Raw genomic sequence first — 72,089 nt, forward strand, 5'->3', positions numbered from 1 at the left:
GAGAAGTCGATTTATGGCTACCAATCTTGATCCTCTTTGATCTGAGATTGCAAATGCCTTAACAGTCCAGGTGCTTGGGAGCAACAGCTGCAGAAGGCCATTGCTTTCACATCCTGCATGTGAGCTCCCAAAGGCACCTGGTGGGCCACTGTGAGTAGCAGAGAGCTGGACTAGATGGACTCTGGTCTGATACAGCTGGTTTGTTCTTATGTTCTTATGCAGTGGTGTCAGCAGTGCAGTGGAGCCACCATGGTGTAGTGGTTAAGAGCAGGTGCACTCTAATCTGGAGAACCGGGTTTGAGTCCCCGCTCTGCTGCTTGAGATTTATCTGGTAAACCAGATTAGATTGTGCAACACATGCCAGCTGGATGACCTTGGGCTAGTCACAGTTCTTCGGAGCTCTCTCAGCCCCATCCACCTCACAGGGTGTTTGTTGTGGGTGGGGAGGGGAAGGGAAAGGAGATTGTAAGCTCCTTTGAGTCTCCTTACAGGAGAGAAAGGGGGGATATAAATCCAAACTCCTTCTCCTTCTTCTGTGCATGTGCACAGAAATGAGTTCCTTTTGAAGGGCCCAGTAAAATGGTGCCACTTTGCTGCATGTGATCTGCAGAGGAGAGGGAGGAATGCATTCTGTGTGATTTTGGGGGTGTTATATGCCATGACTACTGTGTGTAAGACCTTCAAGTTTGCTGTGCATTGAACAGAATGGTGTCTGCAATGCATGTGTGCAGAAATTAGCTTGCTGCATGTGGCTGAGCTTTAGAGGTCTGTAGCGGAGAGGGAAAATGGTCCCAAAAACCTAGAACATGAAAACAGTGTGAATTTTAACCCACACTGGTAACACCATACCCAAAACTAAGCAATCACTGTAATATTTTATCCTCCTGAAGTCCAGATTTGAAGTTGTAATGAAATTTGGCTCAATACACACTGCTACACCAGAGGAAAGAATACACTGCCCAAATATTTTATAGCACCTATTGTCTGTAATAAAAGAATGGATTGACCTAGACCAGGGGTAGGGAACCTGCGGCTCTCCAGATGTTCAGGAACTACAATTCCCATCAGCCCCTACCAGCATGGCCAATTGGAAAGGAAATTCCACTGTTAATATCTGTGATCAGACCATTAACAAATGCGGGTAGGGAGGTTCTGGTCTTTGGTCAAAACACAGGGGGAAAAACCAAACTCACACAGCTGAATAAAAACTAGAAATCAGCAGTACTGATTTGAGTGGGATTTACTTCCAAATAATGATGTTTAGAATTACATTTTAGAGTACTGATCCCTTCGTAGCTTTCTTTCTCCTAAGCAATGCCAAGTAAAACAGGCTACCTACATCACATACTTGCCCTCACGGTCTGAGACCAACACTCAGACATTACTCAGCTTACTTCCTTTAAGCCTTCTTAATGAGTGCCTAAAGGTGAATCAATTCAGCATCTCTCTGCTCATGAGTAAGATATAGCAGGGGTGATCATGCAAGGGTATCCCTTTACACATCTAGCAAATTAGTCCCCTACCACTTCTCATTGTCACAGCAGAATGTCTGGTTAATGAACCTAAATGGTACATTCAAGCTGGACCCAGATAATTACCTCTCCCTTCTTGACAGCCATCAACCCAGAGGCACAAGCCTCTGAATGGAGAATGATCAGAGCTGACTTGGCACCTCTTGGCTAATTTGTCTCCGGTGGATCATTTTGAAGCTTTTCTCTTTATCCTCCACTTCCCTCCACTTTGTTAGAACTAGCCAAAGGCCTCCCATGGCGTTGTTTTCCGAAACAAGCAGACAAAACAACAAGGAAGAAGGGAAGTATCTTCCATGTTTCTTGAATTAGTGGGTTGCCACCATTGGAATTTTTTGACATTTAAAAGTATTTGTACCCAACTCATCTACATTATGAAAACTGTACAGACATCAAACCTATATCCACAATTAAATATTATTTTTAAAAGAAGCCACCATTTGAAACAGATTCGGGAATATGCCCATATTTCCCACTAGAATATGCAATAATCAAGACCCAGTCTGCTACAAATCCCATCTGATCCTGTTACAGTGAATCGCCAGTAACAATAAGTGATTTCAGCTCAGCAACTTAATGAGGCTAGTGGAGCAGGGCGCTTTCTTCAAAGAGCCAAGAGAGGGATTTTTTATTGCAAGTGATTTCTTGGCACAGCTCAGCAAAAGGACCTCCACATGGCTGTGCATCAGCCCCTTATATACATTTCCCAGTAACTGGCAGAAAAGGGGTGTAGGGGCAGTCCCACCTCCACAGTTTGCAAAACCCAGGAAGGGGCAGCAGTCTCCTTCCATCTAATACAAGAGGAAAGACATCCTAGAACCACAAAAGGGAGAAAAACAATCCAGCCTTGCATGCTGATGAGAATCAAATCCCAGGAGAGCAAAGCCATGCTTTTTTACCTCTTGCACTGAGGTGGCCCTTCCTTGGGAGTGTTAGACAAAGACCAGTTCTAAATGATCCAATGAATTCTTTTTAGGATCCCTGAGAAAGTAAGGATATGTGAACAGTCCAATGAGCTTCTGGATCCACAGGAGTAAAACTTCAAACAGTCCAATAGTAAAACAGGGTAAACATCTTTCCAAGGCTATAGCTGTGACCTCTTTGGGTGCTGGCAACATATTCGATTAGCAAGTCCAAAGAGGGTACGTTCTTGTCAAAGGGTCGGCTGGGCGTTGGAATCTAAAAGCAGCATTCCAGAGTCAACTTCCTTGTCACTTAATATCAGACCTTAACTGGCTGCCATTGCTTCTATTCTCAGACAACAAATTTCAAAGAAGAATACTTGCTTTCTAACTTCTAAACATTAGGGAAAACTCTTAAAGGATAAACACACATACTTATACTCCTATAGGCAGGGACTGTACATCCTACCTACTGGCAGGGCTCGCTTAAAACTAATAGAACCTTGAAACCTAACTGAAGAACCTTTGTTAAACTAAAATCCTAAACTACAGGCATAAAGCTTAACTAAAGAGGTGCTTTTACTACATCCTAGAATGACACAAACCTACAAGGGAAATCATATAGCATTGGCACAACGTCATGCACCTATACGATTCTCCTTGTGAACCTTATGAAGAGCTTCTAGAACCACACAGGTCTCTGTGTATCCCGGGCAGGGGAGGCCAGAAGTGCTTAGCCAGGCAACCTGACTTCAGGGAAAATATTTTGCATTTATTTTCCCATCGGTAACAGTCCCATCCACTACTCTTCTTTCTTTTCTTTTCTTTTCTTTCCTTTTCTGCTGCTTTCTTTTCTTTTATTTTCTTTATTTATTTATTTATTTTATTTTATTTATTTTATTTATAATTATATATTTGCATAAAACCGCTTCCCATCCCCTAAGGGCTCACTGGGCTGTGGAACAAACATAGAATTACTCGAACCAATATGGCAATAATAGTATCATTTAAAATCAATAGCATTATTAAATATAGAGATTACATAAAATTACATAAAAGATTACAGTTATTTTACAGTATAAACCATAAAACCATATGGCGTCCAAGTATTGAAGACCCCCAACAATAAGAACCCTCTCCCGAAGAGAGGGGCGGTATAGATGTTGTAGCTCCCAGAGTGGTAATAGGGAGGGGCAGGAGGGGCGCACACTATCAGCGCTGACAGCTCTCCCCAAAGGCCCGGTGGAACAGATTCTGAGTCTTACAGGCTCCCTGGGCCGGGAACTCTCCAAAGATCCCACAGAGGCCCTGCAGGACAGATGGTGGGAGAATGTTCCACCAGGCTGGGGCCAGGGCCGTAAAGGTCCTGGCCCGGGTGGAGGCCAGCCGTATCATTGAGGGGCCGGGGACCACCAGTAAATTGGCCTCTGCTGAGCGCAGAGGCCGTGTAGGGACATATGGGGTAAGGCGGTCCTTTTCTAATTTGTTGTCAGTTTTTTTCTCTTGTATGATCTACTAAACCTGAGCCGGCATTCAGATCAGGGGGGGTTGCAGCTGTGTTACACTGTGCTCTGGGAAGAATTCTTTTATTTTACTTCATTTTTTATTTTTAGGACCGTGTTTCCCCGAAAATAAGACCTACCCCGAAAATAAGCTTGAAATATAAGCCCTACTCCAAAAATAAGCCCTACGGGTAGTTACAGATCAAGATGGTGTGATCCAGCAAGGTGCTCCCTGCCAATGAGAATGCAGCTTGCATCACACATGACAGGGAAGCAACAGGGCTGCCCGCCCTAATGAATTGTGAAGGTACCGTATTTCCTCTAAAATAAGCCCTACCCTGAAAATAAGCCCTAATGCATCTTTTGGTGCAAAAATTAACATAAGATCCTGACTTATTTTCGGGGAAACATGGGTAGTTGTTTTTATGGGTCTATGAGATTTTAATTGGTCCTTCTCTTTATTGTTTTGTGTTTTGTTTGTAGTTCAAAGCCTGGGAGGTGGCCATTCTTGGCAAGCTTGGGTGTTTATCTTTCTGAGTCCAGCTGAATCAGTGTTCAGGGCCAGCTTAGTATAACCAAACTTGGGAGGTATTGTCGAAGGCTTTCACAGTCGGATTCAACTGGTTCTGGTGGGTTTTCCGGGCTGTGTGGCCGTGGTCTGGTGGAACAAGAACGTTAGGAACAAGATCCACCAGACCACGGCCACACAGCCCGGAAGACCCATCCAGAATCAAACTTGGGATGGTTTTTTTTCTTTTCCCATATCCTGTGGCATATCCTCAGTCTTGGCTTGCTTTTGGTTTATTAGTTTGATTGGGTTTGGAGAGCAGCTGCAATGAAGTGCCTCTGCTGCTGCTGCTATTGATATGTTTTGTTTTCCCCTTGTAAAAGGAGATTTGAACTGATGAGTTTTTAGTTTTATCAAATTTAATGTTTTAAAATAAATAAATGAGAGATTTGACGAGTATTAATAAAATAATGTTGCTAGGTTAATACAGGAATTGATAGTTCATTTTATATGTTATCATATATTTTTAATATTAGGGCACAATTATGGGGAACAATAGTTAATTCTTAATGATTCTCTTTTTATGCAAGCTGCAACTGATAAGTAGCAACAAATTTGATGAGATTAATTTGGTAATTAAGCTGAGAAATTAAATCAAATAGAAGAAGAAGAAAAGTTGGATTTATATCCCCCTTTCTCTCCTGTAATGAGACTCAAAGGGGCTTACAAACTCCTTTCCCTTCCCCCCTCACAACCACCCTGTGAGGTAGGTGGGGCTAAGAGAATTCTGAAGAACTGTGACTAGTCACTAGCCCAAGGTCACCCAGCTGGCGTTTGTTGGAGTGCACAAGCTAATCTGAATTCCACAGATAAGCCTCCACAGCTCAAGCAGCAGAGCAGGGAATCAAACCTGGTTCCTCCAGATTAGAGTACACCTGATCTTAACTACAATGTCACTGCTGCTCCCTGGGATAGTTCACTGAATCCCAGTTGTTATAATAGTGGTTATATTAACTCTGTTAGCATGGGGAACAACAGAGTAGTGTCTTTTGAAGGATATACGCCTGCTAGTAAAATAGATGAGTTTTTTTAAAAAATAACTCTCACCAATAACCATTTTCAATAGATTTGATCCATCATTTAATGACATTCCAATCCTCTCTGGCTCCAAGGATATTTCGGTATGTTCCCAGAAGAACTCTTTAATCAAGTCTGATGCCCTGGGTGAAATTCAGAAAAAGATTGCTTCTCTGAATAAGAAATCTGAAGTTTTAGCCATGCTAACATGGCAAGCGTTTTTAATTTCAGAAGCCCTACAAAAATATTTGAGAAGATGAATTTACTCATGGTACAGATGGAGTTTTAAAAGAACTAATCTGAATGGACAGGGTCACTTTGCCCTCAAGGCTAAAAAGTTTGCCAAACAACCTTCTCCAAAAGGTACAAATGAGGAGAAAGAGGAGAAAGAGGGGCAAAGGGGGGTGAGGTCTACAAGAAGACAAGAGGATCTACTTGCTTCTTTTGGAGTGCTGCCCATTCATAAGCAAGATAAAATAGTTATGATGTGACACAGTTGCTCATTCAGGGCAGTTTTGTTTAGGCCAGGGACACTTCTGCAATTTGTTTTGAATATTTTTCAAGGCTGTATAATTAACTTTCATTTTTGCTGCATAGGCAATTCTCATCAATCAACCTAAATCATGTCAAAGGGAACCCAGGGCTCATAAAGGACAAAAGTTTAAAATGCATGGCTCCCCCAAGAGTCCCTTCATTTGTCCTTTCAAACCAAAAATACCTAATATCATATGGAGTTTCCCCTGCCCAGACAAATGTGCAAAAGGAAAAATTTCTACTGTCTAAGAGCATGGCCCAGAGGCAGAGGTGTAGCTCTAAGAGGGAAGGGGTGTGTGCAACGCACCAGGCGCACGCTCCTTTGGGGGTGTGGCGAGGGCGTTCCGGGTTGGAGGATGCACCAGTGCACTGGCCGCTCTTCCCCCTTGCTGCACCTCTGCCCAGAAGATAAGAAGAAAGGCTGGCAGTGATGATGGGGGTATTTTATTTAATAGAGTCTCTAAACAGCTACATCAACATCCTTCAGATAATGAGCCATTTATAAATCGTACTGCCCTCCTCTGAAAGGAGTAAGAAACTGGTCAAGTTGGAAGTAAAGAATCAGCTCAATAACCCTTCTTCCTTGAGGAGTACTGTCAAGCATGGTGCTTTTGAAAAGAATCTACCGTACTTGCTTCTCTTGGAGTGTTGCCTATTCATAAGCAAGATAAAATAGTTATGAGGTTACAGTTGCTCATCCCTATTACAACCAACATGTCAGTGAAATCCTCAGTGCAGTTTTGCAGTGGCCCTTTAAAAATTAAAGGGATTTTTAAAAAGTTGTCAATCTTTTGACCAACCAGGAGCGACTCGAAAGTGGGGGCAGGTAAGTCACACAGCAGGCCATATGGCACAGAGAAATGTGAGGAGATGTCACTGCGACCCCACTGCGGAGAGAAGAACCTTGAGGTAAGCACTGCATGCATAATACACCAGAGCTTTCAGAAACTATGGGGATTCTGAATCTGAGGGTGGAGTGAAGAGGGGAAATGTGTGCATAACAGAGAATCAAATCCAAAGGGAGTGTAAGCTCATAGCAAAGGAGACACACATGCATAAACACCCCTGGTGACAACCCCAACTGCAGCCTGGGTGCACACTGAGCTGCCAACCAGTTACATGCTCTGAGCCACTGGCCAGCCTGGCAGTGCAGGTAGCAGTGCTGTTGCCAGGGCTCTGCAGAACACTGCTGTTGCCAGGGCTCTGCAGAACACTGCTGTTGCCAGTGCTCTGCCAGGGCTCTCCAATTGGCCATGCTGGCAAGGGCTGATGGGAATTGTAGTCCATAACATCTGGAGTGCCAAAGGTTCGCCACCACTGCCCTAGGGAATAGCCTAGGGCAGCCTAGTGGGCAGCCCACCCCTGCCAGGATCATTATATTTTGCTTGTTGTTACTTTTTACATCCTTGATGACCTGAGCTACATCTTCTGCTATGCGCCTATGTGCCTGTTTAGACCAGGCTGCAAATCTTTCCTAAGCATTCCCTTGGCATAACCTGTCTTGCTATCTTTAATCTGAAACTAGCCTGTTTTATTGTCCACTTCCTATTATGGAGCTGCCTCCCAGGTCTTAAATGTCAGATTCCTTCTCTCCTATTCTTATGAAAAGCACGTCAAACCTGGGTATTTTAGAGAGCTTTTTACTGAAATCAGTGCCCACTGAAATGTGGGGTATTAAACTACATTGCTGGTAGACTGTCAAAAAATGTTGACACGCATACATTTGTTTGGTTATTTGTAACGTCTCTCAGTCTCTGTCAGTTTGACACTTGCTGCTAAATTGTTTCCAAGGACATCTCATTTTCTACAAACTTGGCAATAAAACATTTTCTATGATCCTTGCATTAAAACATCTGGGCACAGACTAACTTTCTACTTGGAACAGCTGGCCCACTATTATATTGTTTTTGTTTTATAACATCTGAAAAAGTTTTTTTATAAATACACTCACTGTTTTCTACTCTTATTGTTACCATGTTCCATCTCTCCAGAAAGGGAACCCAATTTTAAAGTAAGGTGGGTGGGGCTCGATAGTTCCACTACCACCATTCCACACAACTGAATGCATTTTCTGGCTCACCACCCTTGTCATAATTGTTTTATTAAGGTAACTGAAGACATATATTTACTCAGCAAACCTCAGAATGAGCCAATGGATTAGTTGACCAAAAATATCCTACTGTGCAAAGATATAACAGAATGTTAACTTGGCTCTTCCATTAGGAAGAACATACATGCATATGGTAGAATGGTTGTAATGTTACATTCTCCAGACACAGAAGATGAATTCATTTTTCAAAAGAATAAATGAATTACAGATGCAACTATACTAGTACTCACAAAAAAAGTAATAAAGATAATTTTAAAGAATGAATTACAATGCACTGAGAATTACATATGGCCATATCCCATCATTGTGCTTTCGGTTCCAATACATAATGGGAAAGGTCTACCTTTCAATAAACTTTTCCACATAAACATTCCTATCTGGCTGACTTCTTTTACAATACATAAGTTTAATAATAGAAGCCAGTCTTCAAATGCAATGTAAGCAATCTGAAATTGCTGTAGAGTGAACTTTTTCCTGTAAAGGCGGCAATATACATACAAGTTGCAACTAAAAAGTTCAAGATGATATCCACATCTGTATTCTCAACTAATCTCTTTGAGGTATTGCAACAAAAATTATCCTAGCATCTAATTTTAATTTATAACTTGTCATCTCGCAGATCAGATTTACTATTTGAACCCGTAATATCTGTATGACAGGACGCTCTCAAAACATAGAGCCAATTATCTTGTGGTTCTTGGTATCTCCAGGAATCATGTTTATTCATATATGCTAATTCTATAGGAATCCTATTTATTCATATATGCTAATCTGTAACACCAAGCAAGCTGGCCCAGGCTAGCCTGATCTTGTCAAATCGCAGAAGCTAATCAGGACTGACCTGGTTACTACCTGGATGGAAAACCACCAAGGAATACAAGGTTTGCTATGCAGTGAAAGGCAATGGCAAACCACCTCTGTTAATTTCTTGCCGTGAAAACCCTATTGGGTTGGCGTCAGCTGTGACTTGACAGTTCTTTACGCACATGTGATACCAAAAGAATCTGTAATCAGATATCCAAAGAATGTGGTTTTGGAAAGTTTCCCCTTCGTATCCATCGATATGAATTTGGCAGAGACCATTTCCCAAATCTAGGACCATTCCATCAGAGGATACATTACAAGTTCATGCAAAAAAAAAAAACCCTGTATGATTTGGCTACATTGTCACAAACTGAGTTAGTGATCACAAGGTGAAGCAAGTGGTACATGTCCACAAAACCTCATTGTAAAATACTACTGGTCCTTTTGCTGTATTTTTTATAGCAACTTGATATGCAGAACATTTCCAGGTAAATCTGTTGCATGTCAGAATGCTGTTCAAGGTACAGGCATAGAAGCAATAAAAACATGGACATCCCTAATCGGAGAATGGCTTTGCAACACCAACACCAATGCTATAGGGATCTGGAGCTAGAAGGGGTACATCCAGGTCCTGTTTGTTGAACAGCCATTATTGCAATGCATTTCTAGTTGTATATACTCATTCGGGGTATCTGGTGGGGTAAATGAGACAGGTCAATGTTCCAAGGAGCTTACAGATTAGATATTAGCAATGAGCAACACCAGAAAGGGAAAGAAGGGCAAAAAGCCATAGATGTGATCAACCGCAGCAGCAGTACATATTTAGACTTATTGGACTGTCTAGTCCAGTCTTGTCTAGTAGTCACTGGCAGCACCACATCAACGTCTCAGGCAGAATTCTTTCCTTGCATGATCCCTTTGGTCCTCAACTAGTGACACCAAGGATAGAATTTGAGACCTTAGGAATGCTAGGCAGATACTTTACCAATGAGCAACAGCAGAAGGCAGAGGATTGAACCATAGGCTTCACAGAAACCATGAGTAGAAGGAGGAATCTGCAAGACAGGAGAAAGAGGGGAACACGAGAGGAGGTCTGAGGCATAAAGGGAGCCATGGGATGGAAGGCTGCAAGTAGAGGAAAAGCTGTTTCACCCTGGCCCCTCCAGCCATACTGGTACTGGGAGCTGCTTTGCACTAGCTGTTTTTCTGGTCCCATGGGAGAAGATATGGTGTCTTGGGAGACTGCCTGCCATGTAATGTCTAGTTTGGTCCAGAGAGAACAGGAAACTTTGGGGCTGTAGGGAGTGGTGGGAAAGATGCAGGCAGAGACAGGTTGCCATTTCCTGTTTCCCCTGACTTCCTTCCATCATTTTTTGAGTATGGGCAAAACAATCCATTATCGTACAGGGATTCTGTTTATGCCAAACTTCTTTATGGACAGTATTGATGGGTAGTGACTGCCTGTGGGAGTCTGACTCCCAAAGCAATGGGCATATTATAAATCTACTGCCCTGCCTTTTTCCCTTGTAGGTAACAGAGAAAATGACTTCCATCTGCTGACTGTAAAAGCAGAATTCTCACTTAATGCATGAAAGGAAATCTTTTACTTACATGACACACCAGGGAATTAGAAGGCTAAGGAAGCTGTCTCTACAAATTAAGATCGTATATAGTTACAAAGAGTAATTTTACATTTAAGTGTGAATGTAGGTAATTAAATCCAGCTCCTGGAAAACAGAACCTTGAAACTCTGTTCTGAGAAACAGTCCTGTGTTTTTTATTCTGTTTTGCTTTTTTCTTATTTTTATTTATTTATTTATTTATTAGATTTTTATACCGCCCTATCCCCGAGGGGCTCCGGGCTGTGTACAACAATAAACATAATATAACATAAAATGGCTAAATCTTTAAAAGCAGCGATAAAACAGTAAAAGCTAAATCTCATGAATACAATACAAAAATACTAGCATAAATATAATACTAGCATAAATTCTTCCCTCTTTTCTGTCTACCTTTTCATTTTGTATCTTGATTATAGACGCAAAACATTTTTTCTAGCAATCCAGTTGTTGCAAAGGCCATACTCAATAAAAAAAACAGAGAGGGGGGGGGGGTTGATCTTACAGACCCTGTAAGATCTGATGCAATTTTGTGGGGCCTACAAAACTGAGATGTTCCTCCAGGTCTATGGTTTCGAACAGTGATGGTTTTCATTTGACTGGTCTCCCATTCCCTGACTTTCCCCTTTCCCTCTTCTTTTGGTTAAATAATGGTTTACAGTTGTTCTTCCCTTTCCTCTTTATTAGTTTCCCCATTTATGCATGTTTGGGTGCCGCTGAGTTTTAGATAATAAGATTTTTAACTATTACATATGTAATTTGTTGCAAGCCATCCTGAGCCCACTCTACTGGGGGAGGGGGAGGTAGAAGTCACATTTATAAATATATAAATAAAAAACAAATAATGAGGTCTCCCTCTGTGGGCTAAGAAGGAAAAAATCTAGAACCATGCTAGGTGGCCATGTTAGTCTGAAGCAGTGGTGGGATCCAAAAATTTTAGTAACGGGTTCCCCTGGTGGTGGGATTCAAACTGTGGCGTAGCGCCAGTGGGGTGGGGCAGGGGTTTCCGGGGGCGGGGCATTCCTGGGTGGGGCTGTGGCAAGGACGCAGCCGCTGTGCTGGTCCTTGGGCGGGAAACGTATGCACGCAGGCGCAGGCTGCCATACACGCTGGTGCACCTCCTGCTAGACTGCTTCAAGTTCTGCACGCTACTGCTGAGAGGAGGGGCGTAACTAAGACAAAAATCATGTGGCAAAATCACCAATTGGTAAACCCCTCTCAGCACACACAAATAATTAGTAACCTACTCTCGGGAACCTGTGAGAACGTGCTGGATCCCACCTCTGGTCTGAGGGATCCACTTTGTACATGTTCATTCAGGCAAAGTGATAATGTGTGGCAGAACCAGCTCCCAGAACATCACTAAGATCCAAAGAAAACACTTCACAGTGCCACCCTAAGCAGAGTTCCCCTCTTCTAAGCTTACTGACTTCAGTGGACTTAGAAGGGTGTAATTCTTGTTAGATGGCACTGCCTCCAGCCAAACAGGGTGTGATCACAGTTCATAACAATCCTCCTGCCCATGATTACATTGCTGAGCATTAAACAGGGATATTCATGCATAATCTTGCTGCAGTACCATCTGTTGGTAATTTCCTGGTTCTGAAAAGTATAGTTGTCCTCTGTTAGGCCACAGCTTAATCTGTAGATACACTCTCTTTATGCTTTCTCTGGCAAGATTCGTGAAGGCTGTATTGTTGCTGAAGGCCTCTGGAAATGGAAACTGGGCAGCTGATGCTGGACTGTACGCTGGATTGGTGGGCTGTGGCTGGTTTTGTTTCCACTGAAATTCTGGGATGGAGGCTGTTGTTCTTCAAGTTAGGAGGCTGACGTATTGAAGCTAAATTGGGATAATTATATGCTGGTTGGGTTCTGGGGTTTGTATTGCAACAAGGCCTATTCTGCGGGTTTCGTGGTTTATATATACATATATTTTCGTGAAGCTTCTTGTTTTTTCCTACTGTTTTCAATTGTCCATGTTTGTAAGGTGGTCCATGAATTGAAGGATACAAATATTTCAATAAACATTTATTATTTCAAAGTTTATTTATTCAAAAGTTTGTATCCTTCAATGCATGAAGCAACTTGCAAGCATGGACACTCACAAAGAACTCCAAAAACCAAGAAGCATCACATGCATTTTCCCATGTTGCTTCTCGGTTCTTAGCGCTGTTTTCAATTGTTTGTTTGGTGCTTCATGAATTGAAGGATACAAATATTTGAATAAATGTAAATAAACCAAGCTATTTGGTAGCTTCCCAAGAAGTCTGACAATTGAAGTTCGTCAATTAAATAAGTTTCCAGCTGCTTGCTAGATTCGTCTTCCCTATCAACCAGAATAAGATAACCATTTTCCTTCTCCAGAACTTGGATGGAAAATGTACTGGTTGCCAAGCAACCTTTCCATCCACTGGCATTGTCCTGTCCCAAGCATAGGGTTTATACCCACACAACTCTACACTCAATCAGGACAGTATTAGTGAGTGATAAGGCTGCTTGGCAATGGGGACCGTGTTCTGATAAAGGCTTTAAAGCACGGCATTGCAACCAAAAAGAAAGATGGGTCCTGATTCTGGCATCCTATGCCCCTCCTACATCTAGGGTTGCCAACCTCCAGGTGCAGCCTGGAGTGCTCCCAGAATTACAGCTGATCTCAACACTACAGATATGAGTTCCCCAGGATGCAGTTTCAGAGAGTGATTTCTATAGTATCACAACCCTGCTGAGGGGCCCTTTTCTCCCCAAATTGCACAATTCCCAGGTACACTCCAAAATCTCCAGGAATTCCCCAAACAAGAGTTAGCAACCTACTCCACAACCCATTCTGTCACTCAACACATGCAAATGAAGCTTGCTAATTGCACCCTTTACACTTGTTAAAACAGGAAAAGGGATCTTTCTCCCATCCTGGACATTCCACAGGTATATATACTCTACTTGCTTTACCACCATCAGATCCTCTGAAGATGCCAGCCACAGATGCAAGCAAAACATCAGGAAAAAAATGCTACTAGAACACAGCCATACAGCCTGGAAACCTCACAGCATCCCAGTGATTCCAGCCATGAAAGCCTTCGACAATACATTCTGTCTTTACTATAGTACAGACAAGGTTCCTTGCGGAGAACAATACTCACTCATTCTTTGATCAGCTATTAGGCCATGCTGGCAGGGGCTGATGGGAATTGTAGTCCATAACATCTGGAGTGCCAAAGGTTCGCCACCACGGAGCTATATGATCCAGCTATTAGTTTAAGTAGTCTGATATTTAGAAAGCCTTAAATAAATATAAACTCTTTACAGCTTTTTAGAAACAATTTATCAGATTAAAAGAACTGTTGAATTATAAAAAGGTTCCAAGCAAATAGCAAGCTACATCATGTCTTGTTTTAAGGGCAAACGATAACGTAGCCCTTCATAATGTAAATATTAACTCCCTCAGCAATGCCAAACTCCCTCAAGGAGGGGATGCAATTGGCATAGTAGGAGGTACAGGAATGAAAGTCATGTTTGGGGCAGGGGATCTCTTTCACTACAATCTCCAGACTATGAATAGTCATATAAACTTATTTTATAACCATCCACTTTAGTCATCTTTCCCCCCCTAAACTAAACAATTGTAATTCCTTTTGTCATGGAGAAAGTACTCCAAAACTTTAATGAGCTTGGTTGCCCCTTTCTGCACCTTTTCTAGCTCTACAATATATTTTTTGAGTTGGACTGTGAATGTGACAGGAATTTGTAAGAATTCCAACACTTACATCTGTCTAAATTCATTGACATCAGTGGGCTTAGATCCGTATGAAACTACAAGGAATTACAGTACAATTGTGCCAACACCATAGGCCTACACAAGAGTGTCACAATACCAGCTGTTTTGTTTATAGTCCCCTTCCTAATAATCTGTAACATGGAATCAGCTCAAAAAGGTTGAGGCAGGACTTCCCTTTGCAGAGGCCACTCTGATTCTTCCTCATCGAGATTTGTCCCTCTATATTCTTAATTATAATACTGGTTTCCATCAGTTTATACAGGTAAAATGTTATTTTTCAGATCTCCCTTGGATTTCTTTTATTTCTAAGATCTCCCCTGGATCCTTTTTCAGAATCTGGCATGAGATAGGCTACTTTCTAGTCCTGTGGTAGAAAGGCAATTTTAGAGATATTAATGAAATCACAAATTTCTCATGTACATTCATAAAAGAGCTTTGGGTGTTTGCCATTCAAATCCAGTTATTTTTAATTTGTATGTCAGCCCCAGAAATTCATCTATCTTCGCCTCTATCGTTTTTTAGACAACTGGGTGAAAACAGGGGTTCTGTGTCAACGTTCTGAGAACTTAGCAGAAAATAGATTCATGAGATAAATATACTGTTATCCTCAGCCTCGTCCTCTTGTTCAAGCACCATACAGAGCAGTATCTGTGGCGATACAGTTTCATTTCCTTCTGCCTAGTGGCTGCATTTATACCTGCACAGTGAGCAAAATCTGTTTTCTCCCAAGGCTATGGTTGGGTCAGGTAAACAGACAATGGCAAGGGGAAGAAAACTTTAGGGCTGTGCAGTAAATGCACACACAAATTGCTGCAGATTCGAACATATCAGAAGCCATTAATGTCAATACTAGTGTATGACTATTAAAAAAAATAGCACAGTTTTTCGATATGGTTGTTTCTGTTAATTCTTTATTTAAGCAATTGGCAGCGGAGCTCAGTATAGTCACTGCAGTGGGTAGAGGATTAATGTGCACTGTGTACAGTGTTTCCCCGAAAATAAGACAATCTTATATTAATGTTTGCTCCAAAAGATGCGTTAGGGCGTATTTTCAGGGGATGTCTTTTCCCCCCATGATTTTGCACCCCCCACATGACCAGATCAGCTGCGCCAGGGAATCTGTAAATAGGGCTTATTTTTGGAGTAGGGCTTATATTTCAAGCATCCTCCGAAAATCCCAAAAATCATGCTAGTGCTTATTTTTGGGTAGGTCTTATTTTCTGGGAAAGAGGGTATATGCGGAAGGTAACCTGGCAAACAGGCTGAAGCTGCTTACAAGCAACCTGAACTGCCTGCTGAACAATTGGCTCCATGATCACAAATGGGCAAGCAGGACATAAGCCAAACCACGAATGCTTGAGCACCCCTTTTTAAGAGTCACTGATCTAGAGTGACCCACCCAGTAAGTCTAGATCTCCCCCATCTTAGTCCATCACTGTAATCATTGTAACACAATACCTGACATATCACTAATTACTTCACAAACAATCCCTACTTGATATTATGACACTTGTACAGACATCTGCAGCACAGAGGAGGGGGGTTCTAACCACAGGTAGATTAAGTTTTGCTGTGGTTTGAAAGCTTAAAATTCTTCCTCAGAAAAAGGAGTGGATTAATAGAACAGGATAAATCTTAGCAGGCACCCAGGAATGCAGAATAACCATTAAAGAACTGGATCATTTAAGGAAAACAATGATGGAACAAATGGAATTCCCATCTGGAGAAGTATCAGATTGTCTGACTATCATTATTGGTTTTTATGTTCTTTATTATCTTCATGAGATGAACTTTTTAAATCTCTGGATTTAGGATACATTGTGTTTTCATATTGTTTTTCCATAACGAAAAAGGACAGTAGCTGTGACAGCAATGAAAGAGCCAACTTTGAGAAGTATTACATTTTCCTAAGCATGAAGGAAAATAATCTGAATGCTGATAAAATGTATTATTTTGGCAGCTTTCTTTTGGGAAAGTCCCAAAACTTCAAATAGCTCAGATGAACATAACTGGCTGGCAGCATAATATGCCTCATATGAGGAGCTGGGTCCCTTCCAGTGTGGTGTTGTAGTTAAAGCAGTAGACCCTAATCTGGAAAACTGAGTTTCATTTCCCCATTCTTCAACATGAGTATCGGACTCTTATCTGGTGAACTGGATTTGTTTTCCCACTCTTGCACATGAAGCCTGCTGGGTGACCTTGGGCTTGTCATAGTTTTCACAGAACTCTCTCAGCCCCACCTACCTCACAAGGTGTCTGTTGTGGGGAGAAGGGAAGGAGTCTGTAAGTCACTGTGAGACTCCTTACAGGAGTGAAAGGCTGCATACAGGGACGTAACTTTATAAAACAGCACCCAGGACGAACCTTGGGCATCACATCCCCACACACAGCTGCGCCCTGCTGAACTCCTCATGGAACTTGGGAGTGGGGCCAGCTGGGTTCACCCCGCCTCTGATCCCCTTGTGGAGATTGGGGGTAGGGCTAGGCAGGCCTGTTTGATGCTGGCCTCAGCTTGCCTTGGTCCAGCTTTAAACCGCAGACTGGAAGCAGTGAGTCAACAGTATGATGCTAGATCTGGTCAACTCCCAGTGCTCAGTCTGATCCTGGCTGCAGAGAGGCTTGGATTGAGCCTGCAGTGTAAAGCTGGACCTGAGCAAACTGAGGCCAGCATCAAATGGGTCTGCCCTGTCCCTGATCTCCACGCTGGCCCCGTGTGGAGCTCAGGAGTGGGGCAGGCCCTGCTCACTGGCGTTCAACAGCACCTCTCGGAAAAGTGCTCCATGCATAATAGGCCCAAGGAAAAAATAAGTCCCTGGCTTTATTAACACTTTCCCATAACTGAGGACCTGACTGATACGTAAAAAGGACTATTCTACTAATCTCCAAACCTAGGAAGAAAGGCCACATATGTCTATCACGAGGTAATCTGCTTTGCTAGGATGATGGATGGGACTAATTTTAAGACCTAATCAAGTCTGCATATATTGACTAGAGAACATAGATTAGCCACAGAAATGTGACTGCCACATTAGGGCTGATTTGTACAGGAACCTCCTTTAGCCCAATGTTTTCTGTGCATGGCACAAGACTATATTATATTCAGATCTTTACCACATCTGTATTTTTCTGCATTACACTCTAAATCCAATTCTCAGAGGCAGCATGAGTGACAGGTGCAGTATAAATCTAAATATGTTTACTCAGGTTCCTTTGAGTTCACTAAGGCTCATTCTTCAGTAAGCATGCTCTGAAATGCAACCTTAGATAATTTTTTGCATTTCCTGTCACTCTGGGTAGAACATAAAATTGTAAACATACACATCAGTGCTCCTAACCAGAGTTATACTGATTTCAGCGTGTTTAAAAGAGTGAAACTGCTTAGGGATTGCACTGTTAGTGTCTGTAACAACTACCCAGAAACTATCTGTGGTTGCTGCGATCACAATTTTTATCCTACTCTTTCCTAGGGTGCTCAAAGTAGCCATGGTTCTATAATTTGGTTCACTGATAGTTTTGATGCTGATTTTGTCGATGCAACACTTGCATCTTTTGTCTTTTTTAACCAAGAATTGTTTTGATGTGTTTTGCTCAAACTTAAACTGCAATATCATGACAAGATTTTAATAAAAGTCCTAAATAGAAGACAAAATGGTAACATTGAGTAGAGTGTGCATTTGATTTTCCACTTTCCACCTTCTGTCTTGCAGTTCTGTTAAGGTTTTGTTTAATTATGATCATTGTGGGTTTTCTGAGCCGTGTGGCTGTGGTCTGATGGTTTTAGTTCCTAATGTTTCACCCACATCTGTGGCTGGCATCTTCAGAGGCATTTCACAGTAAGATGTGTTTAAAATATGCAGCTTACCGTGATATACCTTGAAGATGCCAACCACAAATGAAGATGAAACATTAGGAGCTAAAACCACCAGACTTGGGCCACATAGCCTGGAAAACCCACAATAGCCAGTTGATTCCTTGAACAATATTTTGATTATGACTTAAGCATGACTTGAATTGATTGGGTAACTGCTCATTTTGTTTGGTCTGAAGCATAATTCGGTGTTAACTGATAGTATTAAGAACTGTCTTGGGTTGTTTCATTTTATTAACCAAATCAAAGGAGGAGGAAGAAGGTTAAAATCCCAGTTTATTTTTCTGGAAAAATACTTACAGACCCATTGTATGAAGGAAATGAAGGAAATGTCTTATCCTGCGAACCAAAAGGTAACAATTCAGTAATTTTCCATTTTAACAACAACAGCTGTGAATGGTAATCAGTCTGATTGGCGTGGCCATTTCTGGCCATTAGAAAAAATCAAAAGAACAGCTAGGTTTGGTAGAGATAGGGAGACGAAGGGTAGGTATGTTTATCTGGGCCTCTTTTTTGCTCCCTTCACTTTGCCTTTTTTAAATGCCTGGTTTGATTATGAGATTGGTTGCTTTTGGCATGTTTTTTTCATTGTTTTCTTTTTGCTGGATGAGGAGGTTTGATTAATCTCCTTGAATAGACTTTGGACTACTTTATGGAAGTGGCATTTGGAGTCAGTGCTTGTGAGTAAAACGTCCCATAAATAGGAGAGTCTCTTACTGATACCACCCAGGTTTTGTGAAGTTTGGTCCAGGGGGTCCAAAGCTATAGACTTCCAAAGGGGGTGCCCCATCCCCCATTGTTTCCAATGGGAGCTAATTGGAGATGTGGGCTACACTTTTGAGGGTCAATAACTTTGGGCCCGCTGAACCAAACTTCACCAAACATGGATGGCATCATTAGGAGAGTCTCCTAAAAATACCCTGAAAGTTTGGTGCTGCTAGCTTAACAATTGAACCTTTGACAGCAGGCATCCTCCAAATTTCCCCAGATTCTCCTTTTAACCCCTTCGGCATGGATTTAAAAGGAGAATCTGGGCTCCCTAGTTTAAACACCATTGAAAGTGATACTGCTTGAGAGTGGATTCTAGCATCACAGCAGCCACTGGTGGTGGGGGAGGACAGCAGGGCAGTCTGCCATCCCTAGAGAGCTGCTTTAATAAGCACTGAGGCCAGGGGTGGGGCTTGGAGAGGCATGGCCACACCCCCAGGGGTGGATTTGGGCCTGGACCCATCCCCTGAACCATGATAAATCTGTCACACCCCCTGCCAGGCCAAGCATGAGTGCAAGTGCTTCAGAAGCCCAGGCTACCCAGAGCCACACTGGCTTTGTGTGTTATCAAAGGTTGGTTTTCAGCAGGCTTGATCCTGCCTTTGGGCTATCTTTTAAGTTATGGTGAGCATTTCTAAAACTATGATTTTTAACTGTAATATAGGTTTAACATGTTGTTGTCACCCTGAGCCCTTCTGGGATGGGCAGGATATGAAACTAAAACTGAATTATTATTTTTAACAGCATACCCATGAGCCTTTGTTAAAAATGCAAATTAATAATGTTGCCCTAGGCCAGTGGTGGCGAACCTTTGGCACTCCAGATGTTACCACCCCCCCCCCCCCCCACCCCCCCCCCCCCCCACCCCCCCCCCCCCCCACCCCCCCCCCCCCCCACCCCCCCCCCCCCCCACCCCCCCCCCCCCCCACCCCCCCCCCCCCCCACCCCCCCCCCCCCCCACCCCCCCCCCCCCCCACCCCCCCCCCCCCCCACCCCCCCCCCCCCCCACCCCCCCCCCCCCCCACCCCCCCCCCCCCCCACCCCCCCCCCCCCCCACCCCCCCCCCCCCCCACCCCCCCCCCCCCCCACCCCCCCCCCCCCCCACCCCCCCCCCCCCCCACCCCCCCCCCCCCCCACCCCCCCCCCCCCCCACCCCCCCCCCCCCCCACCCCCCCCCCCCCCCACCCCCCCCCCCCCCCACCCCCCCCCCCCCCCACCCCCCCCCCCCCCCACCCCCCCCCCCCCCCACCCCCCCCCCCCCCCACCCCCCCCCCCCCCCACCCCCCCCCCCCCCCACCCCCCCCCCCCCCCACCCCCCCCCCCCCCCACCCCCCCCCCCCCCCACCCCCCCCCCCCCCCACCCCCCCCCCCCCCCACCCCCCCCCCCCCCCACCCCCCCCCCCCCCCACCCCCCCCCCCCCCCACCCCCCCCCCCCCCCACCCCCCCCCCCCCCCACCCCCCCCCCCCCCCACCCCCCCCCCCCCCCACCCCCCCCCCCCCCCACCCCCCCCCCCCCCCACCCCCCCCCCCCCCCACCCCCCCCCCCCCCCACCCCCCCCCCCCCCCACCCCCCCCCCCCCCCACCCCCCCCCCCCCCCACCCCCCCCCCCCCCCACCCCCCCCCCCCCCCACCCCCCCCCCCCCCCACCCCCCCCCCCCCCCACCCCCCCCCCCCCCCACCCCCCCCCCCCCCCACCCCCCCCCCCCCCCACCCCCCCCCCCCCCCACCCCCCCCCCCCCCCACCCCCCCCCCCCCCCACCCCCCCCCCCCCCCACCCCCCCCCCCCCCCACCCCCCCCCCCCCCCACCCCCCCCCCCCCCCACCCCCCCCCCCCCCCACCCCCCCCCCCCCCCACCCCCCCCCCCCCCCACCCCCCCCCCCCCCCACCCCCCCCCCCCCCCACCCCCCCCCCCCCCCACCCCCCCCCCCCCCCACCCCCCCCCCCCCCCACCCCCCCCCCCCCCCACCCCCCCCCCCCCCCACCCCCCCCCCCCCCCACCCCCCCCCCCCCCCACCCCCCCCCCCCCCCACCCCCCCCCCCCCCCACCCCCCCCCCCCCCCACCCCCCCCCCCCCCCACCCCCCCCCCCCCCCACCCCCCCCCCCCCCCACCCCCCCCCCCCCCCACCCCCCCCCCCCCCCACCCCCCCCCCCCCCCACCCCCCCCCCCCCCCACCCCCCCCCCCCCCCACCCCCCCCCCCCCCCACCCCCCCCCCCCCCCACCCCCCCCCCCCCCCACCCCCCCCCCCCCCCACCCCCCCCCCCCCCCACCCCCCCCCCCCCCCACCCCCCCCCCCCCCCACCCCCCCCCCCCCCCACCCCCCCCCCCCCCCACCCCCCCCCCCCCCCACCCCCCCCCCCCCCCACCCCCCCCCCCCCCCACCCCCCCCCCCCCCCACCCCCCCCCCCCCCCACCCCCCCCCCCCCCCACCCCCCCCCCCCCCCACCCCCCCCCCCCCCCACCCCCCCCCCCCCCCACCCCCCCCCCCCCCCACCCCCCCCCCCCCCCACCCCCCCCCCCCCCCACCCCCCCCCCCCCCCACCCCCCCCCCCCCCCACCCCCCCCCCCCCCCACCCCCCCCCCCCCCCACCCCCCCCCCCCCCCACCCCCCCCCCCCCCCACCCCCCCCCCCCCCCACCCCCCCCCCCCCCCACCCCCCCCCCCCCCCACCCCCCCCCCCCCCCACCCCCCCCCCCCCCCACCCCCCCCCCCCCCCACCCCCCCCCCCCCCCACCCCCCCCCCCCCCCACCCCCCCCCCCCCCCACCCCCCCCCCCCCCCACCCCCCCCCCCCCCCACCCCCCCCCCCCCCCACCCCCCCCCCCCCCCACCCCCCCCCCCCCCCACCCCCCCCCCCCCCCACCCCCCCCCCCCCCCACCCCCCCCCCCCCCCACCCCCCCCCCCCCCCACCCCCCCCCCCCCCCACCCCCCCCCCCCCCCACCCCCCCCCCCCCCCACCCCCCCCCCCCCCCACCCCCCCCCCCCCCCACCCCCCCCCCCCCCCACCCCCCCCCCCCCCCACCCCCCCCCCCCCCCACCCCCCCCCCCCCCCACCCCCCCCCCCCCCCACCCCCCCCCCCCCCCACCCCCCCCCCCCCCCACCCCCCCCCCCCCCCACCCCCCCCCCCCCCCACCCCCCCCCCCCCCCACCCCCCCCCCCCCCCACCCCCCCCCCCCCCCACCCCCCCCCCCCCCCACCCCCCCCCCCCCCCACCCCCCCCCCCCCCCACCCCCCCCCCCCCCCACCCCCCCCCCCCCCCACCCCCCCCCCCCCCCACCCCCCCCCCCCCCCACCCCCCCCCCCCCCCACCCCCCCCCCCCCCCACCCCCCCCCCCCCCCACCCCCCCCCCCCCCCACCCCCCCCCCCCCCCACCCCCCCCCCCCCCCACCCCCCCCCCCCCCCACCCCCCCCCCCCCCCACCCCCCCCCCCCCCCACCCCCCCCCCCCCCCACCCCCCCCCCCCCCCACCCCCCCCCCCCCCCACCCCCCCCCCCCCCCACCCCCCCCCCCCCCCACCCCCCCCCCCCCCCACCCCCCCCCCCCCCCACCCCCCCCCCCCCCCACCCCCCCCCCCCCCCACCCCCCCCCCCCCCCACCCCCCCCCCCCCCCACCCCCCCCCCCCCCCACCCCCCCCCCCCCCCACCCCCCCCCCCCCCCACCCCCCCCCCCCCCCACCCCCCCCCCCCCCCACCCCCCCCCCCCCCCACCCCCCCCCCCCCCCACCCCCCCCCCCCCCCACCCCCCCCCCCCCCCACCCCCCCCCCCCCCCACCCCCCCCCCCCCCCACCCCCCCCCCCCCCCACCCCCCCCCCCCCCCACCCCCCCCCCCCCCCACCCCCCCCCCCCCCCACCCCCCCCCCCCCCCACCCCCCCCCCCCCCCACCCCCCCCCCCCCCCACCCCCCCCCCCCCCCACCCCCCCCCCCCCCCACCCCCCCCCCCCCCCACCCCCCCCCCCCCCCACCCCCCCCCCCCCCCACCCCCCCCCCCCCCCACCCCCCCCCCCCCCCACCCCCCCCCCCCCCCACCCCCCCCCCCCCCCACCCCCCCCCCCCCCCACCCCCCCCCCCCCCCACCCCCCCCCCCCCCCACCCCCCCCCCCCCCCACCCCCCCCCCCCCCCACCCCCCCCCCCCCCCACCCCCCCCCCCCCCCACCCCCCCCCCCCCCCACCCCCCCCCCCCCCCACCCCCCCCCCCCCCCACCCCCCCCCCCCCCCACCCCCCCCCCCCCCCACCCCCCCCCCCCCCCACCCCCCCCCCCCCCCACCCCCCCCCCCCCCCACCCCCCCCCCCCCCCACCCCCCCCCCCCCCCACCCCCCCCCCCCCCCACCCCCCCCCCCCCCCACCCCCCCCCCCCCCCACCCCCCCCCCCCCCCACCCCCCCCCCCCCCCACCCCCCCCCCCCCCCACCCCCCCCCCCCCCCACCCCCCCCCCCCCCCACCCCCCCCCCCCCCCACCCCCCCCCCCCCCCACCCCCCCCCCCCCCCACCCCCCCCCCCCCCCACCCCCCCCCCCCCCCACCCCCCCCCCCCCCCACCCCCCCCCCCCCCCACCCCCCCCCCCCCCCACCCCCCCCCCCCCCCACCCCCCCCCCCCCCCACCCCCCCCCCCCCCCACCCCCCCCCCCCCCCACCCCCCCCCCCCCCCACCCCCCCCCCCCCCCACCCCCCCCCCCCCCCACCCCCCCCCCCCCCCACCCCCCCCCCCCCCCACCCCCCCCCCCCCCCACCCCCCCCCCCCCCCACCCCCCCCCCCCCCCACCCCCCCCCCCCCCCACCCCCCCCCCCCCCCACCCCCCCCCCCCCCCACCCCCCCCCCCCCCCACCCCCCCCCCCCCCCACCCCCCCCCCCCCCCACCCCCCCCCCCCCCCACCCCCCCCCCCCCCCACCCCCCCCCCCCCCCACCCCCCCCCCCCCCCACCCCCCCCCCCCCCCACCCCCCCCCCCCCCCACCCCCCCCCCCCCCCACCCCCCCCCCCCCCCACCCCCCCCCCCCCCCACCCCCCCCCCCCCCCACCCCCCCCCCCCCCCACCCCCCCCCCCCCCCACCCCCCCCCCCCCCCACCCCCCCCCCCCCCCACCCCCCCCCCCCCCCACCCCCCCCCCCCCCCACCCCCCCCCCCCCCCACCCCCCCCCCCCCCCACCCCCCCCCCCCCCCACCCCCCCCCCCCCCCACCCCCCCCCCCCCCCACCCCCCCCCCCCCCCACCCCCCCCCCCCCCCACCCCCCCCCCCCCCCACCCCCCCCCCCCCCCACCCCCCCCCCCCCCCACCCCCCCCCCCCCCCACCCCCCCCCCCCCCCACCCCCCCCCCCCCCCACCCCCCCCCCCCCCCACCCCCCCCCCCCCCCACCCCCCCCCCCCCCCACCCCCCCCCCCCCCCACCCCCCCCCCCCCCCACCCCCCCCCCCCCCCACCCCCCCCCCCCCCCACCCCCCCCCCCCCCCACCCCCCCCCCCCCCCACCCCCCCCCCCCCCCACCCCCCCCCCCCCCCACCCCCCCCCCCCCCCACCCCCCCCCCCCCCCACCCCCCCCCCCCCCCACCCCCCCCCCCCCCCACCCCCCCCCCCCCCCACCCCCCCCCCCCCCCACCCCCCCCCCCCCCCACCCCCCCCCCCCCCCACCCCCCCCCCCCCCCACCCCCCCCCCCCCCCACCCCCCCCCCCCCCCACCCCCCCCCCCCCCCACCCCCCCCCCCCCCCACCCCCCCCCCCCCCCACCCCCCCCCCCCCCCACCCCCCCCCCCCCCCACCCCCCCCCCCCCCCACCCCCCCCCCCCCCCACCCCCCCCCCCCCCCACCCCCCCCCCCCCCCACCCCCCCCCCCCCCCACCCCCCCCCCCCCCCACCCCCCCCCCCCCCCACCCCCCCCCCCCCCCACCCCCCCCCCCCCCCACCCCCCCCCCCCCCCACCCCCCCCCCCCCCCACCCCCCCCCCCCCCCACCCCCCCCCCCCCCCACCCCCCCCCCCCCCCACCCCCCCCCCCCCCCACCCCCCCCCCCCCCCACCCCCCCCCCCCCCCACCCCCCCCCCCCCCCACCCCCCCCCCCCCCCACCCCCCCCCCCCCCCACCCCCCCCCCCCCCCACCCCCCCCCCCCCCCACCCCCCCCCCCCCCCACCCCCCCCCCCCCCCACCCCCCCCCCCCCCCACCCCCCCCCCCCCCCACCCCCCCCCCCCCCCACCCCCCCCCCCCCCCACCCCCCCCCCCCCCCACCCCCCCCCCCCCCCACCCCCCCCCCCCCCCACCCCCCCCCCCCCCCACCCCCCCCCCCCCCCACCCCCCCCCCCCCCCACCCCCCCCCCCCCCCACCCCCCCCCCCCCCCACCCCCCCCCCCCCCCACCCCCCCCCCCCCCCACCCCCCCCCCCCCCCACCCCCCCCCCCCCCCACCCCCCCCCCCCCCCACCCCCCCCCCCCCCCACCCCCCCCCCCCCCCACCCCCCCCCCCCCCCACCCCCCCCCCCCCCCACCCCCCCCCCCCCCCACCCCCCCCCCCCCCCACCCCCCCCCCCCCCCACCCCCCCCCCCCCCCACCCCCCCCCCCCCCCACCCCCCCCCCCCCCCACCCCCCCCCCCCCCCACCCCCCCCCCCCCCCACCCCCCCCCCCCCCCACCCCCCCCCCCCCCCACCCCCCCCCCCCCCCACCCCCCCCCCCCCCCACCCCCCCCCCCCCCCACCCCCCCCCCCCCCCACCCCCCCCCCCCCCCACCCCCCCCCCCCCCCACCCCCCCCCCCCCCCACCCCCCCCCCCCCCCACCCCCCCCCCCCCCCACCCCCCCCCCCCCCCACCCCCCCCCCCCCCCACCCCCCCCCCCCCCCACCCCCCCCCCCCCCCACCCCCCCCCCCCCCCACCCCCCCCCCCCCCCACCCCCCCCCCCCCCCACCCCCCCCCCCCCCCACCCCCCCCCCCCCCCACCCCCCCCCCCCCCCACCCCCCCCCCCCCCCACCCCCCCCCCCCCCCACCCCCCCCCCCCCCCACCCCCCCCCCCCCCCACCCCCCCCCCCCCCCACCCCCCCCCCCCCCCACCCCCCCCCCCCCCCACCCCCCCCCCCCCCCACCCCCCCCCCCCCCCACCCCCCCCCCCCCCCACCCCCCCCCCCCCCCACCCCCCCCCCCCCCCACCCCCCCCCCCCCCCACCCCCCCCCCCCCCCACCCCCCCCCCCCCCCACCCCCCCCCCCCCCCACCCCCCCCCCCCCCCACCCCCCCCCCCCCCCACCCCCCCCCCCCCCCACCCCCCCCCCCCCCCACCCCCCCCCCCCCCCACCCCCCCCCCCCCCCACCCCCCCCCCCCCCCACCCCCCCCCCCCCCCACCCCCCCCCCCCCCCACCCCCCCCCCCCCCCACCCCCCCCCCCCCCCACCCCCCCCCCCCCCCACCCCCCCCCCCCCCCACCCCCCCCCCCCCCCACCCCCCCCCCCCCCCACCCCCCCCCCCCCCCACCCCCCCCCCCCCCCACCCCCCCCCCCCCCCACCCCCCCCCCCCCCCACCCCCCCCCCCCCCCACCCCCCCCCCCCCCCACCCCCCCCCCCCCCCACCCCCCCCCCCCCCCACCCCCCCCCCCCCCCACCCCCCCCCCCCCCCACCCCCCCCCCCCCCCACCCCCCCCCCCCCCCACCCCCCCCCCCCCCCACCCCCCCCCCCCCCCACCCCCCCCCCCCCCCACCCCCCCCCCCCCCCACCCCCCCCCCCCCCCACCCCCCCCCCCCCCCACCCCCCCCCCCCCCCACCCCCCCCCCCCCCCACCCCCCCCCCCCCCCACCCCCCCCCCCCCCCACCCCCCCCCCCCCCCACCCCCCCCCCCCCCCACCCCCCCCCCCCCCCACCCCCCCCCCCCCCCACCCCCCCCCCCCCCCACCCCCCCCCCCCCCCACCCCCCCCCCCCCCCACCCCCCCCCCCCCCCACCCCCCCCCCCCCCCACCCCCCCCCCCCCCCACCCCCCCCCCCCCCCACCCCCCCCCCCCCCCACCCCCCCCCCCCCCCACCCCCCCCCCCCCCCACCCCCCCCCCCCCCCACCCCCCCCCCCCCCCACCCCCCCCCCCCCCCACCCCCCCCCCCCCCCACCCCCCCCCCCCCCCACCCCCCCCCCCCCCCACCCCCCCCCCCCCCCACCCCCCCCCCCCCCCACCCCCCCCCCCCCCCACCCCCCCCCCCCCCCACCCCCCCCCCCCCCCACCCCCCCCCCCCCCCACCCCCCCCCCCCCCCACCCCCCCCCCCCCCCACCCCCCCCCCCCCCCACCCCCCCCCCCCCCCACCCCCCCCCCCCCCCACCCCCCCCCCCCCCCACCCCCCCCCCCCCCCACCCCCCCCCCCCCCCACCCCCCCCCCCCCCCACCCCCCCCCCCCCCCACCCCCCCCCCCCCCCACCCCCCCCCCCCCCCACCCCCCCCCCCCCCCACCCCCCCCCCCCCCCACCCCCCCCCCCCCCCACCCCCCCCCCCCCCCACCCCCCCCCCCCCCCACCCCCCCCCCCCCCCACCCCCCCCCCCCCCCACCCCCCCCCCCCCCCACCCCCCCCCCCCCCCACCCCCCCCCCCCCCCACCCCCCCCCCCCCCCACCCCCCCCCCCCCCCACCCCCCCCCCCCCCCACCCCCCCCCCCCCCCACCCCCCCCCCCCCCCACCCCCCCCCCCCCCCACCCCCCCCCCCCCCCACCCCCCCCCCCCCCCACCCCCCCCCCCCCCCACCCCCCCCCCCCCCCACCCCCCCCCCCCCCCACCCCCCCCCCCCCCCACCCCCCCCCCCCCCCACCCCCCCCCCCCCCCACCCCCCCCCCCCCCCACCCCCCCCCCCCCCCACCCCCCCCCCCCCCCACCCCCCCCCCCCCCCACCCCCCCCCCCCCCCACCCCCCCCCCCCCCCACCCCCCCCCCCCCCCACCCCCCCCCCCCCCCACCCCCCCCCCCCCCCACCCCCCCCCCCCCCCACCCCCCCCCCCCCCCACCCCCCCCCCCCCCCACCCCCCCCCCCCCCCACCCCCCCCCCCCCCCACCCCCCCCCCCCCCCACCCCCCCCCCCCCCCACCCCCCCCCCCCCCCACCCCCCCCCCCCCCCACCCCCCCCCCCCCCCACCCCCCCCCCCCCCCACCCCCCCCCCCCCCCACCCCCCCCCCCCCCCACCCCCCCCCCCCCCCACCCCCCCCCCCCCCCACCCCCCCCCCCCCCCACCCCCCCCCCCCCCCACCCCCCCCCCCCCCCACCCCCCCCCCCCCCCACCCCCCCCCCCCCCCACCCCCCCCCCCCCCCACCCCCCCCCCCCCCCACCCCCCCCCCCCCCCACCCCCCCCCCCCCCCACCCCCCCCCCCCCCCACCCCCCCCCCCCCCCACCCCCCCCCCCCCCCACCCCCCCCCCCCCCCACCCCCCCCCCCCCCCACCCCCCCCCCCCCCCACCCCCCCCCCCCCCCACCCCCCCCCCCCCCCACCCCCCCCCCCCCCCACCCCCCCCCCCCCCCACCCCCCCCCCCCCCCACCCCCCCCCCCCCCCACCCCCCCCCCCCCCCACCCCCCCCCCCCCCCACCCCCCCCCCCCCCCACCCCCCCCCCCCCCCACCCCCCCCCCCCCCCACCCCCCCCCCCCCCCACCCCCCCCCCCCCCCACCCCCCCCCCCCCCCACCCCCCCCCCCCCCCACCCCCCCCCCCCCCCACCCCCCCCCCCCCCCACCCCCCCCCCCCCCCACCCCCCCCCCCCCCCACCCCCCCCCCCCCCCACCCCCCCCCCCCCCCACCCCCCCCCCCCCCCACCCCCCCCCCCCCCCACCCCCCCCCCCCCCCACCCCCCCCCCCCCCCACCCCCCCCCCCCCCCACCCCCCCCCCCCCCCACCCCCCCCCCCCCCCACCCCCCCCCCCCCCCACCCCCCCCCCCCCCCACCCCCCCCCCCCCCCACCCCCCCCCCCCCCCACCCCCCCCCCCCCCCACCCCCCCCCCCCCCCACCCCCCCCCCCCCCCACCCCCCCCCCCCCCCACCCCCCCCCCCCCCCACCCCCCCCCCCCCCCACCCCCCCCCCCCCCCACCCCCCCCCCCCCCCACCCCCCCCCCCCCCCACCCCCCCCCCCCCCCACCCCCCCCCCCCCCCACCCCCCCCCCCCCCCACCCCCCCCCCCCCCCACCCCCCCCCCCCCCCACCCCCCCCCCCCCCCACCCCCCCCCCCCCCCACCCCCCCCCCCCCCCACCCCCCCCCCCCCCCACCCCCCCCCCCCCCCACCCCCCCCCCCCCCCACCCCCCCCCCCCCCCACCCCCCCCCCCCCCCACCCCCCCCCCCCCCCACCCCCCCCCCCCCCCACCCCCCCCCCCCCCCACCCCCCCCCCCCCCCACCCCCCCCCCCCCCCACCCCCCCCCCCCCCCACCCCCCCCCCCCCCCACCCCCCCCCCCCCCCACCCCCCCCCCCCCCCACCCCCCCCCCCCCCCACCCCCCCCCCCCCCCACCCCCCCCCCCCCCCACCCCCCCCCCCCCCCACCCCCCCCCCCCCCCACCCCCCCCCCCCCCCACCCCCCCCCCCCCCCACCCCCCCCCCCCCCCACCCCCCCCCCCCCCCACCCCCCCCCCCCCCCACCCCCCCCCCCCCCCACCCCCCCCCCCCCCCACCCCCCCCCCCCCCCACCCCCCCCCCCCCCCACCCCCCCCCCCCCCCACCCCCCCCCCCCCCCACCCCCCCCCCCCCCCACCCCCCCCCCCCCCCACCCCCCCCCCCCCCCACCCCCCCCCCCCCCCACCCCCCCCCCCCCCCACCCCCCCCCCCCCCCACCCCCCCCCCCCCCCACCCCCCCCCCCCCCCACCCCCCCCCCCCCCCACCCCCCCCCCCATGGGAACTGTAGTCCATAACATCTGGAGGGCCGCGAGTTTGACACCTGTGCATTAGATGTTCTGATCTTATCATCTATGTAATAGACACCGCCCACAGTGTTGAAACCAAATTACAGGTTTTTGCAATGCCCATCTAAGATTACAGGAAACGGTTATTATGACAGAAAACATTTGTTGTTACAAAGTTTTGGTTGTGTCAGGAATATTTCTGCCTCCCAAATGTTTGTTTTCCATAGTTATTTGATGGTAGAATGTGATGTATACATTTAATCAACAGCAAAAAAAAAAAAAAAAACCACCACCATCACCACATTTAATTTCAGAGGTTTTTTAATGCAAAGAGAATGTCAGCAACAATTTCAATGGGATCATTTTCAATGTAGGAAGTGGATGGGGGTTCAAATTGTTTTCCTGAGAATAGCATCATTGTTTACAACTGGCACTCTTCCATCTACTTAAGAAAAAGCTGCAGCATCGAGGTTAAAATGAATAGATTCTGCTATAGTTCAGTATACTGATCTTAAATTTTTGAAGGAAAAAAGCCAAAGAAAAGGAAGCCAGTTTTAATTCAGCTGCTGCCTATAAATCAAAGTTGGTGCTTCAGCATTTCCAGAGGAGCTGCAAGGTTCTCTTAGGACTTGGGCCTCAATCTCATGAATCAGCAATATGTCTTTCATTCGCCCCCTCTTTCCTCCTGCTTTTTTTCTCTTTTCTCCTTCCTTTCCCTCCCTCACTCTCTCATTGCTTCCATTTCCTTCCAGTTTGTTCTCCCTTCCTTCCATTAATGGTTCTTTGTCAGATGATTTGTTTCTGTTCATCATGAATGCACTGGTTTTGTTTGCTTCAGCATTGCAAGGGATCCAGATCAAACGTTGTTCTTTCAGGAAGCACCTCAAGAAACAAAGCCTGAAGTGAACCTTGAAGCCACCTCCACCCTTTGACCAGCCTTGACTGGCTCAGAAATTTCAAGGCCTCCTTCTTCTGCACACGTGTGGCCATCAATTATGACATCATCTACCATGAATGCCCTTGTACAAGCTAGGCAGCACAACCCTCAGAATTCCAATCTCTTCATCTCTTATGTTAGAATTGCAGTTTAAAGAGAAGTATTTTAAAGGGTAATCAGAAAAGGAGATTTGAGCAGTAGAATCTGATACCAGGATTTTAATTAGGTCGTTAGGTAGGTCACCCATTTCAGGAAATTAAACTCCTTTTTCATTTAGCACTCAAGAATTCAGAACACAACAAAGCAAAACAGAAGTCCAATGTCACCGTAAAGACCAAGAACACTTATTCCATTATGAACTTTCACAACAGCCCTGTTGAAACTTAGCAGGACTAGGTTTGTGCCTGGCTGGGTGATTTCCTATGAAGTATACTTACACCCCCTTGTGTAGGCTCTGGGATTAGAGGCAGGGTTTAACTGTTAGATAAAATAAGGGTAGGTTTTGTTTGTCTGCCTGTTTGTTTTGGGTGCTGATTTTCAGTACCATTCTGAGCAGAGTTACATTCATCTAAGCCCATTGATTTAAATGGATTTAGGAGGCTGTAACTCCGGTTAGAATGGCATAGGAATATAACAAGAGCCCTGCTTGACTAGTGGTTCATCTAATCCAGCATCCTGTTTCATATAGGCCCCTTCTGCACATGCAGAATAATGCACTTTCAATCCACTTTCAATGCACTTTGCAGCTGTGCGGAATAGCAAAATCCACTTGCAAACAGTTGTGCAAGTGGATTGAGAGTGCATTATTCTGCATGTGCAGAAGGAGCCATACTGGCCAACCAGTGGCCTTGGAGAGCCAACAAACAGGAAATAGACCCCAAAACCTTCCCTCCTGCTCCCTTTAGTCCCTGGTATTCAGAGGTTTGTTGCCTCTGATTATAGAGGTTTCTGTTTAGTTACTATGGCTAGTAACAATCAATCAACCTTTCCTCTATGAATCTGTATAATCCTTTTGTAAAGCCATTGATAAGATTAAACCAGAGGGCACTATTAATTTAGCAGTAGCAAGAATACGCTGGTCTGCAGTTAGGTAGGACGTCCCTACTTCACATCTCAGCTCTGCAATGAATATGATAGGTAGCCTTAGAAAGCCACTATGTGTACAATATGGGGATAATAATACTGCTTTCCTGTGCAGAATTGCTATAAAGTATGTAAAGCATGATAATGTATTCTAGTAGGTAGTAATGCCAGGCTTTTGCAGTAAAAAAAAACAACCCAGTGCTTATTTTATTTAAGATAACATAAGGTGTTTGACACTCTAAAGCACTCTACCAATGCACATACACCCCTTCACACGTGTGCACAGATACAGCTATATGAATCTATATTTCTGTCTCTTCAGACTCCATTTATGTGATTCAATAGGCTGATGCCGATAAGACATTCAAGCCATAAAAGCCTCTAAGGCTCACCATACCATAGCTCTCCTTAATCCATTTTAGTTCATTGTTAATATTCTTTTCTGATTGCACCTGGATATTTCTGTACCGCTCTTTCTTTGTTTGCAATATATTACTTGTGGAGAAACCATACAGGAATGCTCACAGGTAGCACTGGAAGTACTAGGCTAAAGTGCTTATTTACCCTTGAAATGGAGAAAGTATCAGAAGTGCTCACAGGCAAAAGCACCTGAGGCTGCCATGGAAATGCAGATTAGGATGCTAACTTTGAAAAATATATCAATCACAGGCAGGAATCCCCAGATTGCTGATTCACATGACTGAGAAAAACATTCTGAAAGTGGAGGGGGAATTTTGTTCCCCCAAGCATACTGACATCTGTCCTAGACTTCTATCACATTCACATCACCAATTTGAACAATAGCCCAAGGTGTGTGGTCCCCATACCTTAGTCCCTGAAAGAGCTTACATGCTTCTCCGAGACTGAGCTCTGATCCCTGCAGTTGAGGAGAGCACAGAAATGGGTGCCAACTTCTCAGTGCCAAATGATATGAGAACTAGAAGAGACCCGTGATCAGTTTTCCCCATGCTTCTGTTGTTCTTAAACACAACCTGGGGAGGGGGGGGGAGAGATTTGGACTAGACTCATAGTGATAGGTAGGGATGCCAGCCTCCAGGTGGGACTTGGGGAATCCCTAAATTACAGCTCAACCCCAGACTGCAGAGATCAGTTCCACAGGAGAAAATGTATGCTTTGGAGATTTTGGTTATGACATTGAGGTCCCTGTCTTCCCTGAGCTCAGTTCCCAAATCTCCAGGCAGAGGTGTATGGGGGGCGGGGAATGGCACCCAGAGACAACTCCTTCTCTGGGCATCCCCACCCCCATGCCACCCCAAGCCTGCCCCTCCCACAGGCCAGCTTTCAAAAGCTGGCTTTCAAAAGCCGGCCTGCATGGAGGACTGGGGGGGGCTCAGGGGCGGGGCCACATCCCCAAGCCATGCCCCCTGGCCTCCATGCAGGAAAGCCATCTTTTGAAAGCCGGCCTGCACAGAGGTGGGGGGGGGGCGGGCCTCAGTGGCAATGGGCAGCCCAGGCATAGTGGCCACCTGCCACCGAGCCCTGCCCCCTGCCTCCCTGCCGGCCAGCTCCTGGGGGTGGGGCTTGGTGGTGCATGGCTGGGGTGCATGCTGTTTGGTCACATGGGGATGTCCAGGGCCCTCCCATGTGACCAAAAGACGTGCACCCGGGGACATGGGTGTCCCCATGTTCCAAGGGCAGTATGCCCCTGTCTCCAGGAGTTTGCCAACCTGAATCTGGCAGCCCCACCTGCAGATGGCCAGGGGAGACCTAGCAACACTATTGCTAGGGAGGGTGGTTACCCATTTCCCAATTGTCTCCTGTGGCATTTCTAAGGGAGAGATTTAGATAGGGGGAAATGGATGGAGGACCTGTATGTTTTGCCCCACAGGTGAAAAAAACAATGGATAACTGTGAAACCCCTGTCCCAATAATCTTGATTTCATTTTGGAGGAGACATGTAAAAATTAGCAGGGTGATACACTCACAGCCTCCTCTGAATCTTATTTAGTTTAGCATTCTCTCTTTCTCATACTCATTTCACACATATGATAATTATTTTCACTTTGTCTGCTTCTCCCACTCCTTCTCATTTGTTCCTTCCCTAACTCATTCTTGCCACGGTATCTGTGCCTTCCTCACTTTCTTCTTTTCTTTGCCCTGGTTTTTCACAATCTTCCTTTTTCAGCACCTACACTCTCTGTTGCTTTTACTGTCTCCCCCCCCCCTTCATTTTTGCTTCCTGCCGTACTGAGCTCCAACATCAAAAAAGTAATATCTTGCTGAAAAATAATAGAATTGTCGCCCCAAGCTGTTTAATGGCAACCAAGAGTACACTCCAAGAATGGCTGGCAAGTCCCTGAAGAAGAAGTAATATTTTGTATTAATATTTGATATCTTATTTAGGATGTGAAATCAGAAGCACGAAACCGACAGGGCAACAGCGAAAAGCAATTCTCCATTAAATAATACAGAGTTACAGCCAGGCTGCATATTCCCCTGTTCTCTTGCCGCCTGACCTCACTGATAGCCTTCCAAACGGACTCAATTTTGCTTCTGTGCCGCACAAATTAAAGTGAATACCACTGGTACTACTACAGAGCTTTCACATCAGTAACTGCATTTATTAAATGCCAGCTATGTACTCCCCCCTTTGTGATATATATGAAAGAGCCCTTCATGATCATAACCAGCTAGTCTAGCATCTTGTATTTCATTGCGGCCAACCAGGAGACCCACAAGCATGAAAAAATAGCCATTGTGTGATGCGACCCTCTACCCCCCACAACAACAGAGAAGGTATACCAGGAGGGATCACTTGTGTGTTGTAGCAATGTGCTGCTTATCTCTCAGACCCTCAGAGGCACAGCTTTTACATCTCCTCTGCAGAATTTCTGTCACTACAAACCAAGTAAGCTGATGTGAAAGGTGAAGTGCAGGTTTTACCCTTTCCAAATAGCGTCGCTAACTTTTCCTTAGGGCATAAACGATCTCTATTCACTTGCAAAGCAAAAAGTAAAGGGGTGGACTCAGAGCTTACCCCACATGCTTCTCTAGTAACCTAGTGTAGTGAAGTGGTCAGTGTGTTAGACTATGATCCGGGAGACCCAGGTTCAAATCTCTATGCTTCCATGGACCTTACTTGAATGCTGTAGGGGTGAGCCCGCGAGCCCAGCAGAACCATAGATAGAGCGCTTGGAATGCCGCCGCGGTTGCCGCTCGCTGCGTACCTTCTGGTAGCAAGATGCTCCCCCACACCCCAGTCCCCCCGCGGAGTCACAGGTCATGAGATGCCTGACTCACGGTCACCAGATGTCCCAGACAAAGGGACAAAGGGGCTCTTGCCCCCAGGTGTGGATTAGACCCAGACGCGGACGCTTCCTCCTGCACGTAGCAGCCCTATGAGATCATGCATCACATGATGATCTCCCGCTCTCCCGCTCTCCTGCCTCCCGGTCCGCCCACATTGCCCCCCCTTGTAAACCCTAATAAAAGGAGGCTGAGCCTAGCACACGGCAGAGTTGCCAGGATCACGGAATCCCGCGCTTCCTGCCGCTGGCACTCTCCACCAGATGGAATCTCCGCGTCTCATCTCTTCCTTGGGGCCTCGTGGGCAAGACTACAAGCTGGTGCCAAAACCCGGGAATCCTCGAACCTCCACCCTGCTTACCGTCGCCTGGGAAAGGGCTTCTCGGTACCGACCGTCTGCTGGATCGGCGCATCCTCGGACCCACGCTTCGGTACCAACCGTCCGCTGGATCGGCGCATCCTCGGACCCGCGTTCTAGGACACTCTCTCGTCTGATGAACCACCGGTAAGTATGGGCGCTTGCAAAAGCACAGCTTATGACAAGCACGTTAGTGAGCTGAAGGCACTAACGAAACGCGGCAGAGTCCCAGTAAAGAGAAGGGATCTGCGCGAATTGGTTGAGGAGATTGATAGGCAATGTCCATGGTACCCAGAGAGGGGGACATTCAATCTTAAGGACTGGGAAAACATCGGGCGCACTCTGCACAGAGAGCCTCGCGCTCCGGTGTCGCTGCTACTGATGTGGCGACAATGTTATGTCGCCATCAGCCTGCAGATCCATGGTTTCTCTGCCATGGATCTCCCTCCTTTTGATCTTTCACCTACAATTTCAAGCCTGGAATTTTCTCTATCCACTAAGCAGGACGCCTGTCCTCCTCCCGTTTCACTTGCTTCCTTGCCTCATTCAAACTTTCCCGCTCGCACTCTCGCGGCCCTGCCACTTCCTCCTTTCGCTCCGCCTTCTGCCCCGCTTCCCCCTCCCGTTTCCAAAGCCACCACACCTCCATCAATGCCACATAATGGGCCAGCTAGAGCTCAGAGGTTGACACCGCGTGTCACTGCTCCTCATCTACAATCGCCATTCTCTCTCCCTCTCTGCCGCCCCCTGGCTGAAGTTTGGAGTTGCAGCCAGGAACATTCCTGATAGGTTAACCTTTGGAACTCTCTGCTGTTTCAGCCACTTGATTGTTATCGGAACATGCCTTCTCCCGCAGCTTCGCTCGTGGGAGTCACTGAACTTGCAATGCTAAAGATTATCAGTAGCTCTCCCTACGCTCTTGAGAAATCCATGGACTCTAACACCATTGCTCTGTAGCTTTGGTAGTCAACAGCAAGAGCCATGCATTGGACTATTATGCAGCCACGGGCTGCCCCCCTTCCCTTCATCACCTAGCTTATGTATTGTTTAGCTATGCTTATTGTTTCCATTTATATCAGGGGTCCCCAAACTACGGCCCGGGGGCCAAATGTGGCCCCCTGAAGGCATTTATCCGGCCCGCCAGGCATGGCAGCGATGGCTCCATTCATGTGCAGTGGGGGCTTGAGGGAGAGGAGGAACCGGCACCAACGGCCGTTGATTGCAGTTACATGATGGCACCCCCAAATCTCCATGCATTTTCTGACCCAGAGTTGGAAACCTTACATGTGGCAACACCTGCTCCGCCCTTCCCTCTCGGCTACTCCATGTGTTGCTCTCAGGCTTTCTGTTCCGCCTCACTCCCATTGGCATCAGCCAGGCTGGCGAATCGCTCGCTGGCTGCTAGGGAGGAAAGAACCCAGGAAGATACCTGATCCTGGGTTAGATGGAATGCTTCATTGGGAAAGTTCTGCTTTTTTTTACAGGGGAAGGTATTCCACAGCCTCCCCAACAATATTTGGAGCCCACCCTGTACTTGACATACTTTGGTCACTGTTCTAAAAATAGACCATGACAGAAAGGCTGAAAGGTGAAATCAAACATTTTACAATGATTTGTGCATAGGAATTTGTTCATAGTTTTTTTTAGTCCGGCCCTCCAACAGTCTGAGGGACAGTGAACTGGCCCCCTGTTTAAAAAGTTTGGGGCCCCCTGATTTATATGATGCCCTTTGGAGCCGACCTCCAAAGGAATTATCGAGTACTGTAACCCAACTGATCGTTGAAAGTTATTGCATGCCTTGATTTTAGAAGTTATGTTATTTGTTGTTGTTACATCCCGGCTCATCTTTCCGCTGGGACTCCCTGCTGCCTCAGCCGCCTTGCCATCGTCCTGCCTCAGGCTCCGCCCTGGGAGCCCAGGCGTCGCCACCGCTCTGCCCTTCCCGAGGCAGAGTATGTTTCCCTCATGACTTCCCCTGTGGGAATCCCCGGACTTGTTTCCTGTAACGCCAAGACTATTGGCCGTCTGGCCTGCGCCCTTACGAAGTCCATCAACTCCACCGCGACTGCTTTGGATGCTCTGGCCTCCGAGCAGCAAGAGCTTCGTCAAGCGACCTTAGATGATCATGCCGCTACCGATTGCTTGTTATTGTTGATTCATATGACAGTGCGTGAGTTGCCAGATACTGTAGTGCTGTTCATTTCTGCATTGATTTGATTGTATGCCTTATTTTTGGAGCCTTTTCTATGCAATGTATTTCTAGCCTTGTCTATAATGTATATGAGAAGCCCTTTGACATTCCCCTACGCAGGAACCAAGTTCTCATGCTGCACAAACAACTCGGCCAGCTTGAGAGGGTTCCTGGGGAGGCAAGCGTTCCCCTAAATTGTCCTAGCTAATTCGGTTGCCCGCTCTAAAATGTTAGAAACGGGGAGATGTAGGGGTGAGCCCGCGAACCCAGCAGAACCGTAGATAGAACGCTTGGAATGCCAGTGCCAGCTGCGGCCTTCTGGGCACACACGCTCCCCCACCCCCCAGTCCCCCGTGAGTCACAGGTCATGAGATGCCTGACTCACGGTCACCAGATGTCCCAGACAAAGGGACAAAGGGGCTCTTGCCCCCAGGTGTGGATTAGACCCAGACGCGGACGCTTCCTCCTGCACGTAGCAGCCCTATGAGATCATGCATCACATGATGATCTCCCGCTCTCCCGCTCTCCCGCTCTCCTGCCTCCCGGTCCGCCCACATTGCCCCCCCTCTTGTAAACCCTAATAAAAGGAGGCTGAGCCTAGCACACGGCAGAGTTGCCAGGATCACGGAATCCCGCGCTTCCTGCCGCTGGCGCTCTCCACCAGATGGAATCTCCGTGTCTCGTCTCTTCCTTGGGGCCTCGTGGGCAAGACTACAGTAGAGGTTTTGCTGAAGTGCGAAATATAAGGCATCCCCCGAAAGTAAGACGTAGCAAAGTTTTTGTTTGGAAGCATGCCCGTCGAACAGAACACAGAAAAATAAGACATAGCGCATCTTTGGGAGCAATAATTAATATTAGACACTGTCTTATTTTTGGGGAAACACGGTATCTCAGAGTTCAAACTATGCATTTGTCACATTGGATATTAAATGCAAAGGAACGTATGAAGTTTTCCATTGCTTATCCATAAGAAAGAGCTTTTGTGGGGACTTTTCCCTTTTGTGTTTTGTGAGTTTTCCTTTCCCAAAATAGGTCATATTTTTTCCCCAGATCTTCCCTGAAGAGTGTGAGGAACTGGAGTTGTTTTACCAGGCCCTCCACCAGACAATTCATAGGTGTGGGTTCATTTTGATCTACTTTAAAGAAAACAAATGTTGCCAGCTAGTCCCAGTCTGGATCTTCAGTATGAAGCAAAGGTGACATCTTAAGCTGAGTCTTTTCTGGATGAACTTCCTTCAGCCTCAAGCCTGCCTTAAGAGTTTTTCTGTATAGGGCATTTCAGAACAACATGTCTTGAGTCCCTAAAAATATGTTTACATTATAAATTTGCCTACTGGGTGGGCAAGTAGAAAGACTGTGAATGGCACTGTGAATAACATTGCCCAAGAAATTTCTGTCAGCTAGATATTCAAGGTGAGTAGGTAAATGTGATAAGGAACATACACCATGGCCAAATGTTTGGAATCTTACTTAACACAATTCTAAAAATGGCATTTTGAAAGAAACCAAAATCATGATTATTTATTCCTTATGGTCCTTTCCATGAACCTCACACAGGGCCAACTCCATTTTTCCCTGAGGTATCAGCTCATCTAGGGCCCTCTCCTCAGAAGCCTCTGAAAACCTCAAATGTCTGCACTCACTCCCTCAAAAACACTTCCTGGCTGCTATTTTGTGGTCATTCCGGTTTTTAAAAACGACTTCTTCTTAGATTCATAGTTATGAAGCTTCAAAGCCTCATACTGCAATTCTGATGGAAATACAGCATGAGCTCAGAAAATGGCACCGACGAGAAAGTCCAAGATCTGTGGAGAGGCATGAGAACTGTTTTAAAGAAATCATATAGCAAGTCTTCAAAATATTTTCAAAAAACGATCACTAGGGTACACCATGCAAATAAAATGTTTTCAGGCAGGAAATAAAATGTTTTGAGCTAATAACCACGGGGGAAATATCTTATTTCCTGCCTCAAAATGTTTTACTTGGTTTGTGCAGAAAGGGCCTAGGAAAACTTTGAGTCTTTGTTCTCCTCAGCCTATTGAATTTGACACAGATATAAGTTCATCCCCTGCTGTGTGGTAGCTTGTAGGTTATAATATCTGCAGACTGTCAAATGAGTTCTTTCCCCCCCAAATGATTAACTGCTCTTTTGAACAGGAGCCAATGAATAAGCCTTCAAAGTGCCTCAGTGGTAGGGGAGGGGAAGAAGGGATGCAGCATGATCACTTACTGAAGAGTAACCATTTTCAAGATCAAGCGCCATGTCAAGAGGTCAAGATGGGCAGCTCAACACCACACCCATAAGCACACGCACACCCGTGTACACACACACACATAATGGAATGGAATGGAATATTAGCCACAGTTATTATCAGTGTTTCTGATAAATGCTTCTGACCTTTATTTTGACAATTGGTGGAAGTGGATTGTGGAACCTCTGAGGCTTGTTAACAGACAGTTTCCCCACCCTCTGCTACAAGTGCAAAGCCCAACTGACATGAATGTCTAATCCCGTTTTGAATCAGTGCTAGTGCATGCAGAGAATGTTAAATAGGGAATCTGGCAGCAAAAAAGGGGGGATTATCTTTAATTTCCTGAGAAAGTGAGCAAAGGAGGCAGAAAGAGAAAGAAATTAGAGACACTCGGGGGAAGAGGTTTTCAGCACAGTTGCACTGCCACATGAGTGGTAGAGGAAGAACCTGATCAGAGGACAGGAGGAGAAAGGAATGGACAGGAGGACAGAGAGAGAAAGGTGAGTGATGGCACTCAGAGGTGGCAAGTGATGGTTCTTTGGAAGTCTGGCCCAGCGTTACTATGCTCGGCATATTTCTCCTTTTAAAGCTGCAGCTTCACTCAAAATGAATCTTCTGCAGTGTGTAGTGATGGTGAAGCGCCCAGAGTGTAAGCTCCTACCTACCGGTAGGCAGGCCTTGAAACTCACTTTTAAAAGATAGGAAAGTGCAGGACTCCATCAACCGTGAATAGCAAGGAGCGTTCTTTTTGCTGCCTCACAAGTTTGACAGTCCTGCAAAGAATGAATGAAGGAAAGGGTGCTGACTTCAGAGGTTTTTCCTAGACTCTGTTTACCTTCTGCCAAAAGAAGCTGTTACAGGGAGTTTCGGTCTTTCTTCTTTAGCTGATCCTCATTGTAATTTCTTTGAATCTTGCTTGCAATGTTTAGGATCACCTTCCTACAAATAATCTTAAAGTCATCTTTAAAATGATACTGGTTCTGGAGGGTTTTCTGGGCTATGTGGCCGTGGTCTGGTGGATTTTGTTCCTAACGTTTCGCCTGCATCTGTGACTGGCATCTTCAGAGGTGTATCACAGAGAAAAGTCTGCTTCTCACTGTGTCTAAGTGAGAAGGGAAAGTTTAGTGTGGTATATTGTCCATGTCCCAGGGTGGGGAACCAATCGTTAACTGTTTGGGTGGGACTTGCTATGCAAAGGTGTGGTTGAGTGCATTGTATTGCAGGTGGGGTTATCAGTCCATTTTTTTAAGTACTGGGAGCCAGGCCCTGCTAATCTTCAAAGTCTCTTCTTTCTTATTGAAGTTGTCCTGGTGTTTGTGAATTTCAATGGCCTCCCTGTGCAGTCTGACGTAGTAGGCTTCTGAATTGTCTAAAATTTCAGTGTTCTCAAAAAAAATGTTATGTCCAGTTTTGTTTAACAGACTTTTCTCTGTGATACACCTCTGAAGACGCCAGCCACAGATGCAGGCGAAACGTTAGGAACAAAATCCACCAGACTGCGGCCACACAGCCCGGAAAACCCTCTAGAACCAGTTGAATCAGGCCGTGAAAGCCTTCGACAATACATTAAAAATGATAATTTCATTGGATGTGGAAATATCCTGTCAAGTAGGAAGCTAAGCAGAAATTATGTCGAAGAGGTAGATAAGAAATATGCACGAAATGAGTATGAATCAGGGGAAACATCTTGAACTGTTTCTAATTCTTATGGACTGTATATGCACTTGTATTTCTGTCACTGCATTTGGTCTACTCGCACGACAGGAAGCTTTTTTTCAATTGTGTACAACAAATATACCATTAGATTGCACCTATTATATGTTGATTTTGTAGCCTAGGTATAGATTTGTCTTTGTGGTTTATGCATACTACTTTATCATTGTGGTAATATTGTGGTTTGTATAGTAAAACTAAGAATCCATACATATATCTGGGGACAGGACTGAAACATCTCGAAAAGACAGAGGCTGTATTTAGACCTTCCTTTCTTCACGATGCATAAAGGCCAGAAAGAACTTGGGTTTGTGTAAACAAATGGAGGTTTGTTTGTGATAGCTGAATGCAATTATCCATAATTACAGCCTATCAAAGGCAAGGTAAATGAAATAGTTCTTACCTGGCACCTAAAAGATATCAGTGAAGAAGACCCCTGAAACAGATCTTTCTGAGAGGAATGCACCAGATTTCCAAATGATGAGACATCCAGTCTGGCAATTAAATGTTACATTGTTCACAAGGCTGTCCCTGGGTGAGATGGAGAAGAGACATCTTCTAAAGTTGCATGCTTCCTAGGTCCGCATGGACCTGCACAGCAAGAGAGTTTTTATATGTTTCCCCACCATCAATTTCTCAATCTGTCCCAATCAGCCCTTAGTTCGTCAGTCCTCCACAGCATTCAGAAGGTGAATGTCACACAAGGCCAGGGTCATCCCGGTGGACCATGTTGAAATATCGGCAGTACATCATTAGATAAGACTGTCCTCTTTTCTTTTTTTGCTGACTCAGCTCCTGTTCCCTTGACAACACACTAAAATTCAGCTGGTTAAGTTTTCCTCTCCACCCCAAAAAAAAGGTGTACCTGCTTAACATCAATGTTCCAGAGTAAAACCAATTATTTTAGAACACACAAAAGCAACTATTGCAACCCAATCACTGGGTGGATAGTCAGCAGTTTCCTCAAGCAAATGCAATACATGAAAAGTGCCATAGAAAACATATTAAAAGGAAGAGCTGAGGTCAGCTTAACCGGGGACACAAGATTCTCTCTGTACAGCAGCAGAATACACAGCAGAATGAATTATTTATACCACACAGGGGATGGACACCAGAGAAGACGGGTCAGGAAGTAAATAAAATAAACCCTTTCAGAAACAAATGTAAATGAAACAAACGAGAAATTGTGGCAAAATAAGGGAGTTCAGGGTCCACAAAGCCTCTGTCACAAGAAATGCTGTTGGACAAATGTGACCAGCCCAACTCTCTTATACTTAGTTCCCACCTCTATCTATTGCATTCTTCTCTCACTCTTCCTTCAAAGAGCTCAGGGTAGTTTGACCTGAAAACAAACCTGTGAGGTAGATTATGCTGAGAGAAAGTTACTGTCTCAAAGTCAACCACTGAGCTTCACGACTGCAGAGGTGGAGCGCTCATGGGGACATGTGGGGTCACATGTCCTCGGGCACATGCCAGCTGGTCTGTCCCCATACCCCTCCCCTTGGACCTGCCCTGCCAAGCCGCTCCTTCAACTGGCAGAACCTCCGCTGGCCAAAGCAGCAGCCTGGCTGGGCCATGGCCAGGTGCCACTCCCATTTAGCTCCCGCCGGCTAAGGTAAGTGGAACACAGGGGGGGGGCAGGGCGGCCAGAGCAGGTGTTGCCCCAGACGCCATCCCCCGCTCACGTCTCTGCATGACTGAGTGAGACTGAACCCAGGTCCAAGTCTGACACATTAAACATCACACTCTGGTCTCTGTCTGGTACATTTCAGCAGTGCAAGGAAAAGCAGCTCAGAATCTGAGCACCATTCATTTGTCTCTCTTACCCACTGTTTCATAATATAGCTTAACAGACTTTAGAGTCATGTTAATGGTCAGCATTTGCTAATTTACCAAAAACTGCTCCTTACCTCTAGGGGGCACAGAAGTTCCTCAGACTTTACAGAAATCAATGTCAGACTCGGGGTTTTGCTTTAAAGAGATTCATTACTTGATTTTTGAAAGCCCTAATTATGTTGTTAATTAGGAAGACTGCTATGTAAGCCAACTATTGCTATTATTGCAAGCCAATTCATGACCAGGCAGATTTGATTAAAAAGATCATTAGCTTTACATTGATCACTGCTTTAATGAAAGAACAAAGTTAACAATTTCATTAAACTTAGATGAACATAACTTTGTGCATTCTTGCATGTGTGTGAGACAATGAGAGAAGTACTATCAAGTCAACCCTATGAATCAATGTGTTCCAAAACATCCTATCGTTAACAGTCTTGTTTGGGTCTTGCAACCTGAGGGCTGTAGCTTCCTTTATAGAGTCAATCCATCTCTTGTTGGATCTTCCTCTTTTCTGACAGCTTCCAATTTTTCCTAATGTTATTATCCTTTCCAGTGACTTTTATCTTTTCATAATATGATCAAAGTACAATAGCCTCCATTCAGTCATTCTAGCTTCTAGGGACAGTCCAGGCTTGATTTGATCAAGAACCCACTTATTGGTCAATGAACTCAGAGGGCCTACAATATTTTAATCATATGGGACATTTTAGGCAATATACAACAGATTTTTATTGCAAGAGAATCTCCTTTTGTGGTACCAGAATTTCAGATTGGCAGTTAATGAATGACCTTTGTTGCTAAGGTGAGGAGACCGCAACTCATCATCCTCTTCTAATGATTCAGCCAAAATCAACTCAGGTCCCCTATCTTTATCTGGGGTTGCCAACAGGACTGGAGAAAAATCTTCTGTCCATTAATATGTGGCAACTGCAGTTTTTCATGACATGGAGACAGACAATATCACAATGTCAGGTACCAGTACCTTACATTTCACTAGATTCAGTTCAGTTTTAAAGAACTTATTGAAAATCATTCTAATCATCTGTAGCATATGGAAACTCCCCAGTATTGCTGTTACACACCCCTAGATGGCAACAGTGACTCATCAAGACAGCATTTCACTTTTCGTATCATGACATTTGGTATCACAACATTTTTACCTCACAGATTTAAGCAGGTAACACTTATCAGCATACGCTGTCTTTTGTGAAATTGGCATGAACATTTATTTTGCCAAATAACATCTGAGTCTCATTCTCACAAGGTGCCAAGTATCCATAACTTCAGTAGCCAATAACAAGTGGTGAGCCTTGTATCAGCAAACAAAGCCCAACAATTGTCAAGGTTTGAGGTGCAGCCTCTGAACACTTCTTGCTTTCTCTCACAGCACGTACTGTATGTGGATGGTTGTGTAATGAGATATACCAGACCTGCTAATGGGCAGAAGAAAGAGGCCAGACTGGGTAGATGCATTTGGAGTAATATGAAAGCGAGAAAAGCGTAAAGTGTTTAATTAAATACTGCAGTTTCCCCACTGTTAGGATTTTTCTGTCTCAGGCACTCAAGTCTTTAGACTGTCCTTTTTCACCTCAGTGACTTTGGTCCAAAAGTTTTCATTTTAACAGTAGTGGCCACACTTGCTTGCATAAAACTGCCCAACATGTATTATGAGAAGAGCAAGATACAGCGACATAAAAGCAAAGGAGCACAAGAGCATCAGCAACCCATTTACCAAAATGTTGTTGCTTGAACATTCTTTGAGGATGTAATATCTTCCCCGGGAAATGATGCCTGCATTCCTTCCTTTGCCTGCTCTTTTCACTGTCTTCTTTGGTCAGGTGAATGTTGCTATACAACAGGCAAAGGAGGAACGTGGCTGAGGAAAAACAAAGCTTTTTTTAAAGGAAAGACTGATCTGTAGTTAGACGAACAGGAATCCCATCACATCTTAAAGACTAAAATCATTTATTTCAGTATAAGCTTTCTGACTTTTTACCCACAAAAGTGTATGATGAAATAAATATTATAAGTCTTTCAGTGGTCACTGGACTCCTGTTTGGATTGGGTTCTAGACTGAAATTAGCTGTCTGTTTGTGGACAAGTTCCAAGAGTGCTAAATCATCCAAGCCACTGATTAGCATCTACACAGCTACCCATCTCAGATTAGAACCTTGGAGTTGTTTGCTCCTGGTGAGTAACCACTTTACTCGTCAGCCCTAGGTTATAACAAGGGTTATTATTGTTATGCTGACTATAGAGAGATATTTTAGAAGGAGGTTAAAGGTGGCCATATGGCCCAGTCTAATTCAATCTCATCAACTTTTGGCAGCTAACCCGGGTCAGCTAGGTTAGTATTTGGATGAGAGACCACCAAGGAATTCCAGGACTGCTACACAGAACATGGAATGGCAAGCCACCTCTGAACACATGTTGCCTTGAAAACGTTATGGGGTTGCTGTGACTTGAAGGCCCTTTCCACCATTACTGCAGATTTATACACTTGCAGAAAAAAAAACAGCACGTAGGAAGGAAAACAGTATGAAGGGATGCAGGGTGGTCTTGGCAGCAAAAAGAGGGGAAATGTTTCTAAATTAACCATTTCACGCGTGAACATTTTAAAAATAAAGGCATCAGAAAATTGCGGTATCTGTTTTGTAAATCTACCATACTCTGAAATACAAGGCATCTATTATGTTCCCAAAGACCTGCTATATTTTAGAATAAGCAGTTTGGGGGATTTTTTTAGATGGAGTTCCAACAGATGTTAGATATAGATACAGTTTTCTTGAAAGAAAGATGAGATATTTAGATTCCAAGTGTAGCCCTGCAGGTCACATAGGACGATTTCCCACTGGCGATTAATCCTGGGATAGTCACCCGAAATATCCAGGTTTCCTGGCGATCTCCCCACTGCCAAACCGCAGAACACAGATCAACCGCGGCTCTGTCACTCCCCCTCCCCCTTATCCCACGTTTCCCCAGTACCTGTTTGCTTGTGCAACTTTTTGGCAAAACACGTTATTAATCCGCATCGGTGAGGAGGTTTGGGGGGCCTGATGTAGTTCAATTTCCCACCGTTCACAGTGACGCAAATGCTGCCAGCCAATCAGAGCATAGCGGCCAGTGCGCAATGCATGCGCAGTTATTTCTTTTTGTTTTTGTCTTGTTTGGTTTCGTTTTGCTCAGCTTCTTCTGTTTTGGTCTAATGTTTAACCACCTCTCTAACAAGAGAACGAGAGCAAGGGGGCGCTCGGTATAACATTTGAACTCAGAGGGGGTGCCTTGCTCACGGTTTCACGTCTTCACCAGCTGACGTGATGACATGAAGAAAAGTTCCCACCCCAACATGGAATGACAGCCAATCAGGAGAGACGCTCCAAGACCCATCAAGCCGATCACACGGCAGTGGGGATTGCTGCATTCCTGAAATCAGATGCAGGCCTACAAGTCTTCCCTGGAAAAATGGTGCAGTGAGGATGTTGAATCCGCAATGAAAAGTTGCGGTTCATTTTGAAACTTGGATTAATCTACTTTTAATTGTCAGTGGGAAATCACCCAGTGTCAGAATCTTGCAAGCCCACTGCTAATACACAATGCCAGAAAAAATGATGTTTCATCTATTTCATCAAGTGCACATTCTATGAATGAATGACAAAATGCTTTTAAAATGCTTTGTTTTGTAAATATATTTGTGTGATCGAGATTGCCTTTATTTCCTGATAATCAATGCTACAGATTATTTCTCTACTGTCCAAATAGTTTCACAGGAGCTTCTTATACTGCACCAGATCCTTTCGATCTTTACTTTCAAACAAGCCCAAAGGATGAGCATAGCATAAGATCAGAGGAATCCTACTACTGCATATATAGAGGAGTATATTTAGAAGCAGAAGATCTTTAGAAGAAGATATTGTATCCTTTGTAGCTGCAAAACAAAACAGGAGTATTGTCGAAGGCTTTCACGGCCGGAATCACTTGGGTGCTGTGTGGTTTCCGGCCGTGAACACGGCCATACAGCCCGGAAACCACACAGCACCCAAAACAGGAGTCCTGGGCCACCTTAAAGATTAACAACATTTATTCCAGCACGATATTTTGGGAGTCAAATTAGCCTTCAAGGTAACATTGAACTCCTGTTTTATTTATACTCTAATTGGAAATTAGTTATGTGCTTAAGGGCAAATCACAAACTGGCCAGATCAGCAAAGTTCTTCATCAGGATCCCTTTGGCTCTCTCTGCCTCTCTCGTGTAACATGCTAAGTCTTATTAACCATTGCCCTACCTAACACAGTAGCCCATCTCTGGCAATTCTCAGTTAGCACTACACAGGAAATTACAACAATGCAGAAGGAAGGCTAATCAAGAACTGTGTTTCATGCCATTTATTCCTCCTTCATAGTTGTCCAGGTCTCAAGAATGGCCACTTCCTGAACCACTTTATGCAGCAATGGCTATGTATTTATCACAGGGAGCCAATACTAATCTTGGCTTCCTGGTATATGTCACTGGGGTATCATGCATGAATAGTCTTTGTATGCCCTGACCTGGATAGCCCAGGCCAGTCCAATCCCATCAAATCTTAGAAACTGAGAAGGGTGAGCCCTGGTTAGTATTTGCATCCAAGGAAGTCTAGGAGAGGCACAGGAAATGGTAAACCACCTGTGACTGTCTCTTGCCTTGAAAACCTATGAGGTCACTATGAGTCAGCTGTGACTTAATAACAAAAAAAGGTTTTTGTGTACAGCCATCATACTTTTCTGAATCCATATAAAATGTAAGATGTCTGAAGAGGTAGAAGGCCATGCAACAACTTGTCCACGGGAACTATATAAAAACACTGTAAAAACAAAACAGAAGAGATTAACATCACTATATATCTGCAGCAAACCTAGGTAATTCTAGAGAACTAGTGCAGCCTACATTCTGATTTTTGTCTAAACATCAGGAAAAACTTCCTGACAGTAAGGGCTGTTCGACAGTGGAATGCACTACCTAGGAGTGTGGTGGAGTCTCCCTTCTTTGGAGGTTTTTAAAGAGAGTCTGGATGGCCATCCGTCAAGAATGCTTTGATTAGGTGTTCCTACATGGCTGGAGGTTGGACTTGATGGCCCTTGGGGTCTTCTCCAACTCCATGATTCTATATCTTACTTTTGGTGAAGCCTTTGGCAGAACTCCTTAGCTTCCCCCCCACCCACCCACTGAAATTAAGCTTGTGCTCTTTTGAAACAATACATTTGTTTTCCCATTTGTTTTCCACTTGCACCCCCCTCCCTTTCTGATGGCAGTCATTATATGGTAAGCTCCTTGGGGCTGGAAAATTTCTTCTTATAAAGCACCCATGTACATTGACAGAAAAAAATATACAGAAACCAATATCCTACATAATTTTCAGGATCATAATTGCAGCACTTAAAGTTATTATTGGAAGGTTATGGTCTTTGCAAACCAGGCCAGTTATCAAAGTGTCTCTTTCGTGATGTCCTGGTTTTAATAGATAGCTGTCCTTGATTTTGGAGTATTAAGTCTCTGCGCCTCTTCAAAACGGGCTTATCTACTCCCCTGGGACTTGCAAAGCTTAATTAAGATACTTAGAAGGACAAAAGGTTCCACATAAATTCAGAGAATCATTATAAATGTCAGTGCACTTTACAAGCTCTGGCAAAGTCAGATAATGAATAACAAGACCTTTAACTTTGCGATGTATCCAAGCAAGCCTACTTATAGATTCAGCCCTTCAAAACAGCCATAAAATGTTCATTTATAATCAAATGTGCTTAATAATCTCTTTATGAAGAAATGGAAGAAAAAGGTTGCAACTTAGAAACAGTTATCCCCCTGCCTGTCTCACCCGCATCCACTTTCCTTGTGCTTCAGATTTCTCCCCAAAGCTTAGAGTTTAGGAATTGTTTCTTAACGACCTTCTGATTTAGAGATAAATTGAGTGCTTACTGCTTCCATAGGTGTCAGTGGAAGATGTCGGTGTTGGGTAATCTTTAAAAGTCTGGTTACATCTACAAATGCATGCAGGTTCTTTGACCAGCTGTTGATAATTTGTGGAGAAAATCGGTCAGCTTTGTTAAGACAAAACCACCTACAGACACTGTATGGAAAAAGCTGTAACCCCACAAGAGTAAAATATAAGCTGGAGTCCCTAAACTCAGTGTTTTGCCTTTTCAGTGAGGCTGGGAAAGACCTCTCACTAACACAGACATGCAGACAGGGACTAGGCATTGCAATAAAAAAAGGCGCCAACACTGTCACCATATTCACTCTGACAACACAATTGCTGGACCGAACATCACAGGCCATACTGGCACAGCTTCATTCCCTTGTTCGTCTTCCAACATTTTTGACCTGAACTAGGGAGTGACCCAGAAGGAGTGAACCCATAAAGCAGTGATGGCGAACCTTTTTCGACACCAAGTGCCCAAATTGCAACCCAAAACCCACTTATTTATCACAAAGTGCCAACACGGCAATATAATCCGAATACTGAGGTTTTAGTTAAGAAAAAATGGTTGGCTCTGAGGCATGCGTTACTTGGGAGTAAGCTTCATATTAGTCGGTGGCTTTTATTTATTTATTTATTTATTTATTTATTTATTTATTTATTTATTTATTCATTCCACTTTTATACCGCCCTCCCCCAAAGGGCTCAGGGCGGTTAACAACATAATACATACAAGTGGATAATAGAATAAAATACTAAAATTTATACAAGCAATGCAGCGTCCAAACTTATAAATATTTAAAACAGATGGCGCCTAACCTTTCACCTCCTGACTCTGAGGGGGGGAACAGCCGATCTCAGTTGTTAATGGCACTCTATCAGCAGCCGCTCCCCAAAGGCCCGCGAATAACTCGGTCTACAGGCCTCTGCGAATTAATTGAGGTCCCGCAGGGTTCGACAGCTGGCGAAGACATATTCCATTCGTATAGGCCAGGGTCGTGAAAAGCTCCTGCCCTGGTGGAGCTTTCAGCCGCAGCATCATAGAGGGGCAGGGACCTCCAGTAGATTGGCCTCTGTCAACGCGAGACCGACGTGGGACATATGGGGCCAGACGGTCCTAAGGTACGGCTGTCCCAGACCGCTGTGAAGGCCTTAAAGGTTATCAATTAATACTTGAAGACGCATTCGAACTGCCAGGAGCCAGTGCAGCTGTGCAACACGGCTGATGTGATCTCTGAAGGCACCTCCCCGTGAGCAACCGGTGCCGCGCATGCTGGACCAGTTTCACTTCCGAATCAGCCTCAAGGGTAGGCTCAAGTGAGGAGCGAAAGGTAATAGTCTAACCTGAGGTGACCATTGGCGCGGGATCACTGTACAGATCCGCCCGGAGAGGTAGGTGCTGGGGCCAGCCGGCCTGGCGAAGATATGGAAAACGCAACCTGGTTACATGGGGCCACCTGGCCCCCCCAGGCGCGAGAAAGACGGACCCAGGTGGGACCCCAGGCTGCGAATCGAGGGGCCGGTGCCACGAGAGACCCCTCCTCCACACCGGGCGACTGGAAAATCCCCCCCCCGGTCGCCTAGCCACAGGATCTCCGGCTCTTGCTGGATTCAGTTTCAACTCGTTTCAAGGCCAACCAACCAGCAACCGCCCAAACAGTGCTGTAGAGCTGCAGGGGGCAGTGTCTGCCTCCCCTCCATCGACAGAATGAGCTGGGTATCATCAGCATACTGATGGCACTCCAGCCCAAAGCTCCGCATCAGCTGAGCAAGGGGCTCCATATAGATGTTAAATAACAATCGGGGACGCAGCCCCTGAGGCACACCATAGTGGGAGCTGGCACCTGGAAGCTTGGTCCCCACACTGCCACTTGCTGACTCGGTCCCGGAGAAACGAGGCAATCCATTGAAGGACAGTACCCCGTACCCCAGAAACTGCCAGGCGGTGGGTCAAAAGGTCGTGATTTTCTTTGAAGCAACCGTGCAACTCTTCCAACGGGTGAATCCACTGCCCCTAGGGGAGGGTTTACTCAGAAGCAAGCCCCACGTTGCCAGCAATCCGAATCCTTACCTCCCAGGTAAAGGTGATGCAGCACTTTTAGTTCTTTGCATGAAAATCAGTGGGGTTTAACAGCGCTTAACAGGGTTACTACACTGCTTCCCCAAAACTAGGTCTTAGGTTTAATGCAAATAATCGAGCCAACAGCCCAGGCCAGCCTAGATGGGAGGGGGGGCAATTTCCCCCCCACATGACGAACTCTGTTTGCGGGTGCCCACAGAGAGGGCTCTGAGTGCCACCTCTGGCACCTGTGCCATAGGTTCGCCACCACTGCCATAAAGCAAGAGGAAACAGTGGGGTTTCCCTGCTCTCACTAACTGTATGGCTTCAGGGATCAGCCATGCTGTAAGCGTACGCACATCTGTACAGAAATCTTTGCCACAAATGAAACGCTCCCTCGCTGCATGGCAGAGCAGTAGTATATAATCGGCCTAAGACTGTAAAGAGCTGTTCCAAGTTCAGATAGGCAATACTTACCTAGCTGGATCATTAGTCTGGATCTGTGGAAGACAGCACCTTATACTGAGTTGGATCCAGGAGAATGTTCCCACAAATGCCAGGATTTCTGTTCACAGAGCACTATTTTTCCACCTTTACAACCACCACCAGCACAAAATTCCCCACAAAGTCCAGCAACTGGGAGTAAGGGGATTCCCAGGAATAGAATGTTGGGGGACACTTGGGGCTGCTGTAATGGGGGAGGTGGGAAAATCATACTACACTAGCGGGGCCCGGCCACGCATTGCTGTGGCAATTGTCCTTCTCATCACAGTCCGCAACCCACACAGATGTCCATGCAGGTCCAATGATCCGCAGCATAGCCTTTTGGGGTGGTCAAATGGAATTCCTCTTTCCCTTTTCAATTCACATTGTTATATGGTGGTGTCTTGTTTTTTTAGTATAAGGTAACCCTTTCCATTCCACAATGGAACTGTCCAGAGTGTGAATCCCGCTGTCCATGAGGCTGGTTGACACGCATAGTCCTGGCTTGGGGAAGGCAGAACTGGGGCAAGCAGGCTATCCCAGTCAGGCAGCAGAGGCAGGGTGGTGAGGCGCTCAGATCGAGGCCAGATCCCTGGGTTCTTAAAGGGCCATGTGCAAAAGAAGCAGAGCCAGTAGTGGTGGTTCACCCCCACCCTGTGGATTTTCTTAGAAGAAAAAGGCAAACTCCAGCTTGCTTTTAGTAAAAGAGAGCTGTGGCAAATATGGGTGAGGAAGTGGGCAAGTGGTGGTTGGATGTGAGGGAGGGCAGAGTGAGGTGTGTGAGGATGAGCTGGATGTGTGTGAGAGTATGTGTGTCAGGTGGTAGCAGTGGGTGAGGCACAGAGAGTGAAAGTTACCTGCGCGTGAGGGGGCAACCCCACCTGATGTCTCACATGGCAAAGTGTGTATATGTTTCACTTCCACTCGTATTACCTAACAGTATTACCTATTTACTGTTTTCAATGCTCATCTCTGGCCATCTGAGCGAACATTCTAAGGGTATACCAACCCCTCAGGCCACAGACATGCTGCATGAACATTCTAAGGGTGACAGTTAAACACAGCCAGCTTCATGGCCTGGTGCGCCAGGAAAAAGACATTTTACCTGGCTCACGTATTGAATTTCAGCAATGTGAATATCCAAAAACCTGCCCGCATTGGAAAGGCATGTTGAGTGAAAATTTGAAAGCAATCTGTCCAGTGGTTTTGGAGTTGGAGCACAACTCACAAACTGACGGTTTGCTTTATATATATATAGATGGGGGGATTCTTGTGTTTGCAGAAACTTAGCCTGGATCCAGGGCTTTCTGCCTGCTAAGATGTTCTACTAAACCAGGGGTCTGCAACCTGCGGCTCTCCAGATGTTCATGGACTACAAGTCCCATCAGCCCCTGCCAGGTTGCAGACCCCTGTACTATACACATCTCAAGAAGGTAAACTTTAAGCAGTTAGCAGTGATCTCTGTTAAACTGACTTACATGCTGTCCTAAGCATACTTACTTGGAAGTAAACCACATAGGGCTTAATAGGACTAAAACTTGACCTAAAAATAAGGAACATTTACACCATAGAAGTTCCATAAAATGTATTTGTTTGCTTGCAACTGTGTAAGATCATCTTGCTAGGTTCTGATGAGATAATGCTTGCATATAATGTTAGCTAGAGCCAATGGGTTTATGCAACAGCACTTACAGTTCTCCCCAAATCCTGCTCTTTTGCACATGCTCTCCCTTTTAGCATTACCTACTTCTAGAGTGGTTCCAAGAGCAAAATGCCGGCAGGGAGAATGAAATTCACTGCTCAGAGCTTCTTGGAGAAAAAAATTAGGATATAGAGATGTAATCAATAAAATAGGATGGAAAATTTCTCCACCAGATGGGATGAGGCTCCACTTCCTTTTTGGCGCTTTATGCATCTATTGTCCTTTATCGTCCAAGGTCCACTCATCTGATGGACCACCTCTCCTGGTATAGATTCTTGCACACATTTAGATCAGCACTTCTTGTCCAGTCCCTCTGACTGGGCACAATCTTTGGCATGACAGCAAGTGTGCTGTGTAACAGCCTGTTCTATATGGCACAACAGTCCTAAAGAAAAGCTAGCCAAATCTCAACCCCTTGGCCTTTCAGCATGATCCAGGAGACATGGCCCAAGAGCCTACTGTTCATATCTTTTTGATCACTGAAGCTGTGTATATGAGGGTAATAATAGTGAGATTGCTCTGTAAGTGGCATCTTCTTATGTTTGAAGAGAGTCAGTGTGGTGCAGTGGTTCAGAGCAGGTGGATTCTAATCTGGAGTAAATGGCAGAGGCTTATCTGGTGAACCAGATGTGTCTCCGCACTCTGACATTCCTGCTGGGTAACCTTGGGCTAGTCACAGTTCTTCGGAACTCTCTCAGCCCCACCTGCCTCACAAGATGTCTGGAAGATGAGAGGAAGGGAAAGGAGCTTGTAAGTCACCATGAGTCTCCTTACAAGACAGAAAGGTGGGATATAAATCCAAACTCCTCCTCCTTCTAATATAACTGGTCATGGGTAGGTTTTTCAGTGCAGAGTTACTTCAGGCAAAGCACGCTGAAATCAATGCATTTAGACAAGAGTAACACTACCTAGGATTTCACTATAAATCAACAATATTTTATGTTTAAATTGTGCTTTTAATTCATTGGGTTAGACAGAGGTTTTTTTAAGAGTGGGGAAAGGTGTTTTAAATAAATAAGCTGCCCCTGTTATTGTAGCACACCAGCCAATGAGAATACAGTTCCTCTCTCTCTGTGTGTGTGTGTGTGTGTCCCTACCCTCTCCCTCCATTCCATGGGCTGTAAAATGTGAGGCTTCTGCTCATAGAACTTCGCTTTTTCTGGATATGAAATATGAAATATGAAAATGATTGTGTAAAAGTCTCATGGTGGGTACACAGGTGTTTTCACAGATAAGTATTGTCTCACAATCTACTCCAGTAGGCTGAGCCAAGCAGAGTATTTCTCAGAGTTGACAGTAATCCAGTTTTTGAGAACAATGGCAGTGTTATGAGTCAATCAAAGATAACAAGATATAAAGCCAATCTCTCTGTAACTGTTATCATAGGCTTTGTCTGTAGAACAGCACGCACACAGGGCCTGAGGCATCCAGAACCTCTGTCTTTTCAGGGACAGCCTCTTCCCAGCACCTCTTCTCCTACTGGCTGTCTCTGCAGATGCAATATAAACACAACCCAATTTTTTCATTACAGTATGATTGCCCAGTACACTCACAGATATTGGGAGCAAGCCTAAGCAGGTCTACTCAGAAGCAAGTGCTATTTTATTCCATGGAACTTACAACCAGGAAAGTGCTCTTCCGACTTAGTGCAAATCCCTGTGTCCAAAGTTCCCCCCTCCTCAGAAACACCTTAGCATTTGGAAAAGTTCGTACTCAAAATAGATGCCACAAATCAAGGCACAAACCACCACTGAGCACATCTGCACATCCCTTCAAACCCAGAGGCCCAGTCTTTTGGTTGTTATGGGCTTTCCAGGTTGTGTGGCCGTGGTCTGGTAGATCTTGTTCCTAACGTTTTGCTTGCATCTGTGGCTAGCATCTTCAGAGGTATATCACAGGGGGAAATCTACTTCCCCTGTGATACACCTCTGAAAATGCCAGCCACAGATGCAAGCAAAACGTTAGGAACAAGATCTACCAGACCACGGCCACACAGCCCGGAAAACCCACAACAACCAGTTGAATCCGGCCATGAAAGCCTTTGACAATATATTTCTTTTGTTTGCTCGAGAAAACAAAAGTGTACAGGTTGAAGGAAATGGGCGAAATCGGTGGAATGCTGGTGTGCACAGAATGGTGTAGCCCTGCAGTGTGCAGCATGTGGAAGTTTATGTGAATTTGCAACATGTTTGGCTGGGTTCCCATGCACATTCCTATCATGGCTTCAGCATTTTTTTTTTCAAGTGAGGTTAAAGTCCATCTGCAATGAGATGGATTTCAGCATCCATGGGGAAGACTAGCAGCTCTTCAGGAATCCCTGGCCTTTTTCCTAGCAGCAGTGGGAAGATCAGAGTAAGGCTCACTTATTCATTTGCACCAGTGTTCTATCGCTAATCTTACTGTGAAAATTTTTTAAAATGCAAATGGGGAAATGGTTGGAGGGAAGGGATGGGGGACATGGCTGACCATGAATAAGAGAAAATGGCTGAGCGGGAGGTTTGGAGAATACAGAGGTACGGGATACTTGGTGGATGGAGAAAGAAACAATGAATGAATATAATTGCTCACTCAAGGGAAATGGTTTGGGGAAAACATTGCAGTGAAAGTGTTTGTGACAACACCAGAGGAAAAGTAAAATTTCCAAAACCAAATGGGGAGAAATGTGCAAAATACCAACAACACAACAGCATTTGGCAGCAGGAAATGTTTTAAACTATTAGTGTGGAAATGACTGTAAACTGGACCAGTAGGTGGCCCAAAGACAAGGCAAAAGGCACAGTTTCATTGAGGCTTGATCCAAAAAGGAACAGCATCAGACTATTTGGAAATGAACTAACTGGTCAAAAGCAGATGCCTTCTTTCACATAGCTGTAGCCGATTGCCTTCCCTTGTTTGAAGCTTCCAGTTCCTTATTATCCAAACCTGCTGCTGGATTGCTTTGAAAGAAGAGGTCTCCAGCTGATGCCTGAGGTGGTGATAAATCGGTTCAGTAGCTTTGAAAATTTCCTTAATATTCAGCCATATAAATATTTCTGAGAAGACAACAGTTTTCATGCAGGTGCGGGAGTTTTACATGCACAGTGAGGAAGAGGTGCCTTTCAGCCACATATGTACAGGATCCCCACACAGTGAATGTGTGAACCTGTTCATCCTATAGACTGTAAATTCATCAAAATGTAGCAATACCTTTATGCATATCATAGCATCACCAAAGTAATAATAAAGCCATAAATGAATGCAGTACATGAATTCCTGAAGACCTTTGCTGGAACTCTTAGTAAACGAACAGATTTTCCCACGTGATTCTGGAATGAGGCAAGTCCCTTTCCAGATAAGTACGACAACACACAAGAGGCATTCCTATGAAGCTGGGAAGGTCCTTGCTTCAAAATGGCAGTAGATGCATCTTACCTAGAAATCATGGATAAATATTGACCTTCATCAAAAGCATTTAATCTATCCCATTTCAAAGATAAAGTATGAACACCAAAGGAAAAACAAACACAATCAAGGATATCTGTTATTGCTGAGAGGATGAAGGATGTAAGAATCAAGAAGCAAAGGGCAAAGTTACACACACTTCTCAAAGAACCTCCTCTTACTGACAGTACATTAAAATGATAAAGGCAACTTCCTCTGCACCTTCCAAGATCTCTCTAGGACAGTGGTGGCGAACCTATGGCACACGTGCCAGAGGTGGCACTCAGAGCCCTCTCTGTGGGCACGCGCGCACAGAGTTCGTCAAATAGGGGGAGCGGAAAATCACGCCATACACACACATCTAGGCTGGCCTTGCTTCTGAGTAAACCTCCTAGGGTTGTGATTCACCCATTCAAAGCGTTGAACGGTTGCTTCACCAAGCTTACTCCCGAGTAACACATGCCTTGGAGCAAGCAGTTTTTTCTAAACTAAAACTTCAGTATTCAGGTTAAATTGCCATGTTGGCACTTTGTGATAAATAAGTGGGTTTTGGGTTGCAATCTGGGCACTCGGTCTCGAAAAGGTTCACCATCACTGCTCTAGAATCCTCTGTCTCCACCACGTTAATAGCACAATCAATTAAAATGCTCAGAAGGTATGTTTGATTCTCATTGTAAAGGAAAACACACACATACGTATGTTCAGGAATTTACCTGGACTATTTAGAGAAAACTCAAATTGGTCATGTATCTCCAGCTTTTTTCTGTCATGGGTCTATCATAGTAAGCTTGGAATGCTTACAAAATTATTCTTTCAGCTTGGATTCTGAAGTTGGAAATGCCCAGGTCTTGTTCCAGAAAGCATTACAGCCCCATCTGAAGGGAGGGGCAAGTCCACTGGTGGGAGGGATGTGGGTGTGGGGCTATGCTGACCCTCACTGCTGCTGGGACGCAGTGCTGGATGCTGCGCCAGCAACCCCACCACTGCAGTGGGGGCAGGCCAGGGGCATGGTCAGGGGAGGAGCCAATCCCTCTCTGGATATATTGCCCCCATTGCACCAGCTGCCAGGGCACCTTTTTGGTAGTGTAAGTCCAATGAGGGCTTCCTGGTGGTGGGAGGCTTTTTGCATTTTAAGCCTCCCCATGCTGCTGGGAAGCCTGCCGGAGTGGTGGGTCAGCACTGCCACAGCGCCACATCTGGGTGCTTAACCCATTGGATGGGGTTGCCTGGTAGGTAGGATAGTTTCTTTCTTCCTTCAAAGCACAGGGAGAGCTTCTGAAACTAAAAGGAAATTTAAGTGAAGAAATACTCTGGTTTGAACAGAAGGCCACAGGTGGGGAAATCATGATGTTGTTCTTCCATGCTCTCCAATATGAAGATCTCCCTGCAAGTAGAAAAGGAACATAGCATAGAGAGACGTAGCATAGACTAGTGTTCTTGTTTTATACTTGTAGTTCTATATTTGCAGGCCAAAGAAATACTGTCTCACCACTGTACAATTACATTGCTTAGTTCCATACTAACCTTCAAATGAATTGGAGTTCTAGAAATGGAGCTCCTGCAGGGGAAATAGACTAACAGGACAGACACAGAAGGTAGGTGGAACATAGAATGGATGCCCGACCTTCATACTGCATCTTAATTTTGGATGAACTATGCAGATGTAATCCTGTGCAGAGTTACTCCGGTCTGTGCCCACTGATTTCAGCTGACTTAGATAGGGATTGCTCTGCACTGGATCTCTCTGTGAATATTCAACATAGCTGAATATTGGAAGCTAGTATTTTACTTGCAGGTTTTGGCCCGAGAGCATGGTGCTGGGTTGCTAACCATCTCCTCCTGCATTGCATACGGATGTGTGCGCTTATGTCCTAAAACCTTGCCAAAAAAAGGGTGGAGGTAATGAAAAGGCCTAAGCCATTAGCTGTAGTCATCATTCTGTAACTTGGAGATAAACGTCTGATTGTCTGCTGGCACAATGCATGAACTACTTTTCCAAGAGCTTCAAGAAGACTACTTTTTAAAAAAATCCTAACAAAGCCATCGAATCACTAAGAATAAAAAGGCATCCTATTTCCAAATTAAAACCAGCATGAAAATCAAGACAGAGCAGTCAAATCTTACTAGCTCAGTATATGCAGGCCAAAAAGAAAGATTGGGAGGGGTGGGGAGTGCAACCAATGCACTGATATGGGATAACAACAGAGAGGGGGAAATCCAAGGCGCCCCTAATAGATACCTACAGCACCTCTACCCCTCTCGTTAGACAAACTTTGGCAACAGCCCTGCCGCTTTTCCTTGCCAAGTAACTCTCATTAAACCCACTTGAGACTCCAATGAACCCTGCGGGCTCTACCTTACAAAGTGAAGGAGGGGGAAAAGGAAGGGAGAGGCGGCTCAGCTCTCTCCCTGCTCCAGACACAGATAGTCTTCCCCCTACCTGTGCGCACACGTCCCCAAGCGCGCCAAAGTCTCAAGTAACGCGCTCCACACCCGCCCTCCCCTTCCTTTTATCCCCGGCTCCATCGCCCCGCGTGAGTGACAGCGAGCAACTCCGCGGCCCTGCCCAGCGAGCCTAGCCGTCCCCCCTTCGGCTTTTCCAATCAGGAGGGAAGGACGGGAGTCGGGGAGGGATTTCCTGCAGAGGGAAAGAGCGATCCTGGTCGCAGGGGGGCGGCGGCGGCGGCGGCTACTTTGCAGAAGAGTTCCCCAGCGCCCTCTGAAGCTGACTAGACGGGTCCATTTCAACTGGGGTCCGCAGCAGCGCCCCGGGAAACAGAGGAATGCGGCGTTTTGGAAGCCCAGGGCAGGGACGCGGCGGCGCCAGGCTGGTCTCTCCTTGAGTTCCCAGGACTTTGGTGCGCGCCCGCAGCCCCACACACACCCCTCGGTCTCCCCTCTCCCCTCTTATCAAGTCCTGGGAGCCGCGGACTGTGGAGAGAGATCAAAAGCATTTTTGTGCGTCTGTCTTGGAAGCGGAGCTCAACCTCTGGCTTTTCCTTCGGCCGCTTTGCTGGCTGGAAGGAGGAGAGCGAGAGAAACGGAGCGGAGCCGGCGGCTGAACTCGGCTTGGCAACTTTGCGCGCTGCAAACGCCAGGATCCCCTCGATGAGGTGAGCGGGGCGAAAGAAAGCAAGAATCTGAGGCGGGGAGGAGGGGAAGGATCCGTTCGTCCGGCTTTTGCCGCCAGCCAAGATTTACACGGTTTGCGCCCTTTGCTCCCTTATTCGGTAACTCTTTGGCGTCTCTCCCCTAGTTGAGCTTTTCAAACTCGCGGTCTCTGCTCATTCCGGAGCTGATCTCCGCTCCATCCCGTTCAGCCTTTAGATCTGGAAATCCTCCCCTGGGTGTGCGTTTGTGTGCGTTGAAGGAGCTTTAAGAGGAACGGTGTTTGCCAAAACCGTGTCGCTAATCACTCTGCCGGGTATATAAAGTCCCTTTAAAAAAAACTATTCCACGTTTAGTTTGGTTTTGTTTCTGCCGCTTGGGCTCACCTATATTAGATTCTGGCTCTCCCTCTCCCTTCTCTTCATATTCCTTATGCTTAAGTCAGTCGTGAGACTTTCTTTGTGGCCTCAATATGATGATAAAGTATATATTTTTTAAAACCCAGCTCGCAGTTTCATAGAGAAGGGGAGATGTTGTCATCCTTCGGGACTTTTAGCGGATTGTCCCTCTTTCGATCCTTTTGGTAGGCAGGCACATTGCGTGAAAGATTATACTGCTTAAATGTTTGCTGATGTGATTCAAAGGTGCTTGCGTGATCCTCCTAGTGACCTTTGCGCTGTCCCCTCCCCACCCCGTGTTTCTCCCGCCTTTGCTCTACATTGTGTTAGTATTTTAGTAACTGTGGTTCAGCATTTTAAGACTTACATAATACTTTTCTCTAAACCTCCCCTTCCACAACCTTATCCTTCCCTCCCAAGTTGTTTGAGGAAGAAATAGTTCAGATATTTCAGTTTTGCAGGTAGAGTCCTGAATCAAAAGATTAGATTTCTCAGGTGGTAGGAATGTTTACCCTCACTTTATCCTCCACACCACATTCCAGTGAGGTGGAGAAAGAAGCAGGAGAGGATCATATCTCAGGGTTATATCAGACATGCCCAGGTTCTGATGGAGCCCAAGTTCTGCACCAGGTTAACCTTCTGATGTGGTCCATTGCTTGTGCCATTGGTCACACCTTGTTCCACCTACTGACTACAAAGTCAGGGTTACAAAGTCTGTAGAATGTAGATGTGTCTGCAAACTCATATACCCTGTGATGAGGTGGGATCTTTAGTACTTCAGCAGGATTGTAAAATAGCAGAGGCAGAGAGCAGGGGTATAATATCTGACATCAGGAGGATAATGAATAGGAAGATGAGGACAGTCAGCCACACTATGCTAAATGGGGACCCTGTGGGAGGGGGCACTGGCCACTGTCACCTGATTCCAGTGGTTGATTTCTAGAACCTGATCAAATGGTCCTCCTAAATTGGTCACTCTGCCCTCTCATCCAAATTACTGAGCTATCTGCTGTTACTTAGCTATCAGAGGGAAATGTATTTTGTGTATTTTGATGTGTTTGAGGGGCGATTCCCCAGTATTGAAAATCCATCAGGGGGATGTGGTGAGACTCAGGGCAGCCCCTGTCAGAGGGGAGGGTCTCTTTCAGAGCCCATTCATGACTGGCATTGAGGAACCTGAATAAACCGAACCTGTCCACTGAGATTGTTGCAAAAGCTGCAAAATTTATAGCTTCAAAGTACAACTGCTATTACTAATGTCTCAACTAATTTTAATCATCTCTAAAAAAATTTCTTTGGGGGGGAATAATCAACCTAATATCTTGAGATTTAAAAAAATCCTCCTTGACCACAGAGATTTCAAATGAACAACATTGAATGTTTGTGCTGATATATCTGACTATAGTGAAACGCAACATTCCTACAAAACTAGTGCAATGCCATGCTTTGTCACATGACTGTATTCATTTAGAAGAAGAAGGGTTTCGATTTATATCCCCCTTTCTCTCCTGTAAGGAGACTCAAAGGGACTTACAACCTCCTTCCTCCCCCCCCCCCCCACAACAAACATCCTGTGAAGTGGGTGAGGCTGAGAGAGCTCCGAAGAACTGTGATTAGTCCAAGGTCACTCAGATGGCATGTTCTGGATTGCACAAGCTAATCTGATTCACCAGATAAGCCTCCTCAGATCAAGTGGCAGAGCGGGGAATCAAACCCAGTTCTCCAGATTAGAGTGCACCTGCTCTTAACCACTGCACCACGCTGGCTCTCTTATTAAGGTAATTGTTGGTACACCCCATCCCAAGTTTTTAATTGACTATATAACATTAATTATATAGAATGGCTTATAAATGTATCTGGCATGATTTACTTAAAAAAACACTTTTTGATGTCACTAAAGTGATCCCATGTTACTGTAGGAAGGGTCAAATGAAGCCTTTCCTTGCTGTGAAACTCCCTTAAACCAACGGTTCCCTGGAAAGTGCCCAGGCAGTCCTCTGCCACCACTCAGGATCTCCTGAGAACCTCTGACCCGTTGAGAATTCAGTCTTCCAGCTGAGAAACAGAACAATAGCAAAATAATTTATAACCAACTGGGTAACACCTGTGCAGTCCAGCACATGGGGAAGAGATTAACAGAAATATTCCGGAGAAATAGATTGTACTAAGTAAAGTCCCCCCAAATGTCTTTATAAAAAGTTTTATTGTAAAAAATAGGAAAAGGGACCCCAGAGTGCTGACGTGGTATAGTGGTTAAGAGTGGTGGATTCTGATCTGGAATTGATTCCCCACTCCTCCACATTAAACCTGTTGGGTGACCTTCGTTTAGTTAGTTTAGTTTATTCAATTTATATCCCGCCCTCCCCCGAAGGGCTCAGGGCAGCGCACAACAATAATATAAGTAACAATATCAGAGGGCAGCTATGGCAGACCACTTTCAAACATCTCTTGCCTTGAAAACCATAACTGAATATCTCTTGACTTGACGGCACACATACGCACAGACAAGGTGTCCCTGACCCAAACAAAATCAGCTCCATATTTAAAAAGTGTAATTTTAAGTGAAATTCTAGGAGCCCTTTTTAACTTCACATAAAGCCAATGGAATTGCTTTACCAACCAAACTGGCTGAAACCCTGGTTCTTCGTTTTGGATGCTCCAGTCCAGAGCAGTCTATCCTTGTCCATTGTGGTCTCGAGGTTTCAGCCGATCCATCTTGGCTCATTTAAAAGCGTATGGGAATCCTCAGCCAATCTCATTTAATCTGTTCGTATAGTTAAGACTTGTCTCCCATTGATACCTGTTGACCAGATCCAGAAACCTCTTACTGTCCACTTGTTAATACTATTGATATTTTATATATTAAAATATTTTTATCCTGCTTTTCACTTGAAAAGAACATTTCCATAGAAGTTAAACACGTATAATTAAAGCTGTATAACTATCAGAACTAATTAAATGGAGTAATTAATTAATTTGCTAGATACTAAATCACAGAAAAGGGCAAGGGGGGGGGGAACTAACTTGGCCCAGTCACAGGAGTGGTTTAAACAGGTCCCAAGTCTTCTTAAACAGCCAAGTTTGTTGGAATGCTAGTGGTAATGAGAGTGAATAGATTTCCAAGGGAGAATAATCCACATAAGTGGTGCCACCATAGAAAAGGCTCTGTCATGGCCCATCTGGCCATACAACTAATTGTGATAGGATGCAAAGAAGGTTCCCAAGTATTGATCTGAGAGGCTGGCTGGGTATATACAACAGGAGAAAGTCTGGCACCAGTTCCATGAAGCTTTAAAGGGAAACCCCCAACACTTTTAATTGGATTCAGAAACCAACAGGCAATCCATATAGATGAAACGATATTGGAATTCTGTGCTCTATCCAGTTAGTAACTGAGAAGTCATGGTTTGAGTCAATTACATTTTCCAGAGGCAGAAAAACATAGAGTGTGCTAACAGTAACCCCATTGGGCTGGTACTAGGCTATCCGTGGCTTTGGCTAAACTTATCATTTCTAGGGAAGGGCATAACTAGCTTACCACCCTAACATCATAAAAGTCTCTCCTCATCATTACTACAACTGGAACATCTTGGCACAATTGAGGTATCAAGAACACCCTCAAAGTATATACCTGAACCCAAAATACAAATGCAACCCAGCTACAAGGAACAGTATCCCACTCCTTAGATGAGTTCACTAGTTGCCAAGTTGGTCTAGGACCAGAGTTCTTATCCCTGCTCACTATGATGCTCGCAGGGTATCTTTGAATGTATCATTCTGTCTGCCTGGTTGCTCCAAAGACTACACAGAGGTGGAGTGAACCATGCAAAGCTGCTTGGGTTTCTTGGAGGAAAGATGGAGTAGACATGTCCTCAATACATGAATAGGTAGATCAGCTGAGGAACCAACCAACAGAGGAACCCCCATTATATCAGGATTTAGTTTGTTTGCTTGTATCCACCTTTAGACAGGTTCACAATTTCCACAACCTTCCTAGAATTTAGGGGGAAAGATAGAACTGAGCATCCTCTGCCAACTAATAATGCCCCACCCCAAACCTTGAATGACCTTGCCCTCCCATTATTGGGTGGGAACCCTTCTTTCTGCCAGACTGCTTTGGGTCTGGATAATATCTTGACCCAGATCCTCACCAGGCTAGGGCTTATGCCTCAGCCCCTGAATTTTCCCAGCTCAAGTCCTGGATCTCATGGCAACTGAGCTGATTCCACACTCACTGATCTGTATTTGTTTTTCCACCTGCCTTGTGACATAGCTTTCAGAGAGAAACGTGGCAACTGACAAAGCAGTTGCCAACATATAGCCTGGTTTTGTTTCATCTGGATGAGCAATTAATTCCTCTCCTTGACCACTGCTCAGTGGTTGTCCTGGAGATGGTGATTCTAAGGGGCAGAGCTCATCAACCAAGGCATCAGGTGGTCTGTTTTTCAGTCTCATTCCACAAGAGTTCCTTGCACTTGGCTTCAGGGATGTCCAATTGCAAGGAATGTTTGGTGGATGTGTTTAAGAGGATAAGCAAGTAAGAAGAAATCAACAGGTACAGTGATAACAGTTATAGAGAATTTGTACAGTAAGAAACTCTCAAAACCTGTGGAACTGCCTAGCAAAATCTTCTTAAAAACAAATTAAGTTGTTCCTTTAAGACAAAACAGCTGATTCCATCATAAGCTTTTTGTTCCATTGCATATGAAATTGAAATTTGGCAAACATTTTTAATCAGACTCACAAGAATAAAAGGAGGGGAGAGGGGTTGTGGCAGAGACACACCTGTTGTAAATCATTCAGGTATGAGTTATTATGTAAGGGACTCGAACAGATTGTGGTTGTTACACACAAATGATGAGGCGGTAATGGGTTCCACCTTTCAGACTTTCAGGAAGATAAAGTTACAGAGATAGAAAGAAAGTCTGATCCGTGAAAATTCAGTCTGAAGCATAAGAAAAGGAATAGAACATAATAGTATGGTTATAACATGATGGCAAGAACAAGTTAACATCTGCAAAGGGTGGAGCATGGTAAACTACTGTCAACAGTAGGGAGTTAGGAAACCCAGGTCTTTGTTAAAGCCAGACTGTGGTATCGTGTTGAATCTGTTGAGTTCTAATTCAGTGCTTTTTGTGTTGGATTCTTCCTTTAAAGAGGGTTTGTTTTCTGTGTTTGTGTTTTTTGTGTGGAGAATCTGTTTCACAGATCTGCAACAATATATTCACTCACCAGTTCTGTGACTGGTGGCCCAGTTACTTTTAGGTAGGTCTTCCACTGTTGGGGTTATGGATGTGCTTCAGAAATTCCAATTCCAAAGAATTTTTGCAGCCATAGTCTCCCTTTGCCATCCTGTTTCCAAGTCAAGGTCACTCCCAATTCACAATGGGCAGGAGGTCCCATTTGATTCCCATGCATCCCAAGGCCCTTTGAATCTCCAATCTTTTCCTTGGGCTTGATTAACATATGAAAGAGCCTCAGTCCATCAGCTATTTTGCTATTTATCCTTGAGATGCTGTGAGGAATCTGTGCCCGAAGGGATGGGAGAGGGTGCAGAAGGATTATGCTTTATTATGTTTTGTCACTTGTGCATCAGCAATGGAAGCCACACTTCCTTCTGTCAGAGTTTATGTATCCTGTGAGGGGGAAAATATTGCCTCAGAGCAAAGGCTGTAAACAGCTAGTTTGTCAGAACTTGAAGGAAATGAGGATTTTTGTGGTAATGGAAAGTGGAGAGTTTTAAGCTACCCATACTAAAAAGGATTACTCATGGTTGACTTATAGCAGTTTATTTGTCCACAACAGTAATGTTCTTCTCTTCCCAGTTTCTTCTTTCAAAATGAAGAGAAGATAATAGGTTAGGGAAGGCGGATCATATATTTATATTTAGAATTATATTTAGAAACTGGCACCAGTTATCACCTAGTCTGCACTTGGTGGGGTTCTGAAGTATTCCCTCTTTATGTGTATTTTACACTGCATTCACATATTCGTTTCATTAGCAACTTTTATTCATTTCTATATTTACTTTGTTTATGCCCTGCCTTTATATTTCTCAGTGGGGATATGAAATAACATAAATAATTCTCATTTCCATTTTTTTTCCTCACAACAATCTTGTTAGTTAGGCTAGGCTGAAGGCGTGTGACTGGCCGAGGCTCACAGAGCAAGCTTCCGGGCAGAATGGGACAGAAAGGCTGCATATACATTTTTTAAAAAATGAATAAAATATATGCTGTGAGGTGCTGGCTCTCCTTTGTCCTAGTACTGCTGGAAATACTTCCTTGTTTAAAGTATCTCCTGGGCTAATGCAAACAAAAGTTCAACCAATTCACCAGTAGAGGATTGTTGAGATGCTCTTATAGGGAAGGATCTGAGCTCATATATATCTGGTCTGAAACACACCTTATTGGTTCTTGAGGGGGTATAGTCTAGGTTCAGGTGCACATGAGAGAATCTCAGTTAATACCAATATCCTGAATGTTCCTGGAATTATTTGGGAATATCCAGGGCTGGTGATTTAAAACACCAGACTTGTGAGGTTTTTTTTTTCAGGTTTGCCAGTTGGGGGGGGGGGGGGGGAGGGAGAAACAGCTCTCACAGGCCAATGGGTTCACACATTTGCGGGAGCTTTCCAGGCTGCTTCAGCTGGGATTCTCTGGTTTGACATTGATTCTGTTTGGCTTATGCTGCCACACTGACCCTGGTTCTGCTTGACTTCTATAGTCGGACACTGGGTTGCTGGACTGGACTCCCTTCCCTTTCTTCAGTTGGTTTGGCTTGGATTCTCTGGTTGGATATTGTGTGAGGTAGGCTTGCCACATTGGTCTGATGTTGGTTTTGCTGGGCTTGTTGGCTCTGTTTTCATTGGGAGGATTTTGGCCAACTGTTGTTTGCTCAAAATGGCAGCCCCATATGGCCTGGGGGCCAGCATACCCTAGCCTTCTCTCACGTGAACCTGCCTATCTACGCTTCTCATCTTTGAAGGCCCTGCTTTGGGTGCCTTCACCATCTGAGGCTAGAAAGGGCCTTCTTGGTCCTTTGGAACTTCTCCTCTCTTCTGTTTTATCCTCATAACAACACAGTAAGGTAGGTCAGGCTGAGAGAGAGTACCTGGCCTAAGGTCACCCAATGGGCTTCATGCCTGAATTGAATTTGGTCTCCCCTGCCCCTGACATAATCTGACATAATCCTTCCCTATTGATAGATTCACTATACCTCACCTGTGGTATAATTTAATGATCAAATTAAGTTGATAAAATACATTTGTTTGTTGCATTGCTTGTAGTGGCATAAATGTCTCACCCCTCTTTCCAAATTTTCAGATGCTTTCAGAGATCTGGTTATGTCAAACATAGAGGTTGGTTAAGTCAGAGCAAGTTATTAAAAGACATGCCAAGAACTTTGTCCCTTCAAGGTTCAAAACACGTAAAGAGTTGTTGTTAGGGCAGGCTGTTAATTTAATAATGTAGTTCTTATTTTGACCCTACCTTGATTGGGATCTAGCAATAGAACCCATTTTCAGTGTAAATCCTATAATACATAATTTGATAATTTAGTCCTAGAATATATAATTTAAAAATTAAAGGAATTCCTCTGAGCATTTAGCCCCATATACCTGGAAGGATCTGAGGCTTCACTTGTAGCTCTGCACCCAAGAGAAGAATTAGCTAGGCTAGTCTTGTGGGATCTTCACTTTCCCAGCTCCTTACAGAGTCCTGCTCTGTTCTGCAGCCTGGGAACTCATTCATTACCTGAATCAGCCCAGGAATGACCAAAGACAGGTAGCCTCCTTTAACCTGTCTGGAATCCCAACTCCTGACTGATATTGGTGTCTTGCGTGTAAAGGGAAACAGGACCAATTTTGCCTTGGTTGTGAGAAGTTTGCAAAGATCAGGTAGCAAATAGCCTATATTCACAGGTGTTTCTAGAGTTCTTGAATAATCTCAGATCAATCATGATTAATTCATCACTTAAGAACATAAATGTAACAGCCCTCCCACAGTGTTTACCCCTCAGCTAGTAGGATTGAGCAAAACACTACCTTTGAACATAGCTAATAGCCTCTGATAGATCTACCTTCCGTGATTTGCCTGCTCCTCTTTTAACTCTGTTGTCACAGCAGAATGAGGAAGTAGAAGCCTGAGGTGTTAGAATGGGCCTCAGGCTACAGATAGTGAGAGTCACATTTAATGTTTCTCATTTTAAAACTCTTGACAAATAAAAATTAGGCTTCCAACGAGAAAGTTCTAGTATAACCCACCACTTGCTGTGCTAGTTTGCCATTTGCACATAATTGTTATGAGGGGGCATCTTTGGGGGGAAAAATGAAATCCTTCTCTTGCAGTATGGAGTTCTGCAGAAAATTCTACCACCCCAGCACTCTGCCACTTCATAACCACTTCACTGCATCATGTGTATAGACTACACTTTTCTAGTCTTTATACCTACTGAGAGAATTTAAGTGAAAAAGTGACCACAGGGGATGGGTTAAGTAGATTCTCCCTGCCCTCTTTCTACATCTGATTGTATCAACCCATTGTTGCTTTTCACGTTAAAAAAAAGTCATGTCTCTTCAGCAGTAACTCCCGTTAAAGTGCGTGAAGTGCCTCCACTGTCAGTTACGATGCTTGAGTATATATGAAACTTTTCTCTGAGGCATTTGAGGTGTAATGGTTCTTTCACACATACAGTTCATCTCTTAGCTGTTCTCAAGGGATGAGCCTGCTTGTGTGAAGCCGGCCATCGACAGCCTACCACCCCAGTGTGGCAGCTGCTGCCCCAGGTCCTATTTATGGCCTCTCACATCTTTATCACCCCAGTGATTTTAATTACATGGCCCATTGGCACTGGGGCTTCGACTGAGGAAAACAAAGGCACTAAATTTTACGCTGAAAAAAAAACAGGAGCTGCAGTTCTTCAAGACTCTTCAGAGTGGGAAGCATGAGAGAAATTTGCTGCTCGGCTGGGGGTTAGTGGCGGGGTTCAGACCAGGCTGTCAACTGTTATGTAACTCCTCTCCTTGTAGCGGTATGTTTTTTGGTGTAATATGCAGTTCTTGATTCTTGTAACATGAATGAGATTTGCCATGCCTGGAAACCTTATTTGATAAATGTATAAGCCATCAGGATAGAGCAAGGGGTAAGCAAGGACGCTTGGCGCTGTTTGGGAAAGGCAGTCACACACGCATCCTTTCCACCTTGTGCTTTGGCTCGTGTGTAATTATGTCTCTGAGGCATCAGTATCATCAGCGCTTGGGTGTACTGAGGCCTAATTCGTTCACAGAGGAGAATGAGGTGACAGAATTGCTGAGGTGGGTAGACTGCACCACTTCAGGCTGCATTATATTTTGGCATGTGCCATCCTCCCTGTAGATGGAAAGCCATGACAGAAAGCAAAGAGAAGGAGCAGAATCTCTGTGCTAGCTTTCTATTGGCATGGAGGTTTTTTATGTGAAGGATTCAAAGCTGGAATCTGCCACCTGCAATCCAAAGAGATAAAGTCCATTTTGCCGCTTTGGCCTCCCATATATAAGAACCAGGCCAGAGGCCTAGTTCATGCACAAACACATAAAGTGATGGTTACCAACTCCAGCTTGGGAAATTCCCAGAGACTTGGGGGCTCTGTCCAAGGAAGGGTGGAGTTTAGGGAGGGGAAAGAGGCTAGTAGAGCAGTTTCGCCCTTTGAAGCTGCCATTTTTTTCCAGGGAACTGATCTATGCCAGCTGCAGATGAGAAGTAATTTGAAAACACCCACGGTCCACCTGGAGGCTGGCAACACTATATAATTTGATTGAAACTGGAAGCCCAATGGCTGAATATGTCCCTATGATGGGTATGTGTATGCATGTCGCTTAGCAGTCCTGTCTCTGCTTGCTATTGTTTTCTTGTTTTCTGGGGTCTCATAACATAGGGGGGTATTCCAAAATGTAGACTTCCATGATCCTCCACTTGCAGTGTCTGTTGTGCAGTCTATTCTACCATTTTATTTTTCTAATCAGGCTGGAAGTAGTAGAGCTGAGGAATACTTTTTTTGTCTCTTGTGAACAAGGCCCAATAAGGAGGTGATCGGACACGCGGGAAGGGGAAATAAGATAAGATGCAAAAACTTCAACTCTGAGCAGGCTGGAACAGCATGGAAATAGAAAGCTTTACCTGTTTCCTGCTTCCCTCCTGAATCTTCATAGTTTACCACTACAAACAAATGCGGAATGTAAAGACTCTTTTGTTTGAAAAGAGCAGATATTGTTCTGTGCAGATATTGATATTACTATTGAAATGTGCCTATTTCCACTGTTCTACCTCACAATCAGATATGGTGCCGTTGGGACATAGCATTCCTTGCTCGTTGGCACTCAAGGGTTCTGGCATTCTGAAAATAATTTCATAATCTATGTCCCTAGTTCTGGGATTGAGGAAAACAACTGGGAAGAGGTAGTAGTTTCACAGAGCATTATTGGGGTTTTTTTTTTAGTTTCAGGAGAGGATCATAACATAAACAGAGGGGAGGGGGGATGTTTTGATAGTGCTGATATACATGCCTTTAGCTATATTTTATTTTGTAATTTTTGTTTAGCAAGATTTTCACCTTACTTTTCTGCCGTCATATAATGACGCTAGTAATGCTTCTGCCTTAAAGTAATCTGTTTTATCTGAGGATCTCTGAGCATTGTGCAAGTAACAGTACGTGCCTGCCTTAGCTCTAAGGAAGGGTGTGTCTGTCTCTGTGTGTGGAATATAAACTACTGTAGCTAGAAATGAAGTAAGCAGCAAACTGAAGTTGTATACATTTTCCCAAGATCCTCAGAACAACAAATGTGTTGCAATAGTTTAAAATCAAAGCAATTAATAGGTTTGAAACACCTTAGTGAGGGCAATGATGATGCCAACCAAAATCCTTAATTCTACGGAAGCTATTGTAAAATATATATTTGAATAATACATTTAATAAATTGGGTTGAATACCAGAAAAATGGTATATACCTTTTATACATTTGACTTGATACATTGATAGCAGTAACTCTTGAATAAAAAAAAGTTGAAGTGTTCCTGATGGTCCTCGGGGGGGGGTTGCTGTTTGTAATTTCAGAATAAGAAAATGTGACTTAATAGTGTATCCTGACACTGCTGCTTTCTTGGGGGAAAATTCTTTGAAATTCCACATCTTCAAGCTTGTGCTATAATGACAGATTTAAGGAAAGCACCTTGTTTGCTGAAAGTTCAGTCCTAAGCAGAACTCTCTCCTTCTAAGCCCATTGACATCAATGGAATTAGAAGGATGTAACCCTGTTTGGGATTGTACTGCTTTGGTGCTGTGTCTTTGACTGAAGGCTACTCAGTTATAAGGCATTTCTAGCCACTCCAGCCTGCCTTGGGTTGTTTGTGTTTGTTTCGGTATTAAAAGTTCTACTGCATATCAGCAGCCATGGCAAGTCAGACACATTTCAACCAGTGAGTGTGGTGTCCAGTTCTTGAGGATGGGGTGGCAAAGATCAGAC

Source organism: Sphaerodactylus townsendi, linkage group LG03 (assembly GCF_021028975.2).
Source record: "Sphaerodactylus townsendi isolate TG3544 linkage group LG03, MPM_Stown_v2.3, whole genome shotgun sequence".
Taxonomy (NCBI): Eukaryota; Metazoa; Chordata; class Lepidosauria; order Squamata; family Sphaerodactylidae; genus Sphaerodactylus; species Sphaerodactylus townsendi.